The sequence below is a fragment of the Saimiri boliviensis genome, chromosome 7, assembly GCF_048565385.1.
Source record: "Saimiri boliviensis isolate mSaiBol1 chromosome 7, mSaiBol1.pri, whole genome shotgun sequence".
NCBI classification, from domain to species: domain Eukaryota; kingdom Metazoa; phylum Chordata; class Mammalia; order Primates; family Cebidae; genus Saimiri; species Saimiri boliviensis.
In genome coordinates, this window is record NC_133455.1 from 6190630 (window position 1) to 6262718 (window position 72089).

The window sequence follows — 72089 nt, forward strand, 5'->3', positions numbered from 1 at the left end:
AGTCTTCCTCACCTGCAGCAGACAGTACTAGTCAATCTTGTCACTTTTCCTTCTAACCCTAGATGAATCTTTAGAAAAATCTCAGCACATCTCTGAGCAATGAGATCATTCTTTTGGGACCTGACACATGAACTGAAGTGTAATTGATGTTGTTTATGGAAGGGGCATTTAGAGTTCAATTGTCATGAATTCAAATACCAATCCCACCTATCATTTACTATACAGGTGAATGCAGACAAGTGACATATCTCTTACAAGTTTTATTTTTTTGTCATTTGGAAAGTGAAAAATTAAATATAAATCTGTATATTAAGTGAGTATAGCTAAGTAAATAACCCAGGCAGTATTAAATACATGCTATTTTGCCTTCTCCTTCCCAAAAGAGGTCCTATCTGCACTGAGTAGAACTTGTAAGAGTCCTCTTTTTTCAGGATTGAAGGCAAAGAAATCTCAGCCAGTAATCAAATAGCTATAACTTCCCTATGAAATTCAAGATTTAGGGTTTTGACTCATCCAAATCACCTTGCACCACCTATCTTTGGACCAATGATAGTCTTTGGAAGAACAAATGTGTTTCAGGATACTAAAAAGACTTAATCCGTATTTGAAAAAATACTAGCCCCCTCAGTACAAAACCTTTGTAATACTTCACTGGAAAACTTTAACAATATGATTTGTGAGAGATGATTGCTGCCTATAGAGGTGAGGGCATTCTGCATGGAGCTGCTTGGCTTGTGGACCAGCCCTGCCCCCAGGCACTTGAGGCAAATCAATAGCCCCTGGGTCGGTTTCTCCTTTAGAGCCCATTTGCACTTATATTTTCTTTTTTTACTCTGAAGACACACTACCATTGAAACATAAGTAATTACCTAGCCTGAACTGAGTATTTGTTTTTTATGCATCGAAAGTTTGGAGGAAGCATTTCAATTTCAAAAGATACCTTTCCTCCTTGTCCACTGGGAAGCTGCCCTGTCTTTTGAGCTTACATGTAACTGCACGGAAATTTGGTAATAATGCTCAATCTTTAATAGAAGCATGAATTGGCATTTCTTTGTCTCATCCAGCTTTTAATTGACAGATAATTTGGGGTATCAAGTATTTTGTCAGACCCTCCGTTATGTATGAGGGGCTGCACCTGAGAGACTTGGTTCCTGCCTGCTTGTGAAATTTGCTATCAAATGGAGAAAGCAGATGTTAAGTCATTTATTTCAAAATCCATCTTTTAATTGCATTTAAGACAAGACTTATCAAGTAAAAGTGCACAATGCAATCTAAAGGTGTAACCGGGTAAGCTGTTTAGTTTTAGTATGTATTTTATAGATTTTATATAAAATAATTATGTTAGAATATGTAATATTTTTACTTTAATACTGCGGAAAAATTGAACTTTGGGGAATATTTTGTGCTAAAATAACAGCAATACCCAATAATAATAATTTAAATGAATAACTGTGGAGATCAACAGTGCTAAGGTCATTATCAGTGCTGTCATATCAGGTGGTGGTGTCACCACGAACCAGTCCTCTAAGCTTTCAGGTTCAGGTATCATGGCCTTACATGATATTCATCTGAAGCAGGATGAGACAGAGCAGGCCGAAAAGAAAACGCTTCTCACAGTGTTCTCTTATGAAGAATCCACTTTTCCCAGAAAACCTCCCATCTGACTCATAGGTACAAATTGGCCGGAAGACTCATTCCAAGACCAAGCACAGGTACAAGGGCCAAAATTGGCTTAGAACAGGCATGACTCACCTTTTCAGCTTCTCAGTTATCTACTCTCAAGAGCACAGGTCTGATGGTTGGTTTGTGAATCAAATTGCAGAGCTGTTATTATGGAAGAAGGTGATACGACCCTTTCCATAGAGGAGAGTCATAAACTGGCATACCTCACCACAACCACCTTCAGGTAATTGGTTAAGAAATAAAAGCTCTACTAGTAAGAATTATGGACTTTCTGTCTTGTTTCTCTGCCATGAAAAATGGTTCAAGATCTCTTGACATCAATCAATAGTTCAAAAGAAATCAGTTCTCTTAACAGCAAAGAGAAAAATAAAATAATGAAATCTCATGGAAGACAGGGGTATTGCTCCATGTGGTCTCACGGTGACACTGTTGAAGAGTCGTTCTGTGCACATCCATGGGCTGTGTTGTTTGGAACTGCCTAGATCCCTGTGCTCAGGAACAGTTGGGTGCCAAATTATTGTTCTTTCAGATTCATATACATCTTCAGCCATTTTCTTCAAATCACCACCTCTGTTCCATGAAGAAACCCACAATCAGCTGCATATTTTTTTGAAGCCAATCCTTTGAAATGAACTCTTACCACCTTTAGCTGAGCCAGGTCACCAACTTCTTTCCACAAAACGATTTTATTTCACAGAAATGCAACTGAAGTTAGAGGAAATGCAGCATTCACTTCTACCCTACTGGGAGATCCTGTATTCTCTATGAAAATTAAGCTTTCTACCTTCCAGAATTAATTTTGTATGCCAAAAAAGAGTGACGCAGCTTTTGCTAAGCAACTGAAATAATTGTATGAGAAGAGGAATTTCTCTCCCCTTTTCTATCTCCATTTACTGGATAGGGTTCAATCTTTTGAGGAAATGAAGGCATGAATGAGTGTGGCTACTCAGGTATTTGCCACACGAAAATTTTAAGAAAATAAATATTTATATAACTAAGAAGGTAAGACATGTAATTTCATAAACATTGTCAGTGACAACCTCATGTACTCTAAGTCTTAGGAGACATCTTTACATGCTGTAAAAGTCTCTCAAGAGATGCCACTTGCTCTTATCAGAGAGAAGAAGAAAATGAAGAAAAAAAACACGAACTTCCAAATTCTTAAGCACAAAATATAAGAATATTGTTAAATTAAAAAACTGCATCTCAGCCTGTGATGTTGCAATGCATATTGGCTCACTACTGCAACAATGCTCGTCTGTGCCTTCTGCACATTTGTCTAATACATTCTAGGCACTCTCCAAACTCCCTGAGCACTCTGTTTCCAAACTTAAATAACTTTCTTATAGCAGCCCTATCAAACAAATATGCTCATTTTTATGCTCCTCTAGGTTTGTTTTTTCTGTTTGGAGAATTCTCCAACTGAAGATTCTTTGTAGGAAGCAAAGATTACCTCCCACTCCACAATGTGAAACTGCCACGGGCTTCCCCACCTCCTGTGCAGCTAAGGTATATGAGCCCAGCCTCACCAAGAGAAGAAACTGAGCTGGCTTTTGTTTCGGGAGATATAATGCAGAAAAGTCTTATGAAGACACAGATTTGTGCACTCTGATGATCACAGCTACACTGTATTTTCAACATGTGCTCTCTCTCTCTCTCTCTCTCAGCAATTTTCCTGTGTGTTGATTAGACTAAATTAAAATGAGGGGTATGATGAATGCATTGCAGGTACAAACAAGGATTTTACAGGCAAATAATTGAATACGGAAGCCTTGTTATCATTCATGCTAATGGGATTCTCCTCTTCCTGATAATCTTGTAGGAAGAAATCAGGCTAATGAGGAATGGGGCTGAGGAGGAGGAAATTAAGTGAAATAAACCATAAGTTTTCCAGAGTAAATGTAACAGTCTTAAAAGCCAACTGGGTTGAAGAACTGTGGGGCCAGCAGAACTTCTAGTTGCATTTGACTGGCCAGAGCACATGGATATGGTCATGCACTGAAGTCACATCACAATCTCCAGTTTTCCAAGTTTATTCATAAATCTGAATGCCAGTGAGAAATCCAGGCAAAGGCTGACATTTTTTTCCTTGGTTCACAGCCATATTCCTAAGCCATGTAAATATATTGAGTTCACTTGAGCTTTGGTCTGCACTACAGAAGATAAAAATAGAGAAATCTTTCCCCAAATGGCAACTATTCTATGATCTAAGGTCCCCCTGCATGCACCAAATTGTCTCATAATCTCTTGTTAAGCTGTAGTGAAATAAAAACACACAATTAGGAATAATTTTAATTATAAACTGCCATCCCAGAGAGAACTTAAATTACAGTTAAAATGTAGAAAATCAAATAAAATCTAAGAAAATACCGAAGAGTAATGAGAAGTCTCAAATAAAAGGTCCTTGTTCAGAAAGCAGATTGCAGATAATTAGAAATAAAGGTGGAGATTCAATTACTTGGTTTTTCTTTTAAGAAGCTAATGTTGTTGTTTTTACAATATGTCTGCTATTTAAAAATAATCAATAAATCACAATAATGGGAAAATATTGAAATATAATACTTAAATATTGAAATACAAGTAATAGATTCATGCCATTTAAAGTAATATGGATAGCGGCATTTACACTCAGGAATGAGTTTTTCAAACTTGCTATCAGAAAGCTTTACAATCTTAACTGGGCTTCATGAATTTTAATTTTATGAAATAGGCACAATTATAAGATTGTTAAAAAAAATTAAAAAGCAAGTAAGAGAATCCAACATTCACATATAGATGGAATAAAACTCAGAATAAAATTACTCATGAAAATTAATAAATTTTAATATTTTGTTATGTTCTTTTTAACTTTTCATGGAAGCAATAAGGAGAAAATATTTTATCAAAAAATAGCTACATTATATTATTGAGCCATATGAGAACTTTTGTAGTTTACCAAGTTTTAGGCAAAGCAACACAAATACCTAAAAACAAGTAATTTTCCTTCACTCATTTTACTACTTTTGACTAGAATTCTTAGATTTATGTTTTCATCTTCATCAAAACAAAAACATAAAAGTCTCGAATGACTTAACATGATTCTCTTCATGAGATCTTAGTCTGTTTGGGATGCTATCACAAAATGCCATAAACTTAGTAGCTTAACACAAATTTACTTCTCACAGTTCCGGAGGGTGAGAAGTTCGAGAAAGGAATGTGGTGGATTCCACACCTGATGAGGGCCCACTACCTCATTCACAAAGAAAGTCTTCTTCCTGTGTCCTCACATGATAGAAGAGAAAGGTTCTGGTCTTTCCAGCCCCCTTTAAATGCATTCATTCCATTGTGAGGGCTCTACATTCATGGCCTAGTCACCTTTCAATGGCTTCATCTCCTAACAGCATCACTTTCAAGATAGGTGTGGACATATGAACTTCAGCAGGGCACAGACATTCACACCATAGCATAGAGTCATCATCATCAGCAGTATTTTAAAAGCTCTCGGGAGGCCAGACTGTCTCCTATATCCCAGTGTTTAAAGATTTTTGAAATCAAGACATTACACGTCTTTGTCTCTGTCTATCATGTACTTCCTTTGGACAATTTAGTCCTTCTTCCTTCTTTTCTATCCTCTGTGGAGTAGTAGTGAAGCTTGAGCACTTCCATGTCCTTAAATCCATAACAGCATAAGTAAACGTCTTGAGTGCAACAAGCTCTCAAGGTAAAATAGATAGCACATTGCTTTGTATTCTTAAATAGGATTCAGTCTGGCTAAGCCTACAGCCATCAGGGATGGTTGAATATGCAGTTGAGTAATGTTGAGGGAGATCTTTCCTCACTGTGATTCTAAGGAACATAGAGACTTATATAAGCTGCAAGAATTGAAGAAACCCCTGGTCCACAGTTCACCATCAGAGAATACTATAAACATCTCTATGCAAATAAACTAGAAAATCTAGAAGAAATGGATAAATTCCCTAACACATACACCCTCCCAAGACTGAATGATGAAGAAGTCGATTCCCTGAATGGACCAATAACAAGTTCTGAAATAGAGGCAGCAATTAATAGCCTGCAAACCAAAAAAAGTCCAGGACCAGACAGATTCACAGCCAAATTCTACCAGAAGTATAGAGGAGCTGGTACCATTCCTCCTGAAACTCTTCCAAACAATAGAAAAAGAGGGAATCCTTAACTCATTTTATGAAGCCAGCATTATCCTAATGTCCAAACCTGGCAGACACACCACAAAAAAAGAAAATTGCAGGCCAATATCCCTGAAGAGCATTGATGCAAAAATCCTCAATAAAATACTGGCACACTGAAGCCAGCAGCACATCAAAAAGCTTATTCACCATAATCAGGTCAGCTTTATCCCTGAGATACAAGGCTGGTTCAACATACACAAATCAATAAACGTAATCTATAACATAAACAGAACCAATGACAAAAGCCACATGATTATCTTAATACATGCAGAAAAGGCCTTTGACAAAATTCAGCAGCCCTTTATGCTAAAAGTTCTCAATAAACTAGGTATTGATGGGATGTGTCTCAAAATAATAAAAGCTATTATGACAAACCCATAACCAATATCATACTGAATGAGCAAAAACTGGAAGTATTCCCTTTGAAAACCATCACAATCCCAGGGTGCCCTCTCTCACCACTCCTATTAAACACAGTATTGGAAGTTCAGGCCAGGGCAATCAGGCAAGAGAAAGAAGTAAAGGGATTTAATTAGGAAAAGGGGAAGTCAAATTTTCTCTCTTTGCAGATGACATGGTTGTATATTTAGAAAACCCCATCATCTCAGCCCCAAATCTCCTTAAGCTGATAAGCAACTTCAGCAAATTCTCAGGATACAAAATCAATGTGCAGAAATCACAAGCATTCCTGTACACCAGTCATAGACAAATAGCCAAATCATGAGTGAACCTCCATTCCCAATTGCTACAAAGAAAATAAAATAGCTAGAAATACAAGGGACGTGAAGGACCTCTTCAAGGAGAACTACCAACCACTACTCAAGGAAATAAGAGAGGACACAAACAGATGGAAAAACATTCCATGCTCATGGATAGGAAGAAGCAATATCATGAAAATGGCCATACTGCCCAAAGTAATTTATAGATTCAATGCTATCCCCATCAAGCTACCTTTAACTTTCTTCACAAAGTTGGGAAAAACTACTTTAAATTTTATATGGAACCAAAACAGAGCCCACATGGCCAAGATAATCCTAAGCAAAAAGAACAAAGCAGGAGGCATCACACTACCTGACTTCATACTATACTACAAGTCTACAGTAATCAAAACAGCATGGTACTGGTACCAAAACAGATATATAGACCAATGGAACAGAACAGAGCCCTCAGAAATAACACCACACATCTACAACCATCTGATCTTTGACAAACCTGACAAAAACAAGCAATGGGGAAAGGATTCCTTATTTAATAAATGGTATTGGGAAAACTGGCTAGTCATATACAGAAAGCTGAAACTGAATCCCTTCCTTACACCTCATACAAAAATTAACTCAAGATGGATGAAAGACTTAAATATGAGACCTAAAACCATAAAAACTCTAAAAGAAAACCTAGGCAATGTTAACATAAATTAACTACACATAACAAAAAGCATATTCATATTGCTAAAATTGGTGGTGATGGACAGAGAATATCCCCTCACGAGGTTTGCCTGTTGTGCAATGTAGGAAGGATAAATGCAGGAGCAGAGCTCTGAAGATTTGATTCACTGTTGATCAATGGCTGGAGCATGCAGTGATCAGGTACAAGAGATTGCTCTTAGAGATAGAAACTAACATTAATTTACATATAGTGAAAAGCATTTTGGTGCTTATAAAACTGGTGGTGATGCACAGAGAATATCAGCTTATGAGGAAGAGCAGGGGACGTGGACTCCCCAGAAGCCATTAAATCCCCAGCTCCCTCCACCCCTCCCACCTATATGAGGCTGTTGGAGCTCTGTGGCACCAAAAGCCATAGGCTCTCAGGAATCTACACCCCAGAGTGTTTTTCAAAGATTTTGAACAAGAATCCTGAATGCTGAAGATATAATATGAATTGCAAAAACAATACAAATTATCTTAATGGTGTCCTCTTTAAAATATGTATCTAGAAAAACTACTGGAAGTTAATACTGTTTATCTCAGGGATACAGGGCTTTGGGTACTTACATTTTCTTCTTTCGTTGTGATGAAAATTTTAAATTTAAATGACAAAAACACTTCCTTTACAATAGGAATGTAACCGTTCTAATCGAAAGACCTATTTAACGTACAAAAGAAATGGCATCAATTTTATCTATGGCACAAACTTTTAAACTGGCATTTCAATACAGTGAGAGAAAGACATATTTGGAAACCAATAAAACCAACAAAAATAAAATATTTGATTGAGCATAACTCTGGTCACAGATCCACTTTTCTAGGACAACGTGCATGTGGGATGCCTTGTGTATATTGGAAGCGGTTCTAGGAGTTAATGAACTAAATTTGTTTTCCTTGAGCTGATGGCTTTTGTTCTATATTAAGCAATACTTATAATGTAGTAAATCTAAAAATAAAATTAATTAAATGTCCTCTGGAGCTCTTCCTCAAATAATATTCTACTTTGAAGAACACAATGGACAGCAGCAAGATAACTAATTTTTAATGCAGAAGTATGCAAAACCTGCTACTTCACTGGCAAGCCATGAATAATTCATAAATGTAGATGTGGTTAATATCGCTAAAAATGCAGCATCTTTTGCCTTGTGATTTCTAGCTTGGATAACAGTTTTGGAATCATGACATATGAACCAAATTACAACAAGCCCCCATATTTATTTTCTGTAGATTACAGAAACATGCTTATTGACTCAGTAAGGGATCATCAGTAGGTACCGTAAATAAGGAAATTAAACTCATCTTTTGCATAGCAGTTTTGGCAGTATTTGTGCTATGAACACTGAGATAAAGAATGTATCATTTTAGGGAAATGTTTATTATATATTTTAACAGTTAAAGAATATACTTCAGTGGTTTCACACTAGTTTTGCCTAAAAATTTTGATTAAATTGTGGGCCTCTCCATTGAGCAGGAGATACTAATATCAAATGTGTGTGCATAAACTGGAATGACAATCCTTAGTCTCAGAATCATTGAGCTGGAAGGGGTATCCCACCACCATCTCTCACTATAAATAGTTTGTGCTTAAATTTTCAAAATGCGTTTATTTTTAAACTCACTGATCTACCCCAATCTCTTGCTTCTCAAATAATGCCATTCTTTACTAATGGGTTTTTCAGATTGAATTTGACTTCCTCAGCTCCAGGCCACACAGACTATTGCTTATACTTAATCATAAATTAATGCTTTTACAACTGCTTTAAAGAGATTACTATGGATTCCATCTCAAATGCCTCACAGTTACATTATTTTCGCATACTTATAAATACCTGGAAAGGTTTGTAGATAGCATGCACTTTTTATGGGCTATAAATACTTGGTGTAATCTATATTTTGTCACATTTTGTTTATTTCTGTTGTGGATGCAAAATAACAGAGCAATTTAAGATGTTGCTGAATGAGAAAATTGAACAGAAATAATGACCTAGTATCTGCTGTTTTTATTCTAATGAAATAAAATAAAAATATCAATCTGAAAGGTGATAAAAAATAAACGTTACATGAGAAAGATACAAGAATATGTGTTGTTAAAACCAAAGTGGGTGAGGAAGAATATTAACAAGGCTATGTTGAGCTGGGTCTGGTTAAACCCGACTGCTAAGGAGATCGCGCATTGGGAAGTGAGTCTTCAGGTAGCAGCTCCTCAGCTAGAAACACTGTATTTGACTTTTGTCTTCTAGATGAGAGAGGCGGCAGCTTAGACACTGGGTAAGAGAATGGGAGGGCCTCCCGCTTGGGAACCTCAGCCTGTCTGGCTCCTGCCTTCCACCTTCAGCCCTAGAACCAAGGAGAAGGTAATTTAGGCGATTTCTGGCTTTCTGCAACAATCCCTGAAGGCCAAGGAAAGGGAAATGGTCCGGTGTTCTGACTTTGAATATTCACAAGGACATCATCAAATAGATGTTGCTATCATTCCCCAATGAGCATATGCAGAGGTGACCCTGACCTGTGATTTTCGAGCTGGGAAGAGACCTTGGGTTTTCATTCAGGAGAAGTCCAAGGAAATGAGGGGTTTGCTGTCGGGGCTGACAAAGAAACATCGGGAGAAGCTTCATCTAAATTTCCTGCTACACGGAAGACTTTTGCGACCAGCAAAAACAAGGGCATGAGAGTTAGACTCTTCTTGGTTTTAATGTCATCTCTGCCTTTCAGTGGTATGGCCTTGGTCAAGTTCATGGACAGCCTCCAACACAGGGTGTGCAGCAAAGAAAGAGCAGCTGGGCTGAAACCGTCATCTGTAGCAAAGCCTGTTGACAAGGTTGGCCCCTATTCGCCTGGGAATTTGTCTTTCTATGGCAATAGTTCATGGACAAGATGGCTCACTCTTCCTAAACTGTTTGTGCAAATGATGTAGTTTATGTGAACACCTGCTTTTCCTCTGGGGAGTCTGGAATTTGGGAACTTCTCAGAAGCAAGAAGCAGGTGTTCACATAAGCTGAACCCTCTGCTAGTCAGAGGGTGTCTACATGACCAGCCCACAGTAAAACTCTTGAGCACTGAGTGTTTAATGGATTTCCCTTTGTTGCAATACAGTGCACATGTTTCAGCATTTTTACTGTTGAGGGAAGGGTGTGCTTTGTGTGACCTTTCTGGGAGAGAGATTACAAGAATCCGGCACATGGATTCCTACCGACTCTACCAGCATCTTGTCCCCTTGGGTCCGATTGAGTATCTGACCAATATTGCAGTAATAAAACTTAACTGTATAACCAATATGTGTAGAGCCCTGTGAATCTTTCTAGGGAAATCTCTGAAAACCCAGGTGGTCCAAGCAACCCCAGAAACTCCTGGGCTTATTACTACTACACTGAACTTCACTGTGGCATATCCTTATTTTACTGCTTTCCAACTCTCTTACAGGTCAAGAAAAAAGGCTCAAAAAAACACTTTTGTAATTCAGCTAAATTTTCATTTTGGGGCTGTGGGTTATACTTTAAAATTAGGCCTGAATTCACTGAAGGACATAATTTTTTGGGTTTTTTTTTTTTTTTTTTTTTGTAAGAAAAGACTTCCAATATCCTGGTCCTGTCTAAGACATTCCAATAAAAGAGTACATTCCTCTAGGAGAACTTTATTAGGATTGTTATAGCTAAATCTGGTAAGGTATCATTTGCAGGAGACTTAAGAATCTTGGAGTTCGAGACTTTCAGATTTTAAGAACCATGTGGTATTCGAGGCTGAGTGTCACTCCCAATTACGGGGCTGTCACAAAGTTCTTGGCCCTATGCTCAGCATTTTACAAGCTTCACCTCACTTGATTCTGATGACCATCCAAGGAGGAAGGTTCTATCATACCCATTTTACATAGAAGGAAACTGAGAGAATTTAAATAGCTAGAGGCTAAGTAATGTTCTCAAGCCCACACAGCTATTAAGTGTCAGAGCTGGTATCCAACCTGACTTCATCTGACACCAGACCCTGAGACCGCTACGTCCTGCCTTTCACAAGATACTGTTTGATACTTTCAGGGAAATCGTTGAAAACCAGAGACAAAAATACATCTCTTGAAGGGTTTGTGGAAAATGATATCTATTCCTAAACTATGAACTTTCACAATTTCTCAAAACTGTTCTTCCTATTTGATCTTGTTTTTAGTGTACCAATTTTAAATACAAACCCATGTCTCCCCCACAGGGGCAGGGAGCTCTTTCTTTCTCACTTGTCATCTGGGTCAACAAATGCAGTCAGTGCAGGTTGAATATCCTTAATCCAAAAATCCTAAATCCCAAATTCTTCAAAATCTGGAACTTTTTCAGCACGGATGCTCGAAGGAAATGTTCACTAAAGGGCTCTGGATTTCGGATTTTCAGATTAGCGATATTCAATCATAAGTATAATACAAATATTCACAAACTGAAAATAAATCGGAAATCTGAAATGCTTCCAGTCCCAAGCATTTTGGATAAGAGGTACTCAACTGTATCCGCCCTACTGAGATCTGTTATCATGTGCAAGGTGAGGATGCATCACTGATTCTAACTCTTTGAAACAGAGATATCGCCTGCTGCAACCCTTGTCTACATTGCCAATCTTAGCTTCTAGCTACTAATATAATGATAATTATATTTGTGTAAACAGGAACAAAAATATTAATAAAGAATTTTCCAAAAACCCTGATTAGTTGCTGGGAATTGTGCTAAGAGCTTTACACAGATGATTTTACTTAATCTTCCCAAGAACCACCATACAATCGGTATTTTTAACCCTTATTTTCAGACAAAGAAATCAAGGTACAGAGACAATATTTCAGCTCCAATCTCTCAGCCGGAATGTGGAAAAGCCAGCACTCACCCACAGCTCTGGGTTTGGCCAAAAACTGCATGCAGTTCCCTGCTATGTGATCTACAAATACGAAGACTGCAGACAGCATAACATTCTCCTTTTTAGAAATACAGCAGCAACCTTGGTCTTCTTACACGTCGCAGACATATGCAGCATGAAAGGAGAACAGCTTTCATAACCAACGACAAGTGTTCTAAAATACACACCTTGGAGCAGCTGCGTCCTATTGTTTCAGGAGATGGCTGGTCAGGTGTGAGCAGGGCAGCAGAGGGCTCCCCTGACCACACACACACTAGGAGTGTTGGGTGACCACTAGGTGGTGGTCAGGCTGTTGCTAACCGTTTCTCAAAAGTAATGATTGCCACAGCCGGCACCAAGAAAAAGCAATCTCCTAATAGAGAGAAAACATCTGAAACTGATCAGCAGCTTCTCAATAAGATCCTGCAAGAATGCTAACGTATAAAAGCCCCAAGTCAGGCCAGGCGTGGTAGCTCACACCTGTAATCTCAACACTTTGGGAGGCCCGGGCGGGTGGATTGCCTGAGGTCAGGAGTTTGAGACCAGCCTGGCTAAGATGGTGAAACCAAGTCTCTACTAAAAATACAAAAATTAACCAGGTGTGGTGGCATACGCCTGTAGTCCCAGCTACTCGGGAGGCTGAGCTGGGAAAATTGCTTGAATCAGGGAGGTGGAGGTTGCAGTGAGCCAAGATCACACCACTGCACTCCAGCCTGGGCAACAGAGCAAGACTCAGTCTCAAAAAAAAAGAAAAAAAAAAAAAAAAAAACCAAGTCAAGAGGTCGAGCTGTGCATGTGGTTTTGCAACTCGCCCCCCTTGGCCTTCTTCCAAGTGGTACTTTCCTTCTCTTACCTTTCCTTCCTTTCCTTACTGTTCTAAAACTTTCTAATCAACTTTCACTCCTGCTCTGAAACTTGCCTCGGTCTCTCTTTCTGTCTCATGCCCCTCGGTCGAATTCTCAGGACGCAAGAATTAAAGTTGCTACAGATACATTGGGATTCACCACTGGTAACTCAGAGTAACTCAAGACACCCGTCACCGGTAACTCTATGACATTATGGCCCTTGGGCTAAGCTTTGAGGTACCGTACAAATCTGATGAAGGACTTTTACCTAGAATTTACAATGAACTCTTAAAAATTCAATAATAAGGGGCCAGACGCAGTGGCTCATGCCTGTAATCCCAGCACTTTGGGAGGCCAAGGCAGGCGGATCATGAGATCAGGAGTTCAAGACCAGCCTGGCCAAGATGGTGAAATCCCTGTGTCTACTAAAAATACAAAAATTAGCTGACTGTGGTGGCAGGTGCCTGTAATCCTAGCTACTCTGGAGGCTGAGGCAGAGAATTGCTTGAACACAAGAGGCAGAGGTTGCAGTGAGCTGAGATCTATACTCCACTCACTACTGTACTCCAACCTAGATGACAGAGTGAGACTCCGTCTCAATAATAAGAAGAAGAAGAAGAAGAAGAAGACAACGCAATCCAAAAGAGGCAAACGATATGAATGGATATTTCACCAAGGAAGATATTTTAGCGGTTAACAAGCATATGGAAAGATGTTCATCATCATTAGTCTTTAGGAAAATATCAATTAAAACCACAAGATGTACTATTTTGCACCCACTAGAATGATGATGGTAAATGAGAAAAATGAATACAAGCGATACTGTAATGTTGATTGAAATGTAAAATGGTACAGCAGCTTTGAAAGACAGTTCCTTACAAAGTTAAATGTAAAACTACCATATGAACCAGCAATTTCACTTCCAGAAAAAAGAAGTGAAATGAAAACACATATCCATATGAAAACTTGTGCACAAATTGTTCATAACAGAATTATTCATAATAGGAAAAAGTAGAAACAACTGAAATTTCCATCAACTGGTATGTGGAAAAGATCCAATATATTCCTAACTGGTATAGTATTCAGCAATAAGAATTAATGGACTGTTGACACAGGCAATATCATGGGTGGACCTGCAATTCCATGCTAAGTGAAAGAAGCCAGACACAAGAGAACACATATTATATGTTTCCATTTATGTAAAATATTCGGACAAGGCACATTTATGGAGACAGAAAAGTAGATTAGTAGTTGCCTGGGGCTGGAGGTGGGACTAGGATATATTATAAATGGGATCTTATGGGAATATGGGAATATAATATTTTGAGGTGGAGTCTCCCTCTGTTGCCCAGGCAACAGTGGCAGTGGCATGTACAGTGGCACGATCTTGGCTCACTACAACCTCCACTTCCCAGGTTTAAGTGATTCTCCTACCTCAGCCTCCCAAGTAGCTGGGATTACAGGTGCCCATGACCATGCCTGGCTAATTTTTATATTTTTAGTGGAGATGGGGTTTCACCATGTTGGCCTGGCCGTTCTCCTGAACTCAGGTGATCCACCCACCTCGGTTTCCCAAAGTGCTGGGATTACAGGCATGAGCTACCATACTCAGCCAAATATGGGAATATTTTAAAGCTGACTTATAGTAATGCTTTCGAGACTCAGTAAAGTGACTAAAAGTCATGGAACTGTGCATCTGAAGTGGATGAATTTCAAATAGTCAAATATATCTCAACAAAGTTGTTTTTAAGAAAACAACTTAAAAGATGAGAAGATGTGTTAATTTTCTATTGCTGCTGTAACAATCACATGCTTAGCTTAAAACAGCAAAACTTTATGGTCTTACTGTTCTATTGGTCATAAATCTGAGTTTACTGGATTAAACCAAGATGTGGACAAGGCTGCATTCTTTTCCGGAGGCTGCAGAGAAAAATTGGTTTTCTCGCTCTTTCTACCTTCTAGAAGATACCCATGTTTCTTGGCTCATTGCTGCCTTATATCTGTAAAGCCAGCAATGGTGGTGAGTCCTTTTCACATTGACCCACTTCGGTCTGACCCTCCCTGGCCTCCATCATCCACCTTGAAAAACCCTTGTTACTATTGAGCCTACCCAGCAATGTAGGATAATCTCTGCCACTGTAAGGTTCACTTGATCACACCTCCAAATCTGTTTTGCCATAGACGGTGACATTGTCAAAGATTACAGAAACTAGGACAAGGACATCTTTGGGGGGGGCACATTATCTGCTTAGCACACAGAGAGTCTCAGTTCAGACTTCCTGGGTGTGATCTCCAGCACTGCCTCTTGCTCAGTGGCGTGAATTGGGCACGTTGCCCATCCTTTCTGACTTTCACTGTCTTCTTCCGTGTAATGACCATGATATTAGTAACTGATACATGAATTGCTTGGAGAGATATAAATGGGTTAATTTATACAAAATATTTAAAAAATCAAAACTGGTTAATATTCATAAAGTTTAACAAATAATAGCTATTATTATTATATTACTGTTTAGTCCAGTTCATTGATCATTTACTTTTCTCTTTGGAGCTATAAATAAGAAGTCCCTTTTTTTTTGTAGAACAAAGGAGAAAACCCACATTTCCTTGGCAAAGGTGATCAAGGCCTGTGCTATGCATTCAGCTGTGTTGAATCAATCTCAGTACAGCTGATGATCTGGAGGAGTCTGCTGCTGTCAAACGCAGACCCAAGAAATGTAGTGGGTGAGCCTGTGACTAGGAAACGTCAAAAGCACTGGGAGACCAGGCTGCTAACCCACCACAGCAGAAACAACATACTCCGCTTGTTCATTCAGAAATACAAAAGCTCTTTTAAGGGAATGGGAAGACAGAAAAGAACTCTTTCGACTGAAAGTGATAGAAATCCCATCTCAAATTGGCAACTCTATGAAGTTTATTTATGTGTTTAAGGTAACTGGAATATCCAGGAAGGAGACTCCTTGAGGTACGGCTTGAACCAGCGATATAGTATGGCTGTGTCTCTACCCAAATCTAATCTTGAATTGTAGCTCCCATAATCCCCAGGTATAGTGGGAGGGACCCAGTGGGAGGTAATTGAATCATGGGGGTGCGTTTTTCCCATGCTGTTCTCATGATAGTGAGTAGGTCTCATGAGATCTGATGGTTTAGAAAGGGGAGCTCCCCTACACACAATCTTTCTCACCTACTACCATGTAAGACATGACTTTGCTCGTTATTTGCCTTCCACCATAACTGTGAGGCCTCCTCAGCCATGTGGAATTGTGAGTCAAACCTCTTGCCTTTATAAATCACTCAGTCTCAGGTATGTATTATTAGCAGCATGAGAACAGACTAATACAACCAGGGATTTAACATCACCAGAATCTGGTTACTTTATTTTCTTCTCTTTGCATTGTTTCCCCCTGCTGCTTTAATTCTTACACAGAATCTCCCTTTCTGAAGTCACAATGGCTGTCTTATCTCCAGCTTTGCATTCTACCTGACTCCAGTTTCCTTAAAAAGAACATGTCCATCTTCCAACACTCACAGACAGAGACCCATCATTATTCATTAGCTCTGATTAGTTCTGAAATGAACATCTCTGACCTAACCACTGGGACCACAGAAACTGAATGATCCAATTGATCAGGCCTGAGTCAATACCCCTCCATGTAATAAGACAGAAGAGGCTTCCCAAACCCATAATCTGAAAGTCGGGGAGAAAGCCTACAACAAACTGAGATGTTATTACTAGGAAAGGGGAGGGATCAGGGACTGCTTATTAAGAGCAAATGTGCACCCACAAAGAAGCCAGGAGGCCCCATGTCTTGAGAACAGATTTGCTTATCCCAGTGTCTTTAGCTTTGATTCATGGAGTCAGGCCACTTCAAGCCAAGCCTTATGAGACATAGGGTCTGCGGGGAAGAAAAGATCAGATTTGGTAGGGGGAAAAGGAGGCAACATCATTAGGTGGGTTCCACAAGGTCTGCTTACAGGTGAGCACAGAGGAGCGAGTTTACGGCTCAGCACAGTGAGAAGAGCCTATTTCAAAGTGGGATGAGATTCTTCCAGAGTAGGGAGGATGGCCAGTAATGGGAATTTATCAGTTAGGCTTCCAATCAGGAAAAATGAAGCTACGGTGGTCAGTTTAACAGAAATAGGTTAATACATAGAGTTGGTTAAATAGATACTGATGGACTGAATGCGCAAAAGGGAGACCGAGATCATAGTTCTAGTAAATGACAGAAGCAGTTCCCTAGTGATATGATTTGGATCTGTGTCCCTACCCAAATCTCATGTCTAATTGTAATTCCCAGTGTTGGAAGTGGGGTCTGGTAGGAGGTGATAGGATTACAGGGGTGGAGTTCTCATCAATGATGTAACCTTTCCACCTTGGTATAATGAGTGAGTGCTCTTTAGATCTGGTTGTTTAAAACTATGCAGCACCTCCCTGCCAGTCTTCCTCCTGCTCCGGCTTTGATTTACCTTCCACCATGATTGGAAGTTTCCTGGGGCCTCACCAGAAACAGAAACCGCTATGCTTCCTACACAGCCTGCAGACCCATGAGCCAGTTAAGTCTTTTTTCTTTATAAATTACCCAGTCTCAGGTATTTATAGCAGTGCAAGAACTGACTAATACACCTAGGCAATGGGATAAACAAATGGAAGGGCCTGGGTTGATCAGAATCTGGAAATGTGGAGAAGAGTTCCACAGACTTGAAACTCAGACTCCTTGTGTGGTGGGGGAATACCAGCTGCCTGCTGCCAGCATCTGAGGAGGAGAGGTGAGGTTGGTTTTGGTCATGTGAGAAGAAAAATGAACAAAGACAAAAGTGAACAAAAGACACCTGGGTTTTCCCTATCTTGGCTTTTATGAATAATGAATTGTAGAAATCTGCTGTACAAGGTAGTTCCCACAATTAGCAACGCAAAGTTGTGCAGATAAAAACTTGTTAAGAGGGTAGGCCTCATAAGCGTTTTTATAAAACAGTAAGGAACAGAGCAAAGGGACACATGAAACCTTTAGAGGTAATGGGTATGTTTATTGTTATTATATTATTATTGTGTTCATACTGTTACGGGTGTGTGTGTGTCCACAATAATAAAAATGGATGAATAAATATACAGGCAGTTTTTCTTATCAGTGGTTCCTTAATAAAGTTGTAAGAATCAAAAAAGAAAAAACAAAGCAAACTGAAACCAACAGCTGCTCATGGATTAAGAGCCATCGCTAGGGGCTTGCTGGCAGAACAGAAAGCAACACGAGAAGGTGCAAGTTCCTTTGTCCTCCGTTTTCTGGTCTCCCTCCCGTCCCCGCTGTTGGCAGAACCTGGAGTTAGCAGTGGATGAATCTGTCCTGCACAGTCCTGGCTCTATGCAGGTGAGGGTAGAGGGCGGCTTGGAGCCAGGAGGTGATGGCCAGAGGGAGAACAGTCCCGAATGAACCAGAGTTCACGGTGGAGATGGAAGACCGTTCTTACCTGTTATTCGTGGGCATTGCTGCTGTTCTTAACCTTCTCTTTGGATACTGGAATATCTTTTTCCGCTCTTCTAATGGAGACACCCAAAGGAAGGCAGAATGGAATTGACTCACAAATAATCAAACTCTATTAAGGGCCCAATTTCCAACATAGAGAATTTGGCAGCTTCACATTCCACACATCCAGGAAAAAGAAAAAGTCTATAGAAAGGACAAAAATAGACCTGGCTGCAAAAATCTGTTGGCTTTTGCCTACTCAGCACTCCTTCTGGTAAAGGCTGTGCATTTCCGTTTGTGAAGTCAACCTGGTGCCTGTGTGTGTACATGTTCATGTCAGTGTGTGTGTGTGTGCACGTACATGTGAGTGTGTGTGTATGCATGGGTGTGTGCATGTGTTTGTGTGTGTGTGTGTGTGTCTGAGTGGTGTGTGTGTATGAGTGTGTATGTGTATGAGTAGTGCATGAGTGTCTGAGTGTGTATGCGTGCGTGTGTGAGCATGTGAGTGTGTGTGTATGCATGGGTGTGTGCATGTGTTTGTGAGTGTGTGTATGAGTGGTGTATGAGTGTCTGAGTGTGTATGTGTGTGTGTGTGAGCATGTGTTCCTCTGGGGATGAAGGAACCACAGCCAGCACTGTCCTAGTTCTAGGACTGTTCCCATCATCTAAACCTTTCTTTTAAGTCTGTTTCATCATGGTGATGAGTTCAGGATGGGAAAAGGAGCTTTAAAAGATAGAGAAACCCAAAAAGCACAACATACGGCAATGCTGTTTAGATTATGTACGGACAATCTCAACTACCTGAAAAGTCTGCAGATGATTACCTGCATATTTGTAGTTGCCACTTGTGCTGCGTATAGAAGAGATTGTGGAACATGCTGCTGACTGCATCATCTGAAACAGGAGGGATCAGGCTGGTGTTGGAATAACAATCCCAGGGATTCCAGGGCACAGACTCTCAGGAAAGCGACACCCAATATCCTTCTATTTAGTCTTTCCCCAAACGCCTGTCTTCCCCCATGCTTATTATGTTTGGAAACCACCAATTTTAAGGTGGTTTACAACCCCTCAGGTGGCTCAGTTACATCCTTATCATCCTAAGAGTATAATCCTCAAAGTGTAGTGCCTGGACCGCCAGCATCAGCATCAACTGGGAAGGAAACTGTTAGAAATGTAGATTATCTGTTCACACCTCAGTTCTACTGTATCAGAAACTCTGGGGCTGGGGCACAGGAATCTGCTTGAGTAAATTCCCCAGGTAATTCTGATACAACAAAATTGGGAACCCTTGGTCTAAATTTTGGTAGCCTCATTGCTCTTGTCACTGCTTAGTTACAATATTTAAAAAGTCAATATAGTCACATAAATTAACATATACATGAATATGTAAATAAGGAATTTGAAATGTATATGCTAGTATTTATTATTTTTAAAAAAGCATGTGTATTCCAAAACTGTTTACCAACTGGTATAAGTTATAATGTGACTGGTTCATCAAATAATTTTGATAATTTCCCCCAAATTTTTATATAAGTAGTTGCTGGATTAGCATACTTCTGAATCCAAAAGAATAAAAAGTAGTTGCTGTGATCTTTTCTTTGGCATGGGTTTCATTTGTTCAATGATGCTCATGTCTGAGCTAATCAGGGAAATGAATCAAACTCTTCAAATGACTTCCTTCATTAACTTGGTCATTGCATGGTTTGAAAGTAAAAAGAGAAAATTTCTGTTAAGACAATGGCATTGTCAAGCATTTCTGTGAATATGGTTAAAATGCACTCTGCAGCCCCAAAGGCCCAGTTCTAGAGCAGAGGATATCAAAGGAAGCTCCCCCATGAAAACCACATCCATCAGTAGTTGTCCTGGCCATGGCAACATAAGCAGTGATCCCATGTCATGAAGTGGGAAGACCCTAGAGACTTCAGCCACCTCCCCACTCATGGGATGGAGTAAGAAGATATCCTGTGTCCACTCTAGAGACCTCAGCTACCTCCTCACCCATAAGCCTGGGTAAAAAGATGCCCTGTGCCTGCCCTGTAGGCCTTAGCCACCTCCCAACCCATGGGGCTGGGTATGAAGGTGCTCTGTGCTTGCCCTTGGCCTCACTGCTCTGCCCAGCCTCCATGTTCTGAGATTCTTGGAGCTCTCTTGTGTTCTTCTGGTTTGTGAAGTTGCACATTGGAATTGAGAGTTTTGAAAAAATTCTGATGGCAATGTACTCCCTGAGAAATGATGTAATCACCCAGGTGAGGATGAGTCTCATGAACGGCTTCCCTCAGATTTTTCCAGCTGATGGGGAAGTTTGGAAACAGAGTCCTGCAGAAAACTGTGCTGAAAATGAAAGGAACCAGTTTTACTTAGTTTGTAAACAAACAAGGATTACACTGGCATTCCAGACTAGTTAAGTGGGAAGACTGACTAGAATTTTTCATAAGAATTCCTGTATTGCTCACAAAGATCTCTTGGGTTGAGTCACGAAAGCCACGTCAAGGGGGCTTGAGCTAAAGGGACTGTTTGAGAAAGACACTGGGCAGGCAAGCAGCTGGCTCCGGGTCCCCGCCTTTGCTGCCTCACTGAACACAGAGTGGAGGCAGCAGGGACGTAGCTGCTCCCTGACCACACACCTTTCAGTTACTATTAAGAGTAGAGGCCAGCTGGCTGACTCTGAATCCTGACTCTAACCTCTGGGAGAAAGAAGGGGTCACCCAACCCATGGCCAAAAAGGCTGGTGGTGACAAACAGTGAATAAGATAAATTATAAAGTCCATGACACGTCAGCAAGCAGCAAGTGCTACAGAGGACACGGGAAGCAGGGAAGGGAACAGGGGCTCCAGCGGAGGAAGAGGAATTCCCTTGTAAATAGGCAGCTCAGTGAAAGCCTCACTAAGAAATGAGCCTTGAGTGAATGCCAGAAGTTATGGAGTGATCAGTGTTCCTGTCTGGGGGAAGAGCTTTCTAAGAAAAGCAACTGGGCAAGTTTGAAGAGGAACAGCTGGAAGCCCAGTGCGCATGGGCAGAGAGTGTGGGGTCAGTCCTGGGGCTGATGTCAGAGAGGTAACTGGGGACTGTTGGGAACCCAGGCTAAGCTGATGCTATTGGAACAAAAGGTTGCATCAGCCCTCCCCGCCAAAAGCATGCCCCGGGCGTGGTGGCGGGCCACCAATGGAGGACCTGATCACGGGCAAGACATGCCTCAGGGCCACCAATGGAGGACCTGATCACGGGCAAGACATGCCTCAGGGCCACCAATGGAGGACCTGATCACGCACAGAACATGCATGGCTGCACCAATGGGGTAGCTGATCATGAGCTAAACACTCGTCTCCCAGCCTATCAGAACTACTTCCCCTTTCCCCTCTCTACCCTCTCCCCTCCCTATATAAGGAACCCATTTTGAAATAAACTTTGCAGCTTGATCAGAACTTTTGTCTTGCTGCCATTCTTCGCGCCTCTTGTCCCATCCCTTTCTCATCCACGACAGGCTTGCTCGGGTTCCTGTTTGTTGCTCTGCGGGACAGAGCAAGTGGCGCCCAGACGTGGGGCTCGATGCCGGCCTCCGTGGACCGCCGTCCCCTGTAACCGGTTCCCTGCACGGCCGTCCCGATTAACCGATTCCCCGCACGGAGCACCGCGGACCACCCGACCGCGAGCCGACTCCTGGAGTTCGTTCCTCATTTCGACGGCGGCATTACTCAGGTAAGACCCAATCATGGGACAAGCATCTTCACACAGTGAAAATGATCTCTTTATAAGTCAGTTAAAGGAATCTCTCAAGGTGCGTAGAATTCGGGTTCGCAAGAAAGACCTTGTCTCCTTTTTTAGTTTCATTTTTAAAACATGTCCATGGTTCCCCCAGGAAGGGTCTATTGACTCCCGTGTTTGGGGACGTGTTGGTGATTGTCTGAACGACTATTACCGTGTTTTTGGTCCTGAGACTATTCCGATCACCACTTTTAATTATTATAATTTAATAAGGGACGTCCTTACTAATCAGGGCGACTCCCCTGACATTCAACGCCTCTGCAAGGAGGGTCACAAAATTCTTATTAGCCACTCCCGACCTCCATCTAGACAAGCCCCTGTAACAATTACCACCTCTGAAAAGGCCTCCTCTCGCCCTCCCTCTAGGGCCCCTTCTACCTGCCCCTCGGTTGCAATTGACATTGGTTCAGATGATACAGGGCAGTCTTCACTGTACCCCAACCTTGCAACCCTTACGGACCCCCCCATTCAAAGTCCTCATTCTCGGGCGCATACTCCGCCCCAACATTTGCCCTTGCTTGCTAATTCTAAAACCTTGCATAACTCGGGTAGTCAGGATGATCAACTAAATCCCGCCGATCAAGCAGATCTGGAAGAGGCAGCTGCCCAATATAACAACCCTGATTGGCCCCAATTAACTAACACCCCGGCATTGCCACCTTTCCGGCCACCGCCCTATGTTCCTACAGCAGTGCCCCCAGTGGCAGTTGCGGCTCCTGTTTTGCATGCCCCTACTTCAGGCGTTCCTGGTTCCCCCACGGCCCCAAACTTGCCCGGTGTAGCCCTAGCCAAACCCTCCGGTCCCATTGATGAGACTGTTTCTCTTCTTGATGGGGTTAAAACCTTAGTCACAAAACTGTCCGATTTGGCCCTTCTACCTCCCGCGGGAGTTATGGCTTTTCCCGTTACCAGAAGTCAGGGACAGGTTAGCTCCAATACCACGGGCCGAGCGTCTCCTCACCCTGACACACACACCATCCCTGAGGAGGAGGAAGCAGACTCCGGAGAATCTGACTCAGAGGATGAGGAGGAGGAAAGCTCAGAGCCCACCGAGCCTACCTACACCCATTCCTATAAGCGGCTAAATCTAAAGACCATAGAAAAAATTAAAACTGCTGTTGCTAACTATGGTCCTACTGCCCCCTTTACCGTGGCCCTTGTAGAGAGTCTTAGTGAAAGATGGCTTACCCCTAGTGATTGGTTTTTCTTGTCTCGTGCTGCGCTGAGCGGAGGGGACAATATCCTTTGGAAGTCTGAGTATGAGGATATTTCCAAACAGTTTGCAGAGCGCAACGCGCGTAAGGCCTCCTCCAAAGGATGGACCCTTAAAAAATTCCTGGGCGCCAGCCCTTATCAGAGCAATGACAAACAGGCCCAATTCCCCCCAGGGCTTTTAACCCAGATTCAGTCCGCAGGCCTAAAAGCCTGGAAGCGACTCCCTCAAAAGGGAGCGGCTACTACTTCCCTTGCAAAGATTAGACAAGGCCCCGATGAGTCATACAGTGATTTTGTAAGCCGCCTCCAGGAGACGGCAGATCGCCTTTTTGGCTCCGGGGAAAGTGAGAGCTCCTTTGTAAAACACCTAGCCTATGAAAACGCTAACCCCGCTTGCCAAAGTGCAATTCGGCCTTTTAGGCAGAAGGAGCTTTGCGACTATGTTCGCCTCTGCTCTGGTATTGGCTCTGCCCATGCTGTTGGCCTAGCCATAGGAGCTGCCCTCCAAAATCTTGCCCCCGCGCAACTGCCTGGAGCCCAGGCCCGCCTTTGCTATAATTGTCACCAACCCGGCCATCTTTCAAGAAACTGCCCCCAAAAAATACAACCACCTACTCAACTCCCAACTCAACCTAATGCCCCACAGGCTAGCCTTATAAAAAATTTAGGTCCCACAACAAAATGTCCTCGCTGCAAAAAAGGATTTCACTGGGCTTCAGAATGCCGTTCTCGATTAGACATTAATGGACAACCCATTATTAGGCAGGGAAACTTGAACAGGGGCCAGCCCCAGGGCCCCACTACCGGGATGAACTCCGGGGCTTCACAGTTCACCCCCCAATACCGCCAGCCAACCCCTGCCCTCCCAGTAATCAACCACGCCGCTACGTCACAGACCTCTGGCGAGCAACAGCGGGCAGTGCAGGACTGGACCTCTGTACCACCACCGACACAATACTAACCACCCAAAATAGCCCTCTGATACTTCCAGTTGGAATATATGGACCCTTACCACCCCAGACATTCGGCCTCATATTAGGCAGAGCCAGCTCTACCCTCCAAGGGATCCAAGTTCTGCCCGGCATATTAGACAATGATTTTGATGGAGAAATCCATATCATTCTCTCTACAACTAAAGATTTAGTCACCATCCCAAAGGGCACCAGACTAGCTCAAATAGTCATTCTCCCCCTCCAACAAATTAACTCCAATTTCCATAAGCCCTACCGCGGGGCTAGTGCCCCTGGGTCTTCTGATGTCTACTGGGTTCAACAAATTTCTCAACAGCGGCCTACCCTGAAACTTAAATTAAATGGTAAGCTCTTTTCTGGCATTCTTGATACAGGGGCCGATGCCACCGTTATATCTTACACTCACTGGCCGAGGAACTGGCCGTTAACAACCGTTGCTACTCACCTGCGCGGTATTGGCCAGGCCACCAACCCCCAACAAAGTGCTCAAATGCTTAAGTGGGAGGACTCTGAAGGCAATAATGGTCACATTACCCCTTATGTCCTCCCCAATCTGCCAGTCAATCTCTGGGGAAGGGACATCCTCTCTCAAATGAAACTTGTCATGTGCAGTCCCAACGATACTGTCATGACCCAAATGCTAAGCCAGGGGTATCTCCCCGGCCAAGGGTTGGGAAAAAATAATCAAGGAATCACCCAGCCCATTACTATTACCCCCAAAAAAGACAAAACAGGCCTAGGATTCCACCAAAATTTACCGTAGCGGCCATTGACATTCCTGTACCCCACGCTGACAAAATTTCCTGGAAAATTACAGACCCTGTGTGGGTTGATCAGTGGCCACTTACATATGAAAAAACCCTCGCTGCCATTGCGTTAGTACAGGAACAGCTCGCAGCAGGACATATTGAGCCCACAAATTCTCCATGGAACACTCCTATATTTATCATTAAGAAAAAATCAGGTAGCTGGCGTCTTTTACAAGATCTGAGAGCCGTTAATAAGGTAATGGTCCCCATGGGAGCCCTTCAGCCTGGTCTTCCTTCTCCTGTAGCCATTCCCCTAAACTATCACAAAATTGTTATTGACCTTAAGGATTGTTTCTTTACCATCCCCTTACACCCTGAAGACAGACCTTACTTTGCCTTTAGCGTCCCTCAAATCAACTTCCAAAGTCCTATGCCTCGTTATCAGTGGAAGGTTCTGCCACAGGGCATGGCCAACAGTCCCACACTGTGCCAAAAATTTGTTGCTGCCGCCATTGCCCCAGTAAGATCCCAGTGGCCAGAGGCCTATATCCTCCATTATATGGATGACATCCTTCTTGCTTGTGACAGCGCCAAGGCAGCCAAGGCCTGCTATGCTCACATTATATCCTGTCTTACCTCATATGGACTAAAAATTGCTCCAGACAAGGTACAAGTGTCTGAGCCATTTTCTTATTTAGGATTTGAGTTACACCATCAGCAAGTATTTACTCCCCGAGTCTGCTTAAAAACTGATCACTTAAAAACCCTTAACGATTTCCAAAAATTACTCGGGGACATTCAGTGGCTTCGACCCTATTTAAAATTGCCCACCAGTGCCCTTGTTCCCCTTAACAATATTCTAAAAGGCGATCCAAATCCTTTATCGGTTCGAGCACTGACCCCAGAGGCAAAGCAATCTCTAGCCCTCATCAACAAGGCTATCCAAAATCAAAGTGTTCACCAAATTTCGTATAACCTTCCCCTAGTACTCCTCTTGCTCCCAACTCCCCATACACCCACCGCGGTGTTTTGGCAACCAAACGGTACAGACCCTACTAAATACGGAAGCCCCCTCCTTTGGCTCCATCTACCTGCCTCCCCATCAAAGGTCTTACTCACCTACCCTTCGCTCCTCGCCATGTTAATTATTAAGGGTCGGTACACTGGCCGCCAACTGTTTGGCAGGGACCCCCACTCTATAATCATTCCATACACCCAGGACCAATTAACCTGGCTCCTGCAAACCTCTGACGAATGGGCCATTGCATTATCCTCCTTCACAGGAGACATAGACAATCATTACCCCAGTGACCCTGTTATCCAATTTGCCAAGCTTCACCAGTTCATATTCCCCAAGATCACAAAATCTGCCCCAATTCCTCAAGCCACGCTAGTTTTCACTGATGGATCCTCAAACGGAATTGCTGCATACGTTATTGATAATCAACCCGTCTCAATAAAATCCCCCTACCTGTCAGCTCAACTTGTTGAACTCTATGCTATTCTCCAGGTGTTCACAGTTCTAGCTCACCAACCGTTTAACTTGTACACTGACAGTGCGTATATTGCTCAATCAGTCCCTCTTTTGGAGACAGTCCCCTTTATCAAATCCTCAACCAATGCTACCCCCTTATTTTCTAAACTGCAACAGCTAATTTTAAACAGACAACACCCTTTCTTTATCGGACATCTTCGGGCCCACCTAAATCTTCCAGGACCCCTGGCTGAAGGCAATGCCTTAGCTAATGCTGCCACACAGATTTTCCCCATTATAAGTGACCCAATACATGAGGCTACTCAAGCTCACACCCTACATCACCTCAATGCACACACCCTACGATTACTCTATAAAATTACTAGAGAACAAGCCAGAGATATTGTAAAAGCTTGCAAACAATGTGTCGTAGCCACCCCTGTACCCCATCTTGGCGTGAACCCCCGTGGTTTAGTCCCCAATGCCATTTGGCAAATGGATGTCACTCATTTTACTCCTTTTGGAAAACAGAGGTTTGTTCATGTTACTGTTGACACATTTAGTGGTTTTATCTTAGCCACTCCCCAAACAGGTGAAGCATCAAAAAATGTTATCTCTCATGTTATCCACTGTCTTGCTACCATAGGAAAACCACACACCATTAAAACAGACAATGGCCCGGGATATACTGGAAAAAACTTCCAAGACTTTTGCCAAAAACTCCAAATCAAACATGTTACTGGTATACCGTACAACCCCCAGGGTCAAGGAGTAGTTGAACGAGCTCATCAAACATTAAAAAATGCCCTAAATCGCTTAGCCCGCTCCCCCCTTGGGTTTTCTATGCAACAACCCAGAAACCTTCTTAGTCATGCCCTATTTCAACTAAATTTTCTACAGCTTGACAGTCAAGGTCGCTCGGCAGCTGACCGTCTATGGCATCCCCAAACTTCTCAGCAGCATGCTACGGTTATGTGGCGTGACCCTCTCACCAGTGTTTGGAAGGGCCCTGACCCTGTCCTCATATGGGGGCGAGGCTCAGCCTGCATATACGATCAAAAGGAGGATGGCCCCCGCTGGCTCCCTGAGCGACTAATTAGACACATCAATAATCAGACAGCCCCCTTGTGTGACAGGCCAAGTAACCCAAATACAGCCCCAGGGCCAAAAGGCTCGCCCTGAGGAGCTCTTTTTCTCTTCTTCCAGAAAGAATGCTCTGCATCCTCATCCTCCTACTGCACCCACGCCTCTGCCCAGTCACAAAGGGAGGACTTGGAAAGCCATCCGAAGACATTTACACTGCCCTCTTTGGAGCGCCATGTGACTGTAAAGGGGGGACTCAGACCAATAATTACGCCACCCCAACTTACACTCAGGTAACAGATTGTGGGGACAAAAATGCCTATCTTACCTATGACACCAATTGGAATGGAGTATCTTCACCTAAGTGGCTTTGTGTGCGCAAGCCTCCTAGTATACCGGTCATTAATGGCCGCCCAGGCCCGTGCCCAAGCGAGTGCAGAGGCAACATTGAACCCCAGATGCACTCCTCCTGCTATTCTAGTTTCTCACAGTGTACTCTTGACAATAATACTTATTTTACTGCCATTCTACAAAGAACAATGAGCACCTCAGAAACCAATCCTGTCACCAGCGGCCTACAACCTCATGGGGTCCTCCAGGCCGGATGCGATGGCACGATTGGAAAATCGGTTTGTTGGAATCAGCAAGCCCCTATTCACGTCTCCGACGGTGGCGGACCCCAAGATGCTGTGAGAGAGCTTTATGTACAAAAACAAATAGAGCTTATTATTCAAAGCCAATTCCCTAAGTTATCCTACCACCCCCTAGCTCGCTCAAAACCAAGAGGACCTGACATTGATGCGCAAATGCTTGACATTCTGTCAGCCACCCACCAGGCCCTCAATATCTCCAACCCCAGCCTAGCCCAAAATTGCTGGTTATGCTTAAATCAAGGTACCTCCATGCCCCTAGCCTTCCCTGTCAATATATCTAGTTTTAATGCCTCACAAAATAATTGCACCCCCAGCTTACCCTTTAGAGTCCAGCCCATGCCTTCCCAAGTATACCCTTGCTTCTTTAAAGGTGCACAAAACAACAGCTTTGATATTCCGGTTGGCGTTGCCAACTTTGTAAACTGCTCCAGTAGTTCCAACCACAGTGAGGCCCTTTGCCCTGGCCCAGGCCAAGCTTTTGTTTGCGGCAACAACCTCGCCTTTACTGCTCTGCCTGCAAACTGGACAGGGTCATGTGTGTTAGCCGCCCTCTTGCCAGATATAGACATTATTTCTGGTGATGACCCTGTCCCTATCCCTACCTTTGACTATATTGCAGGGCGGCAGAAACGAGCCGTTACACTGATTCCCCTACTAGTAGGATTGGGTGTCTCTACAGCAGTCGCTACCGGTACAGCAGGACTCGGGGTGGCTGTTCAATCTTACACAAAACTTTCCCATCAACTTATTAACGACGTCCAAGCCTTGTCTAGCACCATTAATGACTTACAGGACCAACTAGATTCCCTAGCCGAAGTAGTCCTACAAAACAGAAGAGGCTTAGACCTACTCACTGCAGAACAGGGAGGTATCTGTTTGGCTCTACAGGAACGTTGCTGCTTTTATGCCAACAAGTCAGGAATTGTCCGAGATAAAATAAAAAATCTACAAGAAGACCTCGAACAAAGACGCAAGGCACTTGCAGACAATCCCTTCCTCACCGGCCTCAATGGACTTCTCCCTTACCTCCTCCCCTTCCTTGGACCCTTATTCGCTATCATCCTATTCTTTTCCTTTGCCCCCTGGATCCTAAGACGAGTGACAGCATTAATTAAGGATCAGCTTAATTCCATACTGGGAAAGCCTATACAAATCCACTATCACCAACTAGCAACGCGTGATCTAGAATATGGCAGACTGTAGCCGGTTCCCCTCCTACGGGAGCAGCATACCGCTCGACACTATGCTTTACGAAGGTAATGGACACCGCTAGGTGCAAGGCAAGGCACTGCAAGGAGAGGCCTTACTAAGGCTACTGTCGAGTCTCCTGAGAGGTAAGCTGGCTTGCATAGAGGTTGGTACTCGAAAAATCCTCTCCTCCCAAAAAGGTACCTGTAAGCCTGAAAATTAAGGCTCAGGAGGAGCACAGCCTCTACCTCCCCTAGCTGGTTAAGGTCCGCCTCCTCTTTTTTAAAGAAAAAGGGAGGAGATGTTGGGAACCCAGGCTAAGCTGATGCTATTGGAACAAAAGGTTGCATCAGCCCTCCCCGCCAAAAGCATGCCCCGGGCGTGGTGGCGGGCCACCAATGGAGGACCTGATCACGGGCAAGACATGCCTCAGGGCCACCAATGGAGGACCTGATCACGCACAGAACATGCATGGCTGCACCAATGGGGTAGCTGATCATGAGCTAAACACTCGTCTCCCAGCCTATCAGAACTACTTCCCCTTTCCCCTCTCTACCCTCTCCCCTCCCTATATAAGGAACCCATTTTGAAATAAACTTTGCAGCTTGATCAGAACTTTTGTCTTGCTGCCATTCTTCGCGCCTCTTGTCCCATCCCTTTCTCATCCACGACAGGCTTGCTCGGGTTCCTGTTTGTTGCTCTGCGGGACAGAGCAGGGGACCACGGGGTCAGGTAGGGTGGGGACAAGGGACATTGGCTTCCCGTCTCTATTAACCAGTGGACAGTAGGAGCAAATTTTCCTTCAGCTACCAACTACTAATTTGAAAGAGGGATTTTAAAAAGTTGCTTGTTACTGTCTTCTTTTCCTCCAAATCAAACTGAGATAAAAAAAAATTTTAAACTATGGGTGAAACGATTAAACAAAGAAACTTGGAGTTCACAAGGTCTTTCTAAATAGCCACATCGTCTAAAGGTCACTAAGTAAAAATTAGAAGACCTGACTATATAAAATACAAAACCTTTATATGGCAAAAACAACTCAAAAATCAAAATGTAATTCAGAAACAGAAATTGAGCTGAGAATACAGTGGCAAAACATAAAATGCAGAGCTAATATTACTATCCAAAAAAACACGATACAGTTAAACAAATCAGTACAAATATAATGACCTAAATAATTCACATAAAATAACGAGGATAGGAATACTCAACCTCATTAATAATTACAGAAATGTACATTTGATCAAAATACAACTGCATTTTTATCAGAACGGAACAGATGAAACTGTTTAGAGTTGTTAAGAGGTTGGGAAAGAGGGCCTTTCCCTAGGGTGTTGATAGGACTATAAGTAATTCTAGTTATTTGGAGGCCAAAATGGTATGATTGCTTAAAAATAAAAATGTTGGCCTGGTGCGGTGGCTCACGTGTGTAATCCCAGCACTTTGGGAGACTGAGGCAGGCAATCACCTGAGGTTAGGAGTCCAGCCTGACCGATACAGAGAAACCCCATCTCTACTAAAAATACAAAATTAGCCAGGCATGGTGGCACTATGCCTGTAATCCCAACTACTCAGGAGGCTGAGGCAAGAGAATCACTTGAACCTGGGAGGCGGAGGTTGCAGTGAGCCAAGATCGTGCCATTGGACTCCAGCCTGGGCAATGAGAGCAAAACTCCATCTCAAATAAATAAATAAATAAATATTACATTCTTTGACCCCAAAATTATCCTCCCAGAAATGTATCCCACAGAAATATTTGTACAAAAGTCTAAAAAGATATAGATACATATACATAGATGTGTGTATATGCATATTTATTATAAAACTGTATTTTTCTTCATTGGTAATGGAGGAAAAACAAGCTGGAATTGAACAAAGATCTGTTCTCAGAAGATGAGTCAAATGAACTATGTGGTGTCTTTTAAATAGGATGCAATGCAATCTTTCAAAGAGGTAGATTACATACTCTGGTATAAAAAGTTGTTGTCCAAAGCAGTGGCTCACGCCTGTAATCCCAACACTTTGGGAGGCTGAGGTGGGTGGATCACAAGGTCAGGACTTTGAGACCACCCTGGCCAACAGGATGAAACCCCATCTCTACTAAAATAAATACAAAAAATTTGCCGGGCATGGTGGTGGGTACCTGTATCTCAGCTACTCAGGAGGCTGAAGCAGGAGAATCACTTGAACCCAGGAGGCAGAGGTTGCCATCAGCCAAGATTCGGCCACTGCGCTCCAGCCTGGGTGACAGAGCGAGACTCCATCTCAAAAAAAAAAAAAAAAAAAAAAAAAAAAAAGGCTGGGCGCGGTGGCTCAAGCCTGTAATCCCAGCACTTTGGGAGGCTGAGGCGGGTGGATCATGAGGTCAAGAGATCAAGACCATCCTGATCAACATGGTGAAACCCCATCTCTACTAAAAATACAAAAAATTAGCTGGGCATGGTGGTGCGTGCCTGTAATCCCAGCTACTCAGGAGGCTGAGGCAGGAGAATCGCCTGAACCCAGGAGGCGGAGGTTGCGGTGAGCCGAGATCGCGCCATTGCACTCCAGCCTGGGTAACAAGAGCGAAACTCCGTCTCAAAAAAAAAGGAAAAGGAATGAAGTTCAAAAGACTGATACGTAACTGGTAAAAAGCAAATTACAGAAAAAATATGTGAAGAATGATTTGATTTTTATTTTAAAAATATAAGCATATTTTCCCCACAATCCCACCACACACACCTGTGTGTACCCTCAAGAAACTCCAAAGGAACCTACACCAACTGCAAATATTTTGTCTATCTGGGAATACAATTAATAGACATGCTTCCTTTTTTTAGTGTATAATTTTAAATACTAGGAACTTATAATGTATAAATAACAGGAAAAAAGAAATATTTTAATAATTCAAAAAATTCAAAAGAATTCTTAAATCTGAGTTTTAACAATTTGCACTTTGAGACTGACTTCATGTCAATGCTGGGAGGAGCAGGAGGCTTGCACAACATCCCTGCCACCTCAGCAGAACGGCTGCAAAATCTGGGAAAGCGGGGGCTGCGCTGGTCCAGCCGCCCGCGCCCCACCCCCACCCCCACCCCAGCCTCTTAACTCCCTGCTGGAGGTGTCTGCACCAAGCTAAGCAGAAAAAGAGATGGCTTGGCTGGCTCCCCAGGCTCTTTGCTGCCTGGTGACCATCCGATGGTCAGCATCCTGACATGTCCAGGTGGCCAGTAGGAAACAGCATCTATCCATATGGTCCAACCATGGGTACTTCCATGAAAAGGACTATTTACACAGGTATGGGCAGGGGTAAGGGAAGACACCGGCCGTGGAAGTCCTCCCTTAGATTGGGAACAGGAGGATGCTGTTATGGCCTCTAGGTCTGAAAAGGCAAAAGAAAGGATCGGGGTCACCCGAAGCTAGGGCCTGAGCTCCAGAGGAAGGATAATCTGAAAGCTGTAATCCTATAGCAGCAGATGGTCAGAGACTTGGCACCAAACCGCAGAAGGGGCAGGGAATAAGTGCCTTGCTCTTTCTCCTCCTGCCCTCCTGGATCTGGTTGGTGCCCTTCATTGATTAATTCCAACTGGAAGTCAGCAGATAAGGATGTCCTGGGATCGGCAGGGGAAACCATTTCCAGCTCAGAACAGAGCTGAAAAGGGCATGACATAAAGTCAGAAATGTTTGGCAAAGAGAGATTGACAGTAGCACTAAGTGAGTCTCCCACTTTGTTGGGGCAGTGAAGCTAGACCAGATCCCTTCTGCCATCACCACTGCTTTCTGCTACTTACTGGTTGAATTTCCCATCAGTGGCCAAAATCTCTGAGCCTTACCTTGGCCACCTTAAAAATGGGGATAAGCACCTCTGCTTTGCTTGCCAGGTTAATGGATGTGAACGTGCCTTGCACAACTATAAAGGGCTGTCTGTTCTAGGAAAAGGGAACGCTACACTCCCACGGACCATTTCCTCCTAGGTTCAAGTCAGTCAGACTCAGAAATTAACAAGTTGCTCTCAGCACTGATTCTATATTTCTGATCTCTTAAATGTGCTTTAATGAGTTGATTTAATTTTAATGCAAAATTCATTAAAATGTATTTGCTCAAAGTAAATATTTAAATGAATATTATACACGCTAGGGAAGGAAGAGGCTTGTTTAATTATATGTCTTCTCTCTGGGAGTGATCCTGGTTTTTTCTATAGAGGATGATTCTTCTAAGAACATAGCGTCTCCTGCCCTGGGGAAGTCTTATTGAAATCAACCAAGCCCCACACAGACTAAGAACAGTGGGTTTGGGGGTGTAGGCTACTGGGGTTGGAACTGGCTGCTACCCAAAATCTTACGGTCCTGCAGCCACAGAAGCATGCCTGTGTTTGGATGAAATGAGGTGTATGTATTTCCCTCACAACTCCTTGAACTTTATGCACAACCAAGCAGCTGAGGCATTTCTGGCTTCTTTTCCAATAGACAACATTCAAAGAAAAAAAAAAGATGCTTATAAGAAACAAACTCGTCTATTGCCAGGTTTTGAGATTCATAATAGAATTTTTAAAGTTTGTACAAAAATTAGGGCTTTCAAGAAGAAAAATAAATGTGTTTCAGTTATAAGGTTTTGGTTAAGATTTTAGGTTCTGATCTAAACAGCGGGCAAAGAAAACAGTGTTATTGGAGAGAGTCTCTCCTGTGTGCCTGGAAGAAGGATTCCAACTGCTTTAGGGCAGATAAGAGAGAGTTTGTGAGAAAAGCGAGCAGGGCTATGCAGTACTATAAGCTGATGGTGGTTAGGCAATGAGTGCTCCCAGCAGCTTGGGAATCTGAGGGCAGAAGCAGCCTTCCACTGAGCTCCTTGTGCCTTCTCAGCCTGAAAGGGTTGAGTAGAGACAGATGCATGTGGGTCCTAGGCAGAAGGGCTGGGGTAACTCCCAAAGTCCTTGTGTTTACCAACCAGATAAAGAAAGGCACCAACATCATGCTCCTGGGTGACTGACATTAGCCTCAGCACACTATGGAGAGCTGGAGGACAAGGCTGGGCCTCTACACTGGGACGGGCCCTAGCGGAGAAATACTTGATTTAGGCCATCTGACACCTGCCCTCACCCTCAGTGGTGAGTAACCGTTTTCCCATCTACAAAATGGGGTAATGAAGAGATCCTGTCCCACAGAACTGAAGTGGATGTTACATGAGATTAGCCATGTAACAACACTTAACACAGTGCCTAGCACCTGTTCCCTTTTCAGTAAATGTGTTGGTCATTGGAAGTTCAAGAGTAGAGGGCTTAAGAGAGGAATGACATTGAGAAAAATCAAGAGAAAATTTTTGCTGTGGATGGGGGGCTTGAGCGTATTTGTACAGTGAGGTCAAAAAGCACGATGGTACGTAAAGACAGAAAATGCAACCAGGGGAAGAACAAAGGCCAGGAGCAGGGGACGTGAATACTAGTAAGACTAGCTTCCTGTAGTGCAGATGTGCAGACTGTGATTTTGTGTGCTTCCTGTTGGAATTGCCGGTCCCTGTCTGGCCCCTTCTCTCCTATTAAGCAAAAACCTCTTCTACTGGGAGAGAGGCAGCAAATCCTCTCACCTCCAGGGCTCAAGAAAAAAATTATTTCTTCTAGGACAGAAATGAAAGCAAAGCTCATCTGCTTCTGGGAAATAGTAACCTACCCCTCTCCCCTCCGTCCCCCGCCCGATTCTATGGTTCTAATACACAGATCTATCCCATCTTGCCTCAGGATGACGAAGAAGGTGTATAATATCAATATAAGGAATGAAAGCAGAACAATTACTATAGCCCTGCGGCCATTGGGAAGATAATAAGGTCACATTATAACAACTTTATGCCAATATATTTGAGGACCTATGTGAAATGCACAAATTGCTTGAAACTTCAATGCTATCAAAGTTTACTCAGGAAGGAACTGATGAACCAAATATCCTGTATCTATTAATGTTATTGAATTTGTAGTAAAGGGCCCTAGCAGAAAAAGAACTCCAAATCAGATGACTTCACTGGAGAATTTAACCAAACAGTCAATGACTAAATAATATTAAATAGAGATAACTTCATCCAGAAAAGAATAAAAAAAGGCTGAGCACCTTTTGTGAGACACCCAAACAAAACCAACCAACTAATAAAACATTACAGGAAAAGGATTCTACAGGTCCGTGTATCTTATAAGCATACGTCCAAAAATAATTAACAAAATAGAAGCAAATTGAAAATACAGAAAAGAAGTGCATAAAAAGTAAAACACATTCCTATCAAGTAAGTTTTATTGCAGGAATGTAACAACTTAACATTAGGAAATACAATACACATATGTATATTTTACCATATAAAAACAGGAAAACATGATAATTTCAATAAATGCAAGCAGAATGATGTCACAACAGTCAAGATTAATCATGATAAAAATTCTTAGCAAATGAAGAATAGAACAAAATTTCTTCAACCTGAATAAAAATATCTTTATCAAACCTATAGCTGATATCATACTCGGTGGTAAAAACTGAATTTTTTTTCCCAAAAAATACTGAGCTAAAGCAGAAGTACCCAATGTCATCACTTTTATGAAACATTGTATTGAAGGCCTTAGGAAGTGCAGTAAGGCAAGGAAATAATACTAAAGTGGGATGAATTATTAAAAATTAATTAAAATTGTCTTTTTGTGTAGAGTACATGACTGTCTACATAGATTTCCAAAGAACATTCAAAAATACTAATAGAATAAATTAATGTATTAAGTTCACATGATACAAAATCAATACATAAATATAATTTGCAATTGGTGGTTGGATATTATTTTAACAACATGTACAACAGCATAAAACTATTGAAGGCATATGAGGTATAAATTTAACAAAAATATATACAAAATTAATATGCTAAATACTATAAAATATTGACCAGAGAAATCAGAGAAGATCTAAATAAATATAGCTTACCATACTCAAGATACTATACCTATGAGTTAGAAGATTCAATACTTTTAGAAATAATCTCTCTCCAAATTGCTCTACGGATTTAAAGATAAAATCAAAATTCTACTCAGCTATTTGTTTAAATTAACAAGTTACATGCACTCATTATTTTTTCAAAAAGAAAAAGGTTGGTATTAGCCAATATAATTTTGCTAAAGAATAATATGCTCTCACTACCCTATTGCAAGACTTGCTATACTGCTACATTAATATAAAGAATGAAAGCAGAGCAAGTGCGATAGCCCTGCAGCCATTGGAAAAGATCGTAAGGTCACATTATAACAACTTTATGCCAATGTATTTGATGGCCTACATGAAATGCACAAATTGCTTGAAACATCAATACAAAACAACACCGTCAAGGCGGTGTTGTATTGACATAAGGATAGAAATGTAGATCACTGTAACAGAACAAAGAGTCCATGAGTAGCTCATACATTTGTGGTCAATTGATTTTTGAGAAAGATGCCAAAGTAATTCACTTGGAAAACTATAGCGTTTGAATAAATAATGCTGGAATAATTTCACATATATGCAATCATGTGCCATATAAGGATGTCAGTCAATGATTGACTGCATATACAATGGTCGTCCCATAAGATTATAATGGAGCTGAAAATTCATCACGTCACAGCACATTACTCAACTGTGGCAATGCTGGTGTAAACAAGCCCTGTGCTGCCAGTCATATAGAATTCAGCCCACACAATTAGGCACAGTACATACAACTTGATAATGGTAATAAATGAACATGTTATGAGTTTCTGTATTTACAACGCTATATTTCTAAATCATTATTTTAGAGTGTACTCCTTCTACTCATTAAAAAAAAAGTTAACTATAAAACAGACTGGGGCAGACCCTAGGAGGTAGCCAGAAGAAGGCATTGTTATCCTGGGAAACGACAGTTCCATGTGTGTGTTACTGCCGGTGAAGCCCTTCCTGTGGGGAAGGTGTGCAGGGCGAGACAGTGATGTGGATTATCCTGACCCTGTGTAGACCTAGACTGTATTTATGTCTTAGTTTTTCACAGAAAATTCAAAAAGTATAAAAAGGCCAAACACAGTGGCTCATGCCTGTAATCCCAGCACTTTGGGAGGCAGAGGTGGAAGGATCACTTGAGCCTAGGAGTTCAAGAACAGCCTGAACTACATGGTGAGACCTCATCTCTACAAAAATATTAAAATTAAATAAATAAATAAAAATAAAAATAGAAAAAAGATTATTGAATAAGAACATAAAAATAAAATACTTTGTATAGCTTTACAAAGTGTTCATGTTTTAAGCTGTTATTACCAGTTAAAAAGTTTAAAAAATAATAAAACATATAAAGTAAAAAAGTTACAATAAGATAAGGTTAATTTATGATTAAAGTAGAAAAAAATTTAAATCAATTTAGTGCAGCCTAAATGTAGAGTGTTTATGAGGTCTACAGTAGCGTATGGTAATGCTCTAGTCTTTTATCCTCGGTCACTGGGTCACTCAGGGCAACTTCCACTCAGCAGGCTCCGTTCATGGCAAATGCCCTATACACATGTACCACTCTTTACGTTTTTATGGTATTTTTACTGTGCTTTTCCTATGTTTTGATATGTTTAAATACACACATACTTACCCTTGTGTTATAATTGCCTACAGTATTTACAACAATCACATGCTGTACAGGTTTATAGCCTAACAGCAGCAGGCCGTATCATACAGTATAGACGTGTACGCTAAGCTCTACTGTCTCTGTGCATCTTTGTGTCAGTGCACTCCATTATGTTTGCACAATGAAAACACTGCCAAATAATACACTTCTCAGAATGTATCCCATCATTAAGTGACATATGGTGGTAAAGGAGGGAAAAAAACAGAAACCTCAATCCATACCTCACAACACATTAAAAATCAACTTAGGCAGGTGCAGTGGCTCAGGCCTGTCATCCCAGCACTTTGGGAGGCTGAGGCAGGTGGATCACCTGAGGTCCAGAGTCTGAGACCAGCCAGACCAACATGGAGAAACCCTGTCTCTACTAAAAATACACACACACACACACACACACACACACACACAATTAGCTGGATGTGGTGGCATATGCCTGCAATCCCAGCTACTCGGGAGGCTGAGGCAGGAGAATCACTTGAACCCAGGAGGGAGAGGTTGTGGTGAGCCGAGATTGCACCACTGCACTCTAGCCTGGGTAACAAGAGTGAAACTTTGTTTCAAATAATAAAAATCAACTTGAAATGGAATAAAGACCTAAATGTGAAGCCTACAGCTATGCAATGTCTGGAAACAATATTAGAGAAAATGTTCAGGACCTTGGGTCGGGTCAAGGTTCTGATGATATACATCCAACAAAATTTCAGCACTATTGGGAAGCTCCATCTATGGTTTTGTGCCCGGCCCATTAAACTTTCTCTTTTATCTATACACGTGAAGGGAGAGAGGTTATTCAAACTGAAAAGAGATCTTCTCCTTGTGGCTGGTGTGGTAGGGAATAGAGATGGATGGTTTTCAAAAATGAAGGAGGTAGAGACAAGAGATCAAAGCAGAAATGTCCATGAGGGGCTTCCTTCCACCAGTTCCTCCACCCACTAGATAGAGCTAGATTTACTGTGAAATGAATGGAGCTCAAGCTTCAGGGGCTCCACTTGCAGGAGCCTTTCCAAGCTCTCTGCATGGCTCTACAAATGTGTTTACATAGTTACGATTTTGTAAAAGTAAGATATTTGAACTCCAATCTGTTAAGATGGCTGCCACATTATCACACTTTATGTGGGTTGGTGATGAGTGGCTACAGGCACATGTTTTGAATCTGGCTCAAGGTAAGTTGAGCTGAAGATACATTTCAGTGGGGATGAGTGGGTCATGGTTAGGTGGTTAGCAGCTGCATCTGTGTAATGCTAGTTATTAAGAGTAATAGTTTCCCACCACTGCACTGACACATTTGGTAGAAGAAACGAAACAAGATTTTATGTGCGTGGAGTCGCATTCTCATTTATGCAAAAATCTCCCAACTATCAGGCAAGCAATATTGTAAGAGAAGGATTCAGTCTTCACTGATATCTAATCAAAATGGAAATCCTTTGTTATAGGAATATGACTGACGATGTGGCATAGACTACTATACCTGCATCGCCTGCTGTTTTCCACTTTGATGAGGACCTCATGAAATAGACTTTACCAGAAAACATGAAGCAGTGCAACAAGCCACAGCTACATAACAGATATTAGGCACCACAAATATAAATAATAAAAAACAGAGAAGTGCTTGGCTTTTTCATATCATGGTAAAATGATATTTTTAAATCATTCAAATAAAGAAGTTCTCAAGGAGTATCCAAATATATATATATATATATATATATGTTATATCAATATTATAGAATAGGGGTGCCAGGAAGTTAATTGCTACGAATGTTGTTAATTTCTTAAAATCTTGTGACATTTTTGATATTTGTCAGCTTTTTAAAATGCATAACCTGTTGTGATTCATTTTCATACAGTCAATAAATATTCATATTTGCATCTAATTTTTATTCGTAACTTTTGTATTATATTTCTTAAAGAGGATTTCTAAAATTGTATAATCTTCAGGGCAAATAAAACATGGAGGCCCTGGCTCTGTCTATCCATTAGAATAGCCAGGGGAGCCATCACGAAGTGGAGACGCAGACCCAATCCAGCCCTTGGGCAGACTGATGCAATTGGTCTGGCATGGGGTACAGACATCTAGAGTAGGGGGAGAGAGAGAAAAAAAAAGAGAGAGACAGATGATGGATAGATAGGTAGATAGAATGATACATAGAATAATAGATAAATATTTAATAGGATACATGATAGATATGGAGATAGAGTGGTAGAAAGATAGATAGATAGATAGATAGATAGATAGATAGATAGATAAGTTTTCTGTGGAATTGTAAAGTGCACTCATGGTTTAAAACAACTAATCTGGGTTAAGAAATCATGGATCAGTGGTGGTTTATCACCTCATAAAGCATATTTGTATCATACAGGGTTGCCCCACACCAAGAGAAGTGTGAAAATACAGTAAGAACTTGGGGAAATGAGAAGGTAGAAGAAGCAGGAGAAACACAGGCAATTTTCCCACTCATAAGACCACAGAACCTTTCTGGACTCTGTATTTTTAATTACTCCTGGCCCAGGGCAGCGCTCAGGGCGTCTGCCAACCTGGTATCATGAAGACTGAATTGCAAATGTCAATTTAACTGTGTAACTTAAGGAAGATTTCATTTTCTATACATCTTTGTCTTTGCATTCATGTTTGTATTCTTCCTCCCCAGAGTGACATCTTCCCCATAATCCCAAGAAGTTTCATGTGAAGAGTCTGGAGAGGACTTTTGAAAGAGACCACACTCTGAAATATCTGATCATTATTACTGATGTGATCACTTCTTGTGTCCTGATAATCAGCATTAGAGTTCGGATTAGTTAGAGAGACATCCACAAGACATGGTGATAAGGGGCTGTGCTACGGAAAATTGCCTGTGTTTCAAAGGCAGGAATATCCCAGTTCCATACCTTCCCAGTTGCATACCTCCATCAACACCCTCCCCACAATCTGGGAATCTAAGTGCTTTTTTTTTTTTTTTTTTTTTTTTTTTTTTGAGACAGGGAGTTTCGCTCTTGTTACCCAGGCTGGAGTGCAATGATGCGATCTCGGCTCACCGCAACCTCCGCCTCCCGGGTTCAGGCAATTCTCCTGTCTCAGCCTTCCGAGTAGCTGGGATTACAAGCAGGGGCCACCATGCCCAGCTAATTTTTTGTATTTTTAGTAGAGACGGGGTTTCACCATGTTGACCAGGGTGGTCTCGCTCTCTTGACCTCGTGATCCACCTGCCTCGGCCTCCCAAAGTGCTGGGATTACAGGTGTGAGCCACCGCTCCCGGCTGTAAGTGCTGTGTCTAACTTTCCCACCTCCACTAGGGTGAAATTACAGGTCAGTTCCTTTGCTTCAAAAGCCTGGGAAAAGCTCTGGGAGGAGGCGGCTCCGGTTGTGGACTTAGCAGCCAATCCAGCATCAGAGTCAAAGATCAATCACTCCAGAGGAGGTTTGAAAGAACTCTTCTCATTGGATGAGAACATGAATGAGGCGGGAATAACTCCCAAGTAAAAATCCCACTGCCCCTTACCTGTGTGGACTCCTCTAGATCCCCTCCCACAGCAACGTGGGAGCTGTCTCTCCCTCTCTCCCTGTACAGATATCCCCTTCGTATTCCCCTCCCACTCGGTGACAACTTTGACGAGCACGGGGTGGGGGAGAGGGGCTGAGCCTCTGTCATCCCACCACAGGGTTATAGTGACAGCCCTTTCTGGTGTGTGTTGGGCCATTGTGACTTTGGAGTTATTTGTTACTTCTGTATACGTTGGCCTTTGGTGACTGCTGCACTCCCCAAACTCACTTAACCACATAAAGGTAGCGTAATTGACCATTGCAGCTACTTATATTTTAACAATTCCTCAGCTATAATAGACAGAAATACATTTTTTTCTTAGAATGTACAAAAATAAATATAAATAGAGCTATGTTACTTAAAGTAATAAACAAATTACTTAGAACACAAGGATGATTTGTCTCAAAGAGAGCGAGACACTGATTTTTTAACTTTGATTGCCGCTGCTCTGATATCATGTAGAGATAAAGAAAATCCTATCATTAACAAAGGTGCCTCCTTGCCAAATGTGTTTCTTTCCATTCTAACTGCATCAACGCTCTGTAAGGGCATCAAAAAAATCAGCACCAACCAACCTTATGGAGCACAGATTTGCATACTTAAAATTTCAACAACGCACATACAAACCCATTTTTTAAAACCTCACAATAGTACCCATCAAGCTTTTGTCAAGCTCAGCCCCATTTTTATAATAGTGCCTGAAAACCAAAGGTTGTACGGCTTATTTTAGCCATGTGTTTATAAATGGTTGACATTAAAAGTAGTCTTAAAGTCAATGTATGTATTTTTTCACTCTAGGTTATTTATCTCCTTTTAAACTCAAATATTCAAAATACAAATAATATTCAAAATGTATATATTCAATGAATATGTAAACTTTCTGCAAGACCACTTAATTACCACCCTCATTGACTTGCAAGCACTACCTTATCAGCACCAAGGCTGCTCCCTTTGTGGAGTCAGAGCAGTCACTCAAAGAGCTTTACCTTGTTCATCAATTGCTATTCAGAACCAAATCTTAGTGCCTGGTGATGTTAGGCTTTTGAAGATTTGCCTGTCATTGTGACTAGATTATCTCACTTTTGGAATGTGGCTGCACTGGATACCAATCTTCAGTGACTCAAGCCTGAAAGAAAGCAAACAAGTGACTTTCTGTAAGTGTAAATAAGCAGCTTTAGCTTCTCACCTAAGAAAGATCAGCGGCATTCCAATATGCTTCCTATTCATCCTGAGAGCAGTTGGTGGGTGCCTTTCCAATGCCAAGAACAGCAGGAGCATGGTCTCTTACAGAAGGGCATTCATTGAAAGAGGGATTGTTAAAGCTAAGGCTTTGCATTTGCTTAAAGGTGCAGTTGTTCTCATTTGAAATTTGAAGGATGAAAGGAAAGACTGAGGGGAGACGCTGAATTCAATGTGTGATCCTTGCCTTGGTCCTGAGAAACGGAATTGGAGAGATGTGGCGACGAGGATTAGAAACAGAGACAGCTGAGTCATCGTAAACTTACAGATGATGGCTTTCTTTTTCTACTTTTCTATTTTTCTTGACTTTTTAAGAATGAGAATGTTTTACTTCCAGGGTTAAGACAAAAGGAAAGGAAAAAAACACGCTTATTTAGGATGTTTCAACCATAATCATAGAAAATCTCAGGCAATTTGGGCTCAGCCGTAAGAACAAGAATTGTTTTCCTCACAGGGAGTCTGGAGGTGGAGGTTTGGCAGTAATTTTAGCCTCTCGGTGATGTCATGTGCCTTTCTTTTTTCCTCTGTGATGTCTATTTCTCTCTTTCCTTGCTGTCTCTACAGTCTCCGTTACTCTCTGCTGCCTGGTAACTGACATTGGACACCTGGGCAGCTGCGTCCCAGCCCTGGGCCTTGAGAACTCAATGTATGTCCTAGAATGACTAGAGATAGAACCCCACCGCTCAACCCCTCATGAGAAGGAAAAGCCCTCCTGCCTCCTCTATTTTCACCAGATACTGTGGGCCCCCAATTCCCATATGCATCCCAAAGGTCTAGGCCACTAGCCCTCTCTCTACCTCTTGTAGGGTAGATCTTCCTTTTTTTTTTTTTTTTTGAGTAAGAATCTCACTGTCATCCAGACCAGTGTGCAGTGCAGCAATCTCAGCTTCTTGTACTATACAAGGCTCTTTACATCACGATTAACGCCGTAAGATGCTCTGTCATGAACACTTCATGTGTCTGCATCCCATTCCAAAGGCTTTGAGAAGAAGGACAGGCATTGGACGTTGTTGAAAAGATTATTCTAATGTACAGCTGGGTTTGTGATCCACTTATAACCCCTCAAAACCACTAATCTGTTCCCCGTAATTTTGCCATTTCTGGAATGTCACATAAGTAAAATCATGCAATATGTAACTCTATGGGATTGGCTTTTTTTCCCACTCAGCATAATTCTTCCAGGTTTTTTTGCATTTACCTATAATATATTCTCTGTTATTGCCAAGCAGTATTCCTGCGTATGAATGTCTCATAGTTTGTACAGCCGTTAACTCGCTGAAGGACATTTAAATTGTGTCTGCTCATTGCAACCTCTACCTCTCAGGTTCAAGCAATTCTCCCTGCCTCAGCCTCCTGAGTAGTTGGGACTACAGGTGTGTCCTACCACACTCAGTTAATTCTTGTATTTAGTAGTGATGGGGTTTCATCATGTTGGCCGGGTTGGTCTCGAACTCCCGACCTCAAGCAATCCACCCACCTCAGCCTCCCAAAATGCAGGGATTACAGGGATGAGCCACCACGCCCAGCCAGGGTAGACCTTCTTAAGCCAGATTCCCATGACAGCCATAGGGCGGGAGAAAACACAGCCGTGGTGATGAACAGACCTGCTGTTCATCACCACGGCTCCAAAAAACAGTGTGAAGTCTGCTGGCCAGAACTGTGTACTTCAAGCAGAAAGGGGGAAAAACAAAGGGTGTGTGTTTATTACTATTCCAGGAGACAGGAAGGACGAATCACACAGGATGCTCTGGCACACACCAGTGCATGGAGATTTTACGTGTTTCCCTCCTCATATAAGATACAGACGGAAACAACATCCTGGACAAGGTAGAAGGACGGGTGAAAGGACACTTCATGCCAGGTTTGGGGTCAAAAGAGAATGGGATGGAAAAGAAAATGAAAACAACATCTAGTCAACATTACCCAATAAACCCCGTGGAACCCAGTTGCCCCGTAGAGTGTAAATGGATGGCTATGTGCTCTTTGCATAACTGCGATGTTATTTTTAGGGACCATGTTGTATGACAAACACAGGTCAAACATATTCTCAACACAGAGGGATGCTGAGGAGGAGAGGCTGCAGAACTAAGAAAAAGTTAACTCTTAGTTTTTGTGAAGGAGCAAGTATGTATTCACATCTGCTATCTCACTCCTGAAGCTCTCCCTGAGGACAACTGTAATGGAATTGCATCCAGCAAAATTCCAAGGTTTATAAAGAATTGATCTCTCTCTTCTCTCTCTCTCTCTCTCTCTCTCTCTCTCTCTCTCTCTCTCTCTCTCCCCACCCCCCACATAATGTACATCTTTAAAATTTTAAATTTGTGTTAAGTTCAATAGTGAATTATCTCTCTTCACCGGACTGACCTGGAGAAGAAAGTAGTTTAATGCAAAAAATAATAGGGCTAGAGTTGTAGGTTGGGAAGCAGGGAAGCAAATAACAATTTCCTTGGTCCAGAGGAAGCCTGGGGTGCCTCTTGTTCAGCCTTCCTCTCTGAACGTCCATGCTGCCTCCTTTTTTTCATTCTAAAAAAGATTTTTCAAAGTGGCTAAACCTCAAGTACGGAGAAAATGATGGGAAATCGCTCTCTGATCATGGAAAGGGAGGATTGATTGTGTTTCTTACACAACTTTCAGAAGCTGCTGTTACCATAACCTTGACATTTTGTTTGCTTGTTCAGTGATTGTTTTGGAAAAGAGTTGACTTCAGGTGCCTTGACATTTTATTTGCTTGTTCAATTACTGTTTTGGAAAAGAGTTTACTTTAGGTGAGCGGCTGAGAGGGCGGGGGAGAGGAAAAGGAGGAGGTCTAAGAATAGGGTGGAAAAGCACGGCAGTGTCCTTTACCGCTGCCCACAGCAACCCACGGGCTCTGGGGTGTTATCCTCAGAAACATGCAGTCATTGATAACGCCTTATTTGTGCTAAGGAGAAAAGTACATTATTCTGAAGAAAGAGACAGCGATGTTTCCTGACATAAAAGAGTATTTTGTACAGTGGAAAGAACCGAACACAACTAAACACACTTGCTGACACATCCAGTTTCAGAGAAATAACCTTTCTTCCCTAGCAAGTCATCTCATTGGGAATTGAGAAACACACAGCCACTCCTCTTTAAAACCCGAGAGTCAAAACACAAAATTGATCCACCTAGTTTAGCCTTTATCATACCCATAAGTAAGTCTAAATAATGATAATCTCATTTGGAGTCTTTAAAAAGATTCCACCAACTTATATTTGTTTTTGTTTTATTTCTCTTTCTCACTGAAGCCCCTGTTTTGTTCCACTGGTTTATGATTAAAGCCCCAGACTGAGGCCAGAAGGAAAAATGTAGTCACTGAATGTACTGTTCTGAAGACTAGGAAAGGATTTTCTCCCTGGGGGTGAGGGTTGAGGACAGGCAGTGGAAAGAGTGCTAGAGGAGAGGAGAACAGAAATGTGGGTAGATCATAAGCCTAGAGAGATTCTGCTACAGGATCTAAAATATGTTTCCTCTTGCTTAATTACCAGATCAGCAAGACTCTGGTAGGGAAGGCCCTTCCAGCCCAAGTGTTGGGTGAATGTGGCTGGAAAATCCACCTCTACTGATGAGGTCCCATCCGTTGGAATTCACCCAGTTACTCAATAAAGGATATTAAATAATGCTTGTTAACTCCAACCTAACGTTTTCTTATTTTTGGCCAGAAATCCACTAAATTACTTGCCACTAATATAATTCTTGGTGGTAGTAGACACCCATTAAATATCTACTGAATGAATCATTGACCAACATATAAGATTTCTACTCTTTTCCATTTCAGTAAGCCCTATCAACATAACTGAAAAATATACATGTACAAGAGTAGGTTCTAGGTCAATTTTGCAAAAGGCACTTAATAAACCCCATACACTGAGTGACCAAATTGATTTAAAAGCAGTTTTCTGATTGACTAATTGATCTCATTTGCTTATTGTTGCTTTTTTTTTAACACTTTTATTTTTATAACATCATTTTAAGTAATGATGTTTGGCTCTGTCTTTAGTCCCCCCAAGAGTAATCACATTCTAGATTATGATAATTCTATCAAATATATTACAATTATCAATCTTCACTTATCTATACACGTTATGAGACACATAATTATAACTTTTAACAGCATCAACTTTCACTTTAATGCCATCATCTATGACTTGGGGTAAAGGCTAATTCATCTTTCATACGTTAAGAAACACAGAAGAAGAATCCAAACGTTGAATCTGAAAACTTAACAAAAGCAATTTGCAACAATATGGATGGATCTCAAAATATGCCGGAAATAAGCCAGGCATAGAAAGAAAAATATCATATGATTCTATTTACATGAAGTATCTAAAATAGTAAAATTTGCAAAAACAAACAATGGAATAGTAATTACTAGCTGGGGGGAGGGAGACATGGGGCACAAAAGTTACTTGCTTTTGTTAAGTTTTTAGATTCAATATATTGGTTATTTCATATATTGATTATTCAACATATTGACCTGCCCATGTTTAACAGTCTTGGGTATTTAAGCAGCTAGTCAACTCAATATGAGTTTTAAGAGATAGCACACTTTAGGAACCCATGTTTCTAACAGGTATGCAAAATATGCTATAGGTCATTAATCGCCAGGAAAATGCACATCAAAACCACAATGCTGTATCACCTCAAATCTGTCAGAATGACTGTTATTTAAAAAAATCCAAAAGACAGCAGGTGTTGACAAGGATGTGGAAAATTTGGGACTCTTGCACACTGTTATGGGACTGCAAAATGGTGCAGCCACTATGGAAAGCAATATGGATGTTTCTTAGAAAATAAATACTACCATATGATACAGTAACTCCACATCTGGATGCTTATCCAAAAGAATTAAGATCAGAATCTCAAAGATATCTTGACACTCCCTTGGCCATTGCAACACTATAGTAGCCATGATGTGGCAACAATCTAAGTGTCTATTGATAAGTGAATGGATAAAGAAATTGTGGTATATATATAAATACATGCAATGGAATACTATTCAGCCTCTAAAAATAAGAAAATTCTGTAATTTGCAACAATATGGATGAATCTCAAGAACATTAGGCTAAGTGAAATAAGCCAGGCATGGAAAGAAAAATATTGCATGATTCTATTTACATGAAGTATCTAAAATAGTATAATTTGTAAAAACAAACAACGGAATAGTGATTACCAGCTGGGGAGTTGGGGAAATGAGGCACCAAGGGGAATAAGGTTTTAGGCAAACAGATAAGGCACATGATTCAGGTTAAAGGTTAACTTCCTCAAGTTTCGTCACCCACAGGATCATGGAAAGGGGAATAAAGGAACAGTGGTAAGATCAATTCCCACCCCAAAGTCTTCTCCTGAGCTTAGGCACAATGTACAACCATTCACAACTGTTTCTTAATATTTTCAGTCATGGAGTTACATAATAGTTGATTCTTGTTTTGTTTGTTTGTCTGGTTGGTTGGTTGATGTTTTTCTATTTATAATTGAAAATGAAGTAATCACAAGTTTGGTTCACCTGGAAGAGAACAGAAAATGACCAAAGCATGCTGTCACCAGGTGGCAATCAATGCTTTGAACACATGCCTTGAACAATCACATGTAAGTCCTCACTGTTGGTCTTTATATTATTAATACTAATAGTAACATCAATAATTTTAGGCATATCTTATGCAGTGTTTTGTTAGAGATTCTTTATGCAGATTTTCTCATTTAATCTACAAAAGTCTCAGCTTCTTTTTACAGCTAAACACACAACTACCATATGATCTAGCCATTGTATATTTGTACCTTTATCCCAGAGAAACGAAGACTGATATTCAACAACAACTATTACACAAATGCTTATAGAAGCTTTACTCTATAATAGCCAAATTGTGGAAACAACTCAAATGTCCTTCAGTGAGGTAATGGCCATACAAACTATGATGCATTCCTATGTAGGAATCCTGCTGGTCAGTAACAAAGAATGTACTATTGGTAAATGCAAAAGACCTGGAATAATTATACTGAGAGAGAGAAAAAAAGCCAATCCCATAGAGTTACATACCGTACAATTTTACTTATGTGACATTTCAGAAATGACAAAATTAAGGAAAACAGATTAATGGTTTTGAGGGATTATAAATGAATCACAAACCCAGATGTACATTAGAATAACCTTTTCAAAAATATCCCATTCCTGTTCTTCTTCCTGAAGCCTAGGAAACATGATGCAGACAATAAGTATTCATGATTAAGCATCTTATTGTATTAATCATGATTAAGGAGCCTTGCATAACACAACACTGAGGATGAACTTTACCCAGAGAGACAAATAGGGTTTCACAGAGTGCTTCAAATTAATCATAAGAGTGAAATTAATATACTAATGTTTGAGAAATAAAACTGTGACTGAAGAGTTGAGAGTGATTAGGAGACAGGAGTGACCTGAAGCAAGGTTACTTAGGAGTCTACTGCACTAGTCCAGGAAATGATCCAGGGGGACCTGAGCTATAGCAGTGATGATGGAAAAAGTAAAAGGCATTTACGTTTAAACAATATTAGCATGTTTAATGGAACCTGAGATGACTCTAATTCAAAGTTTAATATAATACATTTCCTAGGACTATATAAGGGCTATGGAAGAAATATTTTGGGGGTGCAAAATGAGAAGGCTGGTTTTAGGGTTGGAAAGAGATGAGGGATGACATTACGACTTCGCCTTAGGTGACTTGAGTTGGTAGCATCTTTGACTAAGAGAGAAAAGGCATGACGAAGACCAAGGAGGAACACATTTTAGAAGACAATGAGGTCCTTTTGGTGCCTGTGGAAATCCAAGTGGAGTTACTGGCTTGGTGGGTGTTGATGTGAGTCTGAGTCTCTGGTAAGAGTCCTGAGGGTAAGGATTTGAGAGTTAACAGCTTACAGTCAGTACTTCAAGCCATGAGAGCAAGTACAACCACTATGGAGAGTAGTCCACAGGGAAAACAATGGGCTGAAGAAAGAAAATCAAAATATTAGGAAGCCTCATAACCGATATAGCAGACCCAGGGAGTACACCCAGCGAGGAGTCGAATAGTCAGTAACACAGAAGAAAGTCCTAGAGGTTGAGAAAACTTAGCGTCTTGAAGAGCATTAGTTATTGCAACATAATTTGTTAAATTTGAAACTGCAAGTTAAATTTATGACCTTAAAGATACATGTAATTTCCCCAGATCAGAATCTAAAAATGACCCAAGAATAGAAGAAGCCACTTGCCAGCTATCACTACCCATATTGTCCAGATTTTGACTTGAAACAACAACTCCATAATAAAGGAATCCAGGGGCCATGCAGGGGTTGGCTGTTAATTCTGACTCCTGAGGCAACAAACAATCAACAAAGTACATCAGAAGAGGTTATAAGTTTCTAATGTTGCCGGAAAGTGAGCAAGGATGCTTAAAAAATAATAATTTTTAAAAACTCAGCATGACATTAAAAAGGCAGAAAACAGTTTAACACTTAGTTAAAATGATTTAATTGGGTGTATTTTAATCATCTTGAGTACCAAAAACAGCAACAACAAAACATAATAATGATAATTATGGATATTTGCAGTAAGTTATCTGTGAAAAGCACTGAGTATTATTACTGACATTAATTATTATAATATGCGATATTATAATTATCAGTATGAAATGCAGCATCAAAGACTATAATAGGATATGCATTTAATTAATTTTAATATGTAGAGGATATTTATTACACATAGATATTTCATATTCTATTAAAACCTAGTGATTTTTATTAATCATAATCATTAATGACAGTTTTTAATTATGTATATGTGTGTATTTATAGTAACAAATACTAGTAAAATAAAAAATAAAAAATCTGTTGTATTGATATTTTAGAATATATTAAGAAGAAAATATAGCAGTAAGATGTTTTAGAATAATTGAATTAGTATGCATTCTTTTTGTCACATCTGGTATTTTAACATTAAAAAGAGCCAGCCATACTAAATTTTAAAATCTGCTATTTAAATCAGGAAACTTAACAAATCTACTAGCAGATGATCAAAGCTTAAAAATTATTTTCTAAGTTGCTATTATTAGGATTAACAATTGCAGGGGTCATCTTTATGAAACACCTCGGATGCTAAAAATTATTGAACTAGTAGAAAACAATTAGGCCAGAACACAACAAATATGCAGGCTCTAACCACAGGTCTTAATAGGCAGGCAAGATGGGAAAATAATGCAGGACAGAAAGAAGGACTAAATACATTTGGTGATTCCAGTTATGGGGAGGCATCCAGGATGGGGGAGTTCATTGTCTAATTACCTCTGGCTACTTGAATCTGTGTGACTTGAATCTAGATGGCTGGATCCCTGGAGAGTATGGACTCAGATTGCAGCTTGACACAAAGATGCTGGAAAACCCTCAAGGAGTCTCTCTGGTTGGTGAGAATAACCTCTGTGATATTTGCAGTTCCAGATTCTTTCTTGTTGGAACGTTCTTGGTCAAAAAGCAATCACGCCCCACTGAGGAAAGACCTTGATCACTATGGGACAAAAATTCCCCACTTGCTTGGGTAATTGGCCCTGATTGCTAGAGAGAGTAAAGCTATTTCCTCAGTGGGCATTTCATACTAGGAAGGGTTAGCAATAAGAATCAAGATATTGAAGCGAACCAAGCCCCTAGTTATATTTTAGTGTTAAGCTATAGATAGACTTGTAATATACTTTGTATTTGAAATATTTGAACTATTTAATTTTGGCACACTGAGGTAACAGATTAGCCTTGTGGTCTACAGTAAAACGCGCCACGTCGAAAACAATATTAAACTTGCTATTCTAAGTTGAAAGACGTAAGAAGGCATTTAACTTTAAACAATATTAGTATGTTGAACAGAACCTGAAATCACTCTATTTCAAAGTTTAATATATTACATTTACTAGGATTATTTAAGTACTTACATAGTTTTTGTAACGTAGCATCTTAATAGCTTTGAAATAAATTAAAGCATTAAATTTATAATGCAGTTAGAAATATTTGAAAAAGTTTAATTTAGCTTAAATTGTAAAATGTATTAGCTTTTTTTTTTTTTTTTTTTTTTTTTTTGAGGCGGAGTTTCACTCGTTACCCAGGCTGGATTGCAAGGGCGCGATCTCAGCTCACCGCAACCTCCGCCTCCTGGGTTCCGGCAATTCTCCTGCCTCAGCCTCCTGAGTAGCTGGGATTACAGGCACGCACCACCATGCCCAGCTAATGTTTTGTATTTTTAGTAGAGACAGGGTTTCACCATGTTGACCAGGCTGGTCTCGATCTCTTGACCTCGTGATCCACCTGCCTCGGCCTCCCAAAGTGCTGGGATTACAGGTGTGAGCCACCGCACCCGACCCAAAATGCATTAACTTTATAAATACAGTATTGAGATTTGTAAGTTGAACTTAAACGTCTAGGAAAAATGGATCTTGAATGTTTCATTGTAATAAATTAAAATATTAGTTAAAATAAGTGGGCAAATTGAGTGTTTATCTCTACCAAAGCTACTTTTCAGGCAATGAAAATTTATCTTAACCTAGTGGACTGAGAAGTTACTTGAATTTAGTGGACACAGACTATTCTTGTGATGTGTGTTTATGAACGGGAGCAGGAGGATAGAGCTCTATCGGTTAACACTCACAGTGGCAATGAACTAGGGAAGCCAACAGCACCCTAGAGAGCTCTGCAAAGCATAGTGCTGAATGAAGAAAACCAAGAAACACAAACTCTATAGTGCAGTAGGATGTGAATTTAAGATGCATGTGTACACAAATCATTACCATATATTTTTCAAAGATGTCACCCAAGGACATGAATCAATCAATTAGATGGGGTCAGGGAGGCAGTGCAGGAGAATTTAGTGGAGATGGAAATTAGGATAGAGATGGGAAAATTTAAGAGACTACCATGCTCGAACCAATATTTATGTGCCATTGACTGGGGATTAGGCAGAATTCTTTGCTAAGTTTTAGAAAAGAAAACTCAAGAACATAAAATTCTCATCAGCATACACTTTACTTCTGATTTCATTTATAGAAGGGCTGTAGACTTAGTTTGTGTGTTGGAGGTGTGAAAATATTTGGCATCAAAGTCACTCAGAATCATCCGGCTCAGAGGAGAACTATTTTTCCGGGTTAACTGTGTTTCTAAACATAACGTCCATCTTGTGCCTGTGCCATTATTAGTATCTGATAACTATGAGAAATGTTTGCACTTTCAGATGTGTGGCTGAAGATTAGATTAACTTTACAAAATGCTGCTGCTTTTACCCATTGGTGGGACTAACTTTGGAAGAAAGGATCAGCTCTCCGCACATGAAATTCAGCTATTAATTTTTAGGCCTCATTTCTCCTGTTTGTCAAAGTACAAAACAATGTTAGGGTTCAATAAGCCTGAATTCCTATGGAGAGGTCTTTTATTTTAAAGTTCTGGTACTTGCAACTTTTCTCCAAGGTGAGCTGCAACTGAGGAAACAGAGGTCAGACTTCCCTGGCCTTTGGAATAGGCAATGTTGATAGACTGAGGGAACATTTCTGTCATTTCCCTGAATGTGATGCTCAGCAGGGGCACGAGCATAGTAACTCCTGGCTGAGAAAGCAGAACTCACAAGCTCAAGGCCGATAGTCTAGGTAATGGGAAAGATCATACAATGTACTCATCAACCCCTTTAATTTTCCTTCTAGAGCTCTACCTTAGACTATCTTTCCCGTGCTCTCTTAAGTTTGGGTTGGGGTCATGTGACTCATTTTGGACCAATAAAAGTGATGTGAATCTGGGGTCAGGTGACTGAGTTCTGACCAATGAAAATGGTGTGAGTGTGGGGTCATGTGACTGAGTTTGGCCAATGGAAAGAATTTTAATTTTGGGGTCATGACTGAGTTCTGACCAATAAAATTATGATTCCAACTATAAATCTCATAAAGGGAATTCCATGATGTCTTATTTCATTGTGGAATAACCTCAGGCTTTAACTTAAATGTGGGAAGAATCTAGGTCTCTTAAAAAGGTACAGAACAGAGATTCTCCACTACTCAATTCAATTTGTATTGAGATTTGAAGAAGAAATACATCTGTGTTGTGGAAATTTGGGTGTTGTCTGTATAGCCAATAGGAAACCTTCACTACTAAAGAGTGAATGATACAGAGAGACAAAGTTGGGTAAACCCGAGACTGGACAAAATACACCAGGTAAGAGCATCACCATATGAGACATTCACTCCTCTCACTGTGGGGATGTCGATTCTTAGAGTAAAATGAATATTTTTGCAAAATATATGGGAAGGAAGAAATAAAAATAATAATGGCAGAAAATAATAACCAAGTGTTACTGCTTTCTACACTGAGTGTAGGAAGATCAGTAAAGGCAATTTGAGATATATAAAATGTGCTTTTTTTGAAACCTTGATGGTCGGCTTTAATGTTTTCATATTATCTGAAGCTCTAGGGGAAATGTTATTGTGAAATTGTAATTTCTCCAATGCTGAGTTGCTTTACAGCAAGCACACTTCCTGAATTTAAATCCTGGCTTTGTCACTGTCTGGTCTTATGCACAGTATTCTACCTCCCTTTCTCAGCTTCCACCTCTACTAAACGGAGATAATAAAGAAAATATTACCTCATAGATATTTAGAGAGGGCTGGGTAAAAATTTTACTGTGTTTACAATAATGCCAGACATACAGCAATTCTCAGAAAATATGAACAATTAAGAAGATTGGGAAATGACATGTTACACGATTTAATTTAGTTTTCATTGAATTTTCTTTTCTTTTCATTCTGTTTTCTTTTTCTTTTTTTTTTTTTTTGAGAAAGAGTCTTGCTCTGCTGCCCAGGCTGGAGTCCAGTGGCGCTATCTCAGCTCACTGCAACCTCTGCCTCCCTGGTTCACATGATTCTCCTGCCCCAGTGCCCCCTGGTAGCTGGGATTATAGGTGTGTGCCACCATGCTTGGGTAATTTTTGTATTTTTAGTAGAATGGAGTTTCACCATGTTGGCCAGGCTGGTCTTGAATTCCTAACCTCAGGTGATCCACCTGCCCCAGCCTCTTGAAGTGTTGGGATTTTAGGCATGAGCCACTGCACCCAGCCTTACCTTAATTTTCAAAGAAAGCAATTTCAAAATCCAATTTTGCTCCATCATGTTTTTGTAAAAGCTTGTGGGCACACAGTATCTACTAAGCATGTAGCCATCTGCCTGGATTTCACTGTTGTCTTATTGAATACTTGTTGTATCCTAGATGTTTATCCGTGTATTTACCTATTTTTTTTTCTCACCGAGACACCTGGTCACCTATCTTTTACAGATGAAGGTTAAGGCTTAAGTGGTGAAATAATCCCCCAAAAAGACACACCACTATTGAACTCAGGCCCTTCAAACTGTACACCCTGCCTGGGAGTTACTGTGCTCTCTGGCCAAGGGCTGTGCAAATTAGCTGCCTGTAGACCTTGTTATCAAGGTGGTATTCAATCGTGCTTTTAAAAAATGCAATGAATTCATTATTTTGAAGTTGAATATTTCTCTTCATATCATGCCAAGCCCTAAACTGAAATGTAAACATACATTTATTTATTTATTTATTTATTTATTTATTTAGACGGAGTCTTGCTCTGTTGCCAGGCTGAAGTGCAGTGGCGTGATACTGACTCACTTCAATCTCTACCTCCCGGGTTCAAGTGATTCTTCTGCCTCAGCCTCCAGAGTGGCTGGGACTACAGGCACTGGCCACCATGACCAGCTAATTTTTGTTTTTTTAGTAGAGACAGGGTTGCACCATGTTGACCTTGTGATCTGCCTGCCTCTGCCTCCTAAAGTGCTGGGATTACAGGCGTGAGCCACGGCGCCTGGCCCCATACTTTAAGTATCAGTGGGACAGTTTTTAATCCTTGCCAGAGGACATGTAACACCATCTTACAACCTGGTAACTGTATCTCGAAGGCCCTGTATGAAATGATAGTGACATAGGGGTAGCTCAAGGAGATAATGGGAATCCAAGTGAGACTGTACAGATAGATGAGCACCTTCAGACCACGCCACTGAGCACAGGCAGCAAGACAGCCCACAGTCTGCTGTGAGCCCCGTGAGGAGGCAATCAAGTGTTTCCCACAGATATCTATATCTGGCATCAACAGAACACCCACTACATAGCAGTTACCATTCTAATTCTTTACTTGCCTTGAGATATTTAATCTTCACTTCATCCTCAAGAAGTACCATTTCTACCTTCGTTTTTACAGATAAGGAGACAGATTAGGTGCCCTGAGCAAAGTCATACAGGAGTCATGTCAGCTCTGGAGTTCATTCTGTAAATCAGTATGCTACCATGACTCTTTGAGCATTCGTACTGTACTAATGCATATAATCCTAGTAATAATCCTGTGATATGTTATAATTGCTATTTAAAGAAGAGGCAACTGAGGGGTAACATTTCCAAAAGCAAAGCAGTTTAGGTGATCTTGACATTATCAACCATAGCAACAGCAATCATTGTAATCAACATCCACTGAGCATTTTATTTTAATTTATTTATGATACTTTAAGTTCTGGGGTCCATGTGCAGATTGTGCAGGCTTGTTACATAGCTATACACATGCCATAGTGGTTTGCTGCATCCATCACGTTTACATCGCTGGTGGGAGTGTAAATTAATTCAACTGTTGTGCAAGACAGCGTGACCATTCCTCAAGGATCTAGAAATAGAAATACCACTGAGCACTTTCCATGAGCCAGGCACTTATTAGATTCCCACAAGGACTTTATAATGTAAGTCCTCTTATTATCCCTTTTCTACAAATGAGGGAACTGAGGCACAAAGAGCTTAAGTAGCTGCCCCAGATTAGTAAGTGGAAAACAGATACTTGACCCCATCTAAATTTCCACTCATAACACGGGTGCACACATGTACTTGTGCACACACATGTGCAAAAACACACTTTTACATGCAATTATATTCTTTACTTCTATTCAACGTGTTTGGTGTTACACATAAAAATCATAGGTACTCTCATGTGCAGAAGCTCAGGGTCTCCCTAACTATTGATGCCAGATTCGGGGGACTTAAATTGCTCCTGGAGCTGCTTTATCATCTTCATTTCAAGGTAATCCTAAGCTATCCATAGAGACAACTGTAGGACACTGAGCAGGTGTGGAAGATGGGTTTGCTGCTTGCTTTCTTAAGGAAATAAACTCTCCACCCCCAATGTTAGCAAGAGATGCAGAGTGTGGTGAGCTTTTAACACTGCACCTGGGGACTGAAATCTCAACCCAGAGGTATGTGTAGACTCTGCCCCGCTGTTTGCACCTGTGGTAGAAGCTGAGAAAGAAAAGGCCAGGATCCTTACAAGTGGCACAGGATTTTAAAATACCTGCTGTTTTCCCTTGGCACTCATGAAGCTGCCTTCTTCTGCTGCCATTTAAAGGGAAAAAAAAAACTACAGAAATGAATGGTTCCAGAGTAAATGTGAGCATGGAGAAATATAGTGAGGCCCATCTGCCCCAGCAGAGAATTTGATTTGTGCATGAGTTAATTGGTTAGAAAAAATCTCTTTTAAGTGGGGAAATTCCCAGGCCTTAGATCCCCCTGCAATTCAGCCTCCAAACCCAATTCTTTATAAAAAGAGCAATGTGTTTGTGAAATAGATTATATTTGGGGGAGTATATGAGTCATAACATCATAACTACAGCAATAATTATAAATGGAATTCCTATTTCCCATCTTTCACTTAGTTGTGAGAACAGGACTACTGCATTTTTAGAAAAGGATGCAATCATTTAAAAACATAAAAGAAAGTTTGAACCACTCTGTAATCAAGTTTTCAGACTAGAGTTTACTTCTGCAAGTGACCTAATTATTTCTTTTTGAAATATTTTGTTCAGCAAAAATTTTAGAACACCTAGTAGCATTAAAACTCTGAGTGTATTTAGTAAGACTGGCAGGAAACAGAGCAGCTAGATTTATTCAACTCACTGAACACACGTGATATTAAGTGGTGTTCACAGAATACATCTTGGGATCAAAATAAAGCCTTTCTCTTAAACCCACCTGATCTAATGGAATTCATGTTATAAATTAAAGATTAGTGTATGTATTAGTTTCAACTCAAAATACAAGATGACAACAAATGGATTAACTTGACAGATGTATAGGGAAATTGTATTAGGTTCACCCAGGTAACAGAAACGAAGTTGGTTTAAGAAAAGTGATGCTATTTTAGGCAACAAGGGTTTCAAAAACGCATTGAGCTAATAGAATATTTTCCAGAAGGAAACGTGTAGAGAGCAGGACCACAGAGGGAAGCAGACTCTTCACCGGCTGTTGCCCCCACATACTTGGACTGAGAATTACAAAAGCGCCAAGAATTTGTAATTGTCAGTAACTGGTAATTTCATATATTCTGTTTTCTTTGGATACTCAAACTGAAACGCAGACAAGGGCAGTGGCTCACACCTGTATTCCCAGCACTTTGGGAGGTCAAGGAGGGCAGATCACAAGGTCATGAGATGGAGACGATCCTGGCCAACATGATGAAACCCCGTCTCTACTAAAAATACAAAAATTAGCTGAGTGTGATGGTGTGCGCCTGTAATTCCAATAACTTGGGAGGCTGAGGCAGGAGAGTCTCTTGAACCTGGGAGGCAGAGATTGCAGTGAGCTGAGATCATGCCATTGTACTCCAGCCTGGAGTGCACACTTTTCTCTGAAACTATTAGACAGAGTGTGACATGTCTCAAAACTGAAATGCAAGGAGGGTCCAGTCAGTGTGTGTCTCTCTGTCTTTTCCAGCTGAATATAAACCTGCCATGTGCTGAGTGTCTCAAGTAGAGAGCATTTGCCATCTGTGGGGAAGGTGGAGGATATTAATACCCATCCTGGCTGATTGTCATGTTGGAATCTGGACTCAAATTGTAAGACTTCAAGAGAGTCTGGAAATCTAAATTTTTATTTTAAATATTCCATTTCTAAATTTTGGTAACCAATTTAAAAACATTTTAGCCTGCAAACTATGGGTACTGTCTACATCATCTTATGACAGAAACTTTTCTTGGGAGTTGAAAAAGAGAGACTGTTCTTGCAGTTTTATGAGGAGGTAAAGGATGAGGAGTACCCTAATTTTGCCCGTTTTCTAGGGTTTGACACAAATGACTCATATTAACTGTGCTATGTTTGCCCCCACGTTACCTTTCAATTCTTTTCTATGGGCAGAAGAAAGTTCTTGGTTGCTTTTCTTATTGCCTGAGGCTACCCTAACTTTTGATTTTTGCCTTATATCTCTGTAAAGTGTGACTTTGGGCTGGCTGCCTACTTTCTGCATCTCCTTGAATTTATCTGGGAAATAGAACATATATTTGCCCTGGGAAAATATTTCTGATATTAGCCTGTCTGGGAATACAGTAGATATTTGTTCATATCATCCGAGATAACTAGACTCCATTCAGCTTTGAAAAGCTGTAGATATTTAGGTTCCTTAAACACCTCCAGCGCTGGATTTGTAGAATTTACTATTTCCTTGTTCGGCGATAATGTCTGTCTGTTCAGCCCACATCATTAATGCTGGGATTAGGTCATCTGGTATGATAAAGGCAACCATGGCCAGACAATTATGCAGATGCGGTTTCTAGCTATGGCTTTGACATTCAACCAATTATTTTCCTGGTGACCTTGAGCACATCCCTTCCCCTCTCCAGCTCAGTTAAATGTAAAATCACAAACTAAAACACCAACCAATTAAAAAACCACAAGCCTGGACCAATTTCGTCAGCCACAAATCATCTTCATAATTTTCTAGCATATTCAGTATCACTTGAATTGTTATCTAATATTTATATTGAAAGTAGATTGGCTGGGCACAGTGGCTCACGGTGGTAACCCCAGCACTTTGGGAGGCTGAGGCGGGCAGATCGCCTTAGGTCGGGAGTTTGAGACCAGCCTGATCAACATGGTTCCACTACAAACGCACAAAAAAAATAGCCAGGTGTTGTAGTGCATGCCTATAATCCCAGCTACTCGGGAGGCTGAGACAGGAGAATCACTTGAACCTGGGAGATGGAGGTTGCAGTGAGCCGAGATCTCCCATTGCACTCCAGCCTGAGCAATAAGAGTGAAATTCCATCAAAAAGAAAAAAAGAGAGAGAGAGAGAGAGAGAGAGAGTGAAAGGAGAGGAGGAGAGAAGGAGAGAAGGAAAGAAAGAGAAAGAAAGAGAGAAAGAGAGAGAGAGAAAGAGAGAAAGAAAGAGAAAGAAAGAAGGAAAGGAAGAAAGGAGGGAGGGAGGGAAAAAAGAGAGATAAAAAAGAAAGTGGATTGACTGGGTGCAGTGGCTCATGCCTATAATCCTAGCACTTTGGGAGGTCTAGGTGGGAGGATCGCCTGAGCTCAGGAGTTTGAGACCAGCCTGGGCGATATAGGGAGACCCTGCAGCTACAAAAAATAAATAATTAGCTGTGTGTGGTGGTACGTGCCTGTAGCCTCAGTTACTTTGGGGACTTAAGTTGAAGGATGGCTTGAGCCCGAGATGTCGAAGCTGCAGCAAGCAGTGTTTGCACCACCGCACTCCAGCCTGGGTGACACAATGAGACCCTGTCTCAAAAAAGAAAGTGGATCATTCTGAAAATGTAAATATTTACTTTAAAAGGAACATTTCTGTCATGACTGTTCATAGGTAAGTGACATAAATCAACATAAATTGAAGTTGTCCTATTTGGGTTTCAACAGGACCCCATATGGGTGGATTTACAGGTAAGACAGATTTGGATGGGGTATAGGGAGCACTTCCTTTTGTGTACAAGGGTGAGGGAGTAGGAAAGTTTACTAGAAATTGGAAGAGGAAGGCATGTCGATCAGTATCCAAGGGACAGAGCCAGCTTGCGGTGACCTCCAATGGAGAAAGTCAAGAGGAAATTGCTTTGACCTTACTTTCTTCCCTTCCTCCCCTCCTCCCCTCAGGGTTCAGCTAGCCCAGTGATGTTGTCTATTCAGGACAGCCTCCCAGGACAGAGGGCAGGATGCAGAAGAGTGGAGAGTTTTGGGAAAAGCAAACCCTGCATAGAAGTTAACTGGGAAGACACAAACAAGCCGAATTTGATCAATGTCATGGATGTTGCACCTGCTGAGGGCTCTGAGCTGGAGATCGGTATTCTCTTTGCAAAATAGGAGATAAGCCAGTGTTAAAACATGGCTGTACAAAACTGAGATTTTTCACAGAGTATAATCAAAATAATTTAAAAAGGGGATTAAAAAGGCAGTGGCATTCTCACTATTTAATTCAAGATATTGAATGCCCTGTTCATACTCACGTTGTCAGAGCTTTTCAATATTCCTTGACTTTGGAAATGCTAGGCTACATGATTGCTAAGTTATCTTTTATTCCTTATCCTCTGCTAAGGCAGATAAAAATACTGTAGTGAAATCACCCTTTTCACATTCACTCTTTATCACAAATTGGTATGTCTCAGTTATCCAAATATCTGGGCAGAGTTGTAAATGATTCCAAATATATTTTAATATTTTTCAGAGAATCATACCTTATAAAAATGTGCTATGACTCAACGATATCTATTACTTCCTTTATATATGAGGTATTTTTCCACAAACTATATTTATTCTTTTTTACTATCATAACCCAGAGAGAAAGTCAGGCATTTTTGCATTGCTTTAGAGACACAGAAGATAATTACATGGTTGATGTTTAGAAGGGCTGGTCTACATCTGATGGAATGCACAATAAAACACCTTTGAATCCACTAATAATTAATTCCATGGATATCTGTGAGTGTTGGTGCTAGGACAAGTAAGTTTCAAAATATATAAGATTGTGTATACATTAGTGTTAATTTCAATATAACTTCTCTCCCACTTGGTTGCCAAATCTAAGGGACAGATGAGCATATTCTCTCACATCCTACTCTCCTCTGATTTTATTCTTGACAAATAATGAAATCTTTCTTTCTTTCACATAAACTTATAATATTTTTTTCTGCCTCAGGGATTTGCAGCTTATGATTTCTTTATCTGGATAACTCTTTCCCTAAGTCAAGGTTTGGCAAACTTTGGTCCATGAGCCATGTGTGCCCAGCTGACTGTTTTTGTAAATAAAGCTTTATTGGAATAGATTCACACTCAATCACGTAAGTATTGTCTATGGCAGTTTTTGCACTGCAAAGTCATTATCACAAGGACTGCATGCCTGGCAAAGCCAGACATCCGCACTGTCTAGCTCCCTGCAGGTGAGTTTGCTCACCTCTGCCCTAGATTTTCACGTGACTGACTTGGTTTAATCACAGGGTTTACACTGTGCTACTTCTCAGGAGATGACTTCCCTGAACACCCCATCTCCCTGTGAAATCCTGTGTGAGGACGCTGTTGCCAGATTATCTGAGTTGTGAAGAGAAGCCATAAATCTGTCTTTAAAAAGAAAGCATAAAATCTGCCTTCTTTCTCACACACAGAGAAAAATAAATAAAACCTTTGTAGGGCAAAATGTATTGTATCTCTGGCTCGTATTTAACCAACAGCACTCTAGTTTACAGTCACTAATGTACAGTACCCAGGGCTGTCGACACTGAACTTAGCAAACACCCAGGGAGTTCCTGGACTTATTCGTGTGAAGAAGGCCGGAGGAGGGAGGAGGATAGAAAATGTTGGAAAGAACACCGATTATTATGAGAAGATGGTGGAGAACATGCATTTGTGTCTAATTCTTACTTCTCAGAAACAAACATGAAGAACAGTGATGTGTTGAAGCCAAGCTGCTACCTGAGGCAGGATACGGCCCTTCCATCCCACTCCCAGGTACTGGTCTGTGGGAGACGTCAATAGGCAAGAGTACCTCTGCCCCAGGCCCGCAGCCCAGCCCCACAGACTTTCCCAACACAACACTTCAGACGCCTGGAGTCGGGACTCGGGATTGAATCTGTTTGTCATCGCTGGTGCAAACTCAGCTCAAATGTCACTTCTTCTGTGTCCTGTCTTCCTGGACAAGGTTAGTCCCTCTTCATCTCTGCTGCTGTGATACTTTGCAGATAACTACAGCATTATTCTTGCCAATGTGTTGCTTGTTTTTTTGTTTGTTTGTTTGTTTGTTGTTTTTTATTTTTTGTTTTCTGGTCTTGTGAATACCCTCCATGCTACATGGTTATTAGCCAATAAATGTGCCTTGAATACATGAACAGCAAATGGAGGCAGGTTAAAGCCATCCCCAGTGGAGACCTAGAGACTACCCTTGAAGGCATCTTTGAGAGACACAAGCCCCACTTCTTTCTCCTGTCTGGTGGATGACTGGATGACAGAATCTGAAGGAAACCATTGTCCTCTCTGCTTTGAAGCAGCACCGATTGCTACTTCTGGATTTTAGGTATTCAGAGCTGGCGACACTGAACTTAGTCACCAGAGGTACTTCCGCAATACCTCCCAGTGTTGGAGACTCTGCCTTCATCTGTTTTTAGAATAGCATATTTAAGAAAGCGCAGCTTTGGCTAAGCTCTGACCAGGACTACAAGGATGACCTTCTTGATATCAGCAATTGCACAATTTTTGTAATTATGGGGTCATGTAACGTGTTCTGATTAAAAGAGATATTGCAATCACCTTCCAGTTTTGAACACATGGAAATAAAGTTCACCGCAGGGTCTAGTGGAAGTTTGTCAGCTGCTTTATTTTGGGAATGGATTTTTCCCCCACCACTATTCCTTGCACATCAGCCCACTCTTAATTAAGGGGAGGGCTGATTGGGCCATAATAGAAATATTGCTGCCTTTCTCCAGGCGCAGTCTTGCTTAGAGGCTCAGCTCAGCCACGGATCGTAGTATTTCCAGACTGACCCTCTGGGTATCTGAGAGAACAGAAAAAGTTGGAACCTTAAGGAGGTTCAGTTGGCCTCAGAAAAGTATAGTGAAGTAAAGCGTTTATGGAAGCCACCCAGGGGACCATGAAGAGGCGTCAAGAGTGTTGGAAAAGGCCAAGCTCTTGCTTTTGATAACAAGTGGCCTGAATCCTCCCATTGGTATTGGCACAAACAACATTATCTTTCAAACACTTTCACATAAAAGAACTCCCTCTAATACACCAATCTGCATTTATGTCAGATAGACTCCATAGGGTTTTATAGCTTTAGAAAAAACAGTTACACCAACCCAAATGCCCATCGATGATAGACTGGATAGGGAAAATGTGGTACATATACACCATGGAATATTACGCGGCCATCAAAAATGATGAGTTCGTGTCCTTTGTAGGGACATGGATGAACCTGGAAACCATCATTCTCAGCAAACTGACACAAGAGCAGAAAATCAAACACTGCATGTTCTCACTCATAGGCGGGTGTTGAACAATGAGAACACATGGACACAGGGAGGGGAGCATCACACACTGGGGTCTGTGGAGGGGAAATGGGGGAGGGACGGGGGGTGGGGAGGTGAGAAGAGATAGCATGGGGAGAAATGACAGATACAGGTGAGGGGAAGGAAGGCAGCAAACCACACTGCCATGTGTGTTCCTATGCAACAATCTTGCATGTTCTTCACATGTACCCCAAAACCTAAAATGCAATAAAAAATAATAATAATAAAAAGAAAAAGAAAAAAAGAAAGAAAGAAACAGTTACAACATGTACGATGTTAATGAAAACAGTGGCCAAAATTATTGTAGCGACACATGAAGTAAACTTTTCTGCTGACTTTTACAGGCAGTCTAATTTTCTCAACACTGTGAAAAAGATACAATTATGATCTAGAGCTTAGACATGAGGACACAGAGGCTCCATGATGTTAGCTTACCCAGGGCCTCCCAGCTGGTAAGAGTCAGGTGAAGATCCAAATCCAGAGCTCTGCAGCTTGCATAATCCGGTCCTGCATCCAATGTCTTTTATACTTTACCACCTTCCCAGAACTCATGGAAATCTACCTCCCTTCTACCTCAGTGGATTTCAGGCGGGATCTGTCTGACAGGCTTATGGATGAGGGAATTGCACAATGCCTGGACCCACCTCTCACAAGCGTAGCTTAATGGTTTCCAAGAGGTTGCTAAAAGTAATCACAACCTGAATTCCTTCTTTGTGTGACATTAGTGAGTTTATTGGCATTGCTACTCATTGTGTGTTGTTCCAAAAATTATAATGCAATTTGTCCATAGACAGAGAATAAATATTTAAAAATTATATAATATTCTTACATTCAAGTCTTCATTTCCCACAAGCATATAGTAATTCAAACTTGAAAGCTGATTTCCCCCTTTGATGCAACAAACTTCGTAACTTTGTCTTGTTCAAACAAATGTTAACACGATGACCTGCATCAGATGATGATCAAAATAAATGCTAATAGACTTAGGTGAGAACAAAACCATGGATGGATAAGAAAGTCACAGGAGCCGGACTGTGCCTGAAGTCGTGGAGAAGATGTATTATATCCACTTTACAGAAATCAAAGTTAAGACTATAAATAACCAACAAGAACAATGCGTGGTTTCTACACTTGAGTTTTCTGATGTACATCCAAGTACAGTTACTTAGTTTCTGGCTTGTTTCCTGTGGCTGTACTTGCAGTCATTTCTGTAAGTACTCCCCAGGAGGTTAAGTTAGCACTAGCTAATAAAAGGGTACTGAAGCTTCTCAAGTACATTCTTAGCAAAATCATGCCTGCAACAATGGATGAGCATCCAGAAATGAAAATGATCTTTAAACACAAACTCCGCTCCCTGGGGACTAACGATTTTGTGTAAAATTACGGGAGAAGGGCCATAGTCTCAAGAGCTTCTGCCTCTTGCCTTATCTTTAGATCTGATTATGCTTCTCACATGGAGTCAGAATGCTTCCAGGGCTTTTAAGTCTTCCATCTTCTTTTGTAACCGTGACATAAGTGCTTGCTCCTCTTGCCCACCTCCCTTTTCTCTTTCCTTCCTTCTACTCGGATAAAACCTATTCAGAGTATCCTAAGTGATATGTTTGGTGCTGAGCACAGTAAATAAAGAGCTGGGCAAAAACACAGAATGGACCCACCCATTAGCCTTCACAGTTCAGGGACAGAAGCAGACAGAAGGCAGCTAATCAACACACAGTGGTGAGCCACAACCCAGGCAGGACAAAGAAGGAACAGCCACAGGTCCTTAAGAGTCCCTGATAGGGGGACTTCGTTCAGCAAGGATGGCCAAAGCCTTCACAGAGGACATGAGGCAGGAGTTGAGCTCTGAGAGAGGAGGGGAGGCCAACCAGGTGAATGGGAGAGAGAAGAATTTCCAAGAAAAGTGCATGTGAATCACGTGATCAGGATTCACTGCAACCTCAACATCCTGAACTCAAGTGAGCCTCCCACCTCAGCCTCTCCAGTAGCTAGGATTACAGGGATGCATATCCACTCCTGGCTATTTTACATTTTCTATAGAGATGGGGTCCCAACCTCTCAAAGCGGGGACTCCAGCTGGCTACATTAAACTTCATTTATCATTTGTGTCCCTTAACTTTTCTTTAATATTTTCCATCTTGTTTAGGGAGCTTAATTTGTGTGAGGAATAAAAATAAGTTTGTGCACCTGGGTGTGGTGGCTCATGCCTGCAATTCTAGCAACTTTGGGAGGTCTCACTTGCAACTGAGACCCCATCTCTATAGAAAAGGTAAAATTGCCAGGCTTGTAGGTGTGTGCCTGTAATCCCAGCTACTTGAGAGGCTGAGATGGGAGACTCACTTTAGTCTAAGATGTTGAGGCTGCAGTGAACAATGATCACACCACTGCACTCGAGCCCCGGCAACAGAGGGAGACTCCATCTCAAAAAAGACGTTTGTGCAGATGCAGCACAAAAGTTCAAGGGTGGAATCACCTGGAAGCTGATGAAATGCCACAACCCCTTTCTTAGAATCTTTTGAGACTACCTTGGTGGATGATCACCACAATATGCTTTTTTATTTTTAATTTTATTTGTGCTAAAATACATGCAACATAAAAACGTGCCATCATAACCTTTTTTAAGTGCATAGTTAAGTGACATTAAATAGATTTTCATGGCTATGCAGCCATTACCACCATCCACTTCTGGATTTTTTTGAACTTGCAAAACTGAAATTCTGTTCGCATTAAATGGTAACTCTCCATTTTACTTCCCCCAGCACCTTGCAACCACAATTTTACTTCTGTCTCTATGAATTTGCGTATCTCAGCTACCTCATATCAGTGAAATCATCTAATATTCATCCTTATGTATGGTTTTACTTACCATAATATCCTCAAAGTTCACCCATGTTGTAGCTTGTGTGATAATCTCTTTTTTAGGGCTAAATAGTATTTCATTGTGTAAGGAATATTATATATAATATATATAACATGTAAAATATTATATATAATATATATTACATGTAATATATTATATATAATATATATAACATGTAACATATTATATATTATATATAACATATAATATATTATATATTATATATAACATATAATATATTATATATAATATATATAACATATAATATATTTTATATAATATATATAACATATAATATATTTTATATATGTATATATATACACACACACACCGTACTTTTAAAATCTATTTTTAATCCCTTGGCAAGTACTTGAATGGTTTTCCGAATGTGTAACCTTGAATCCTTTTCCTTACAGAAGCCCTGCTACTTTATATGCTTTAGGGCCCATGAACCTGGACCGCTTCTGCAGAAGGGCACAGAGGATCAAGGTGAGCCCTGCAGCCCAGAGCATTTGGTGTCACTGCACTGCTTGACGTCTGGAAAAATATGGGAAGACATTGAAGGGGTTGATGCAAGGGACAATGGGGATCATATTTGCATTTTGAAAAGCACTTACATCCTCTCCACGTTTAGAGCCAGTGAGAATAAAGTAAGAGTCTTCCAAAATTTTCAGCAACATTGTATCTCTGGCTGGATCCTGCTTCCCTCTCAGAACCATTTTCTCATTGGCCAGAAAATTGCTCTGTCTTGATTGGCTCAAGCCTGCACCATGTGACCACACTGTGCCGAGTTGGAGATGGAGTCAGTTTCACCAGAACAGCAAGGGCTGAGACGGGGGGAAAGCAGGTGTGCTTATGGGCAAGTGGGATGCAGTCACCGGAAGTAAAGTGATGAATGATGAGCAACCAAAACAGCAACTCTTGCTTCCCCCATGGAAGTTCAGTCAGTATTACGAAATGAATGAGTCACCTGTAAATTATACTTTTTTTTACTATTTCCAATTAGCAGACTAGGGAACTTGGACTAGAGAGGTTGACATTCTACGAGTCTGACAAAATTGATAGTGATAGACCTGAGGTTACACTTATGATCCTCTGATTACTCTACACTGCTGTCCTCCTTCCCCACCTTACACTGCCTCCCATCACACTCCTCAGGTTGCTTCCCACCTCCCGACTTCCCAGTGTATCAAGAGTTTACAAAATACACTACACTGTATGTATTATCTTGAAATTTTTCCATGGCTGCAGTCAAATGTCTTTTCACAGAGGGGAGAAATAAATAACAATAATTAGACTGGGCATGGTGGCTCACACCTGTGGTCCTAGCACTTTGGGATGCCAAGGCAGGTAGACCCTTTCAGCCCAGGAATTTGAGACCAGCCTAGCCAACATGGTGAAACTCCATCTCTACAAAAAAAAAAAAAAAAAAAAAAAAATAGCCAGGCATGATGGCGCACACCTGTACTCCCAGCTACTTGGGAGGCTGAGATGGAGGATCACTTGAGCCCAAAAGGTAGAGGCTACAGTGAGCCCAGTTCAAGCCACTGTACTCCTAGCCTGAGTGACAGAGCAAGACCCTACAACAAACCAATCAATCAAACAACCAAATACACAAACATTTCATCACTGAAGCCTCTGAATACTTAGGACTCTATTGGAATGCAGTGGTTGCTTAATGAGTATTTATGGAATTACCTTCCTTTTTAATGTTTCCTGACTCTGTGCTTGGATTATATCTTGATTCAAAATAAGGATTAATAAAATGGGCTTTCTGCATTATGTAGTTTCTTGACTACTGACATTTTTCTGTTGATTCTAGCTCTGCAAATTCTGAAAAGGTCAGTAGAAAGTATGCAAAACCATTGTCACAGGGAGAAATAAACTGTCACAAACAGACTCTCCAATTAGTCTGATCATTATTAAGTTTCAGCAGGCACACTAAAATAATTTTTAACCTTCTATCAAAGCAGACATCAATATGTTTTTGTGGGACTTTCAATTGACGCAAAGACATATAAAATGACCCCGAGAAATTTCTCTGGTCTGCATTTTCATTTTGTAAACAAAGAATCACAGATTTTTTTTTTTCAGTAGCATTGTTCAATGTCCTCAGTAGGACAGCATTACTTAAATTACAATGTGTTCCACAGGGTTATGAACCCAACCACTGATGACAGTGGGTCATGGTAGATTTTCATTTAACGACACTTGACAAAATAGCTAGTTACACTGAGACTTTTGCAGGCCCTCTGACAGCAGTTTACACTATTCATCAAGTAAGGTTTATGCATCTTTGCATCCCGCACTTCCAGCAACTAGCAGGCTCTTGTAGACTTGTATTTGCTGACTAAATATACAAAATGACTGCGTGTGTTTACTTTTTAATCTTCCTCCTGATCTGCATGTAACAAATTGGAATATATCTGTAGTCTTCATCATAATATTCCCAGTGCTGAGTTCAGTACTAGGGACATACGAGGAACCCTTTTTAAATTTATTTATTCATTCAACGCAAATTGTTTTCATCCCCTTCCATGTGCTATCAAAACAGTAGCAACGTGTTTTGCAGCAGTATACAAAACTCACTGAGCCCTTGCTTGCACAGACATTATAGTCTAATTCAGGGCCTTCACATCTGCAGTTTGAAGTCCATTGACCATAAAATTAATTCAGTGGCTGGAGGATTTTTGTTGTTGTTGTTGTTCTTTTTTTGGAGACCAAATCTCACTGCAGTACAGTGGCAAATAGAACATTTTTTAAAAAAGGAAATAGAAATACTGTTTCTGAGTCAGATTGTATATGGTAGAGGTGAATATTGATCAGTGGAACATTTGTCTGCATTCAGAGTCCTGAGACTGTTTTTCTTTTTTGTTTGCTTGTTTTTAAGCCTGAGTCATGAACAAAAGCATTTGAAAGCAATTAGTATACAGAGTTGAGAATAAACAACAGAAGAAATAGATGCCATATAGTATCAAGTAATGGTGAAAGATAACAATTTAAAGTAGGGCAAGAATTAACAGGATGACAAGTAGTATTATTTTATACAGGAATTTCAAGGTGTCCTCTTGGAAAGGGTCACATTTGCACAGAGACTGAACAAAGTGAGGAAAATATTTGGGGAATTGACTTTCAGGAAGAAAAAAGAGCAGAGGTGTGCTTGGCAGTATTTGAGGCAAAGCAAATGGGACAATATGGCAGGAATCCAATGAATAGTATCTAGGAACAACATGGTCAAGACATCCAGAAACAATACAGAACCTTTAAAGTCCAAAATATGGATTTTGGATTTCATTCTAAGCAGGACAGGAAACCACGAAACACACCCAATGTTTAGTTTTAATATTGAGCCAAAAATGACATTATCCAATTTGTTTATTTACTGGACAGTGAAAGAACCCTTGCTGTTTATTTATCTTACAAACAGGAGACTCCTGCCTCATAGAGGAAAATATTATAATGTTTCTTTCTGCCCATTAATACGTAACCAGTGAAATAACATTATTTTCTTCATTGTTGACATAGGCTCTTTGCTTCAAATATTTTTTCAACAGTTTCATCAGGTTATTAAGGGTCTACCAAACTGATACTGATTCATGTGTTTACATGAGACAATAGCGAGTAGGAAATCAAGGTCAGTACCATTCCCCTGAATGAGATCAGAAACAATCAGGGAGTGAAGCGCTTTGCAGTTGCCCTGTAGAGAGGCTGATCTGAGATGCTGCTTCCATGCCTCATGAACAAAGCACAGACCTGTGCTGATACTTTGTCCAACTGCCTCTGCAGGGTCACACAGGACTTGATTCTACCCAAGTTCTCAAATTTTCTGTTTTTATTCGAACAGACACCTGAGTCCCCTAAAGACAGACTGGTCCTTCTCAAGGGGATGAGAGGGACAGACAAACTCCTGTGTGCTCTGCTTCCAAGTGAGCACCTCCTTGGTGTCAGCAGGTGCTACATCCTCTGAAATTGATCTGCTCAAGTAAAGAAAGACCTTACAAGGAAAAGACTCCTAAACTTACAAATAAATTACAGAAATAGAAAAAAATTCTAAAATTCATGTGGAACCACAGAAGACCCTACGATCTTGAGCAAAAAGATAAAGCTGCAGGTATCACATTACCTAACTTCAAAAAATATTACAAAGCTATTATAAACAAAACAACATGGTACTGGAATAAAAATAGACATATTGACCAACGGAACTCAATATAAATCCCAGAAGTAAACCCACACATTTACAGTCAAGTGTTTTTTTTCAAGTGGTGCCAAGAACACACAGTGAGGAAAGAACAATCTTTTCAATAAACGGTGTTGAGGAAAACTAGATAGTCACGGCAGAAAAATGAAACTGGATTCTAACCTCACACCATATACAAAAATTAACTCAAAACATCCAAAACATGTAAAGAACTCAAACAACTCAATAGCCAGAAAACAAATAACCTGATTAAAAAACATAGGTAAGAGACCTGAACCGACATTTCTTAAAATATGACATACAAATGTTCAACAGATTAACAAGCAGTCTCCTTTGGTAGAAGGCAATCCTGAATAAATTAGGAAAGCATATGTCCTTTTTTGTCTCCAATGATGCAAAAGAAAGTTTGTGAGTGGTTTCGCACCCCCTTTGTCTCCCATGCCCAGTTGCATGAACAAAGTCAGCTTAGAACTCCAAGACCATCCTGACAACTGGAATTTTCTACTTCCATGGAAAATTTGACAGAGAGTCTGTGTCATGAGATATCAAATTAGTGTCAAGTAAAGTTATTAGACCAGATTCTGTCTCCACCCTGGAACTTTCATTTCATAGTGAATAAACAAATCATGTTATTCAAGGCAATCATTCTCAACTTTGCTATTTCTTTAAATTGAAACACCCCAAATATTGTGTTCTTCCATGTCCTTTCAGGTCTTAAGGCCTCTTACACCCTCAGTCTCCTTTC

General features: G+C 41.0%; 1 protein-coding gene across 1 annotated transcript; it reads left to right on the forward strand.

Moving 5' to 3' along the window:
- Window positions 1–21948: 21948 nt before the first annotated feature.
- Window positions 21949–30171, forward strand: LOC141585043 (syncytin-1-like). The gene is made up of 2 exons (XM_074402033.1): window positions 21949–22157; window positions 27839–30171. The coding sequence occupies exon 2, from the start codon at window positions 27844–27846 to the stop codon at window positions 29569–29571; it is 1728 nt and encodes a 575-aa protein (XP_074258134.1). The 5' UTR covers window positions 21949–22157; window positions 27839–27843; the 3' UTR covers window positions 29572–30171.
- The last annotated feature ends 41918 nt before the right edge of the window (window positions 30172–72089 follow it).

Bases quoted from the DNA above. Each gene is read 5' to 3' on its own strand.
- LOC141585043 (XM_074402033.1), top strand. From the start codon at position 27,844: ATGCTCTGCATCCTCATCCTCCTACTGCACCCACGCCTCTGCCCAGTC.